Genomic DNA, 70525 nt, shown 5'->3' with positions numbered 1-70525 from the left:
AAATTGAAGCTTTATATTTAGTTTCATTTCTACTCTCGAAGCTTAATTAATCGGCAAAGTACGAAGAATTCCTCAACAGAACGAAACTATAGATGCAGACACCTTCGTGCTATTACTCTTGTAGACGCGTCAGCAAACGTGAAAGAAGAAGCGCAAATCATGGCTGACAGAGACGTGTCGTGCGTCCCAGCCACAGACCGCGTCGACGCAGACCACGAACTCGCGGTCCTATCCGTCCTGGAGGTGAGCACCGAAGACATCATTGTCTTGCACTACGATTTGCTACACACTGCACTGTGTTACACTGCAGGACTCTTCGCTCGAAAGGCCGAGGCCTAGCCGGTTCGAGAGCAAGATCTCGATCGACCACAGGTCCTTGGCCCAAGGTGACCCGTTCTTCAACATCCAGAGCCCAAACTGGCTTCAGGTGAACTTATCGTTTATTTCGACTAAAAGCCAATAAGGGTGACTCCGTATCTTTACACGTCCGCAGATTGTGTCAAAGACAATAGCTCTTGGCGGCAAAATAAGAGCAATATTGAACTTAGCCGATAACGTTCACAAGAATTTTTTTTAGGTTAGGAATCTGAAGGCCATAATACGCCCTTGGTGTGTGTGTGCAGTCTTCGGAGTTCTGTACTCCCGAAGAATCGACGATCTGCTTAGCTCTCATGATATATGGAAACTTCAAGCAGTCTTTATTATCAGAGCATCATCATTGTTCAAGTTTTATCTTCAGCAAGACAAAGACCTCTTGCAATGACCTTCTGTTATCCCCGTTTTTAGTCACTTCCTGCGATCACATTCCTGATGGCCGCCAGCTGGCGCTCTTTCCTACGTTCTGGTTGTGCGTTGAGCGTTGCGTGCGGAGAGGAGGAGGAAACGGCTAAACACTTGATACTTTTCTGTAGAGGGCTTCACCCTACTGTGGAAAGCAGCGGGGCTGATTTATCCAAGGCATTGGGGTTTAAGGACAGTGAAGGGGAAGTAGATTTTAAGCGGGTAGATGTAACCAAGCGAAGGTTATCTGATTGGTGGCTAAAATCAAGAGAAGAGCAAAATTTCATAAGTCATGGCTAGGTGGCTTGAGCCACCGCCCGATTTAAAGCGTTCAGCCGTATCCATCCATCCTTCCATGGTACTATTCACTATTGTGAAATCCTCTTGTAATGCCCGCATTCCGCTGTTTTCTGAGGCCTGTAAAACTACCTCCGAATGACTGGCGCGAGCACTTCAAACGCAATTTTCTCCACTCCATGTTTCGTTCCAACGTTATTGCCTTACGGGTTGTGTAATATATATTAATGTGGTACCATTTAATTCAGAGGGAAGTAAGCTATGAAGCTATGCTCTAATTTATGACTGAGGCGAACGTATTAAATTTTAGGAGCAATAATGTCACCTAATTATATTTCATAATTATGGTGTTTCGACATAAGTGAACATTTTTAATGATGATCTTCATAAATAGAAATATAAACAGCATAGCTCCACGTGGCAGGTCTTTGGCTACAGCTACTTTTCAATAGCAACCAAAAAAAAATATTGAAGGAAAGCGCCTTAACGACGCGTAAAAAAATTACCTAACAAGGCTTCAGTTATTTTTCCATAATATGTGTACAAACTGAGGTACTCTAAATCTAATAACACTTTTGAGGACAGGAGGAAGAATTCCAGTACACACCTAATTTCATTACGATATCTGAAATAATAAAAATTTTCATTTTCAGACTCGCATCTCCCCTAAGGTCAACGACGAAAAAAAAACTTTTTAGGCAGAAACAACATTCACTTAAGCATCTATTTAGCAGCCACCAGCCAATTAGTCGATACCAACGTTAAGTCTACGCTTTTTTGCTTCTAAGCTTGCTTCTGTACCCTTCTTTGTGATTTGTTTCGCCTCCTTCTAAGTACATGTAGTTTCACCTACGGTTCAGTTCACGCAGCACTTTCGCAATGTAGCGCCCCAGCGATATCCCAAATACTGTGACATGCCACCGGGAATATTGCAGGACGTTAACACGGATCCCGCTTCCGGCAGTGAATAATCCTTGCACGTAAGATTGTAATTGCGGATGTGCACTCCATGGAAGAGAAGGCAAGCGTAGCAGGGTGCGGCAGAAAGTTAGGTCGGCGGAAGAAATGAAGAAGTTTGCGGGGACACGGTGGGCGCAGCTGGCAAAGGACAGGGTTAATTGGAGAGACATGGGAGAGGCCTTTGCCTTGCAGCGGGCGTAGTCGGTGCGATGATGATGATGATGATTCCATGGACGGCATTATCTTGGTGAGCGCTCCCAGATGACGTGCTTAAATGACTTGTTGACATTTCGCCTACGGTTGGGCGTCTGGAAAACAGTGTATGGAGTGAAGAAATGATTTGAAAGAGTGTTGGTGCACAAAATCCTCATTCGTCATTGGGCTTTAGTAATCACACCAGGTGTTAAGGCATTTCGAAGACAGCGAGTGAGAGGCGTCGCTAATGACATCAAACATGTGGAAATACAAGGCCCAGAGAGGCCTACACATGCTTTGTGTCTCCTAACAAAAGCAAAAGTTTCTCTATAACCAAACAATAGTGAAGAAATCGTGGGCTACGCAGCAGATTATAAAATCATAGGGTAAAACGTGCTATAGCTTTCAATAAAACATACAATGTACTATCAGCAACAAATGGAACGCTAACAATAGAACTGAAATACCAACAGAAAAAGCACGAACACATTAGATCCTGAACAGAAAATACAAGCGAAGTTGATTAATACTTCTAAAGGGCACTCTTCGCTCCTATGAAGTGAAATTAACCTGCGCTATAGTATTTAGCTTCTCCAAGTAAATGTGTCCTGATTTTGTTGTTCGTCTTATTTATTCGTTTTATTTGTCGCTGATCGTACACGTTTCGTGCTGCTTCGACTGCTTTTAAAGAATCGGCTGAGATTCCCAGCTTTCAGTTTTGCTCTCGACATCTTTCATAGCAGAAATGCGAGTGTGTACAAGCTCCATGGAAAGTGAACATGGCCGCACACGACTTTTGAAAGCCGGGTTGTTCTGACCCTCATAAAGGGTGGAAAACATTTGAGCTACTGAATTGTGTTCAAGAAGGTTGCAGCGCTTGATATTGGTGGAAAACCTAAAATCATTTTTCCCCCCGATTTTTTCGATCAGACAAAGCAACCTTTAGTTAGTTTTGTACCCAACTGAATACAAAGCGATATCGCAGATTATGTCGCACCTAGCAGTGATTGCTTTTTTTTTTCAGGTGAATTTAGGATCCTTCATACCGCAAATAAACTGGCTTTGTTATTCGGCAGAGAACGAAGTAATTAACATTTCACGAAGCAGTGGATTGGTAGCACGTCGTCCGCCATTTTTAAGCAAATTTTGCCACCGATAACAACATCTAATCTTTTTACTCACTTCCGAGCATAATGTGCTCCTTCAAAACAAAGTTATTGCAGTATACGTCGGCTTTTTACCTGAAAGATCCCTGCATTTCGATGTTGCCGTTAGGAACCACTGTGGCACTTCAAATTAAGCACATTTGCGTAAAAAATTACCCGTTGGTATTTTGCTGTGCAAAATTTTTAAATTTTCTCTCGACGTTTCGATATACTATTTAGGTTGAAAAATATTTGTTTTCGATGGAAACAAAACAGGGCGCCTGAAATTGTCCAGAGATAAAGAACCCGCTAAGATAAAGCGACGTAGGCGAGTATTGACATGTAATAGATTATGTAAAAGAAGGGCAAAAGATGACAGGAAAGCTCAGCTGACTACCGGGAAGACACGGATGTTGAGATTAGATCAGAAAATTTAGTGGGATATGGCGATCCCCACTGGCGATTGGAGGACCCGTCTAATTGGTGATCAGTGGCAGTGGTTTTTGCTTCTTCGCAGTTTGCCTAACTTAGACGATTCCCATACAAAAAAGTCCTATGGGCGTCTATGGAAAGAGCTATGCCCGTCTATGGCCTTTTATGAACGTTTATAAGCACACATAGAGGTGCTTATTGCCAGCTAATGAAAAATATATGCCACTGAAGCTATAGCTTTGGAACCATACAATTCTCTTAAGCTCTCTGTAGAAAAATATATCAGCCTGTATATACAGCTATAGACAGAAATAGGAAAGGTCTATAGCTATATGGGCCAAAATTATATAGCCGGCCATAGGACATTTTTGTATGGGTTATGCTGACGCTGATAACGGTACTGGTGTTGGTGGAGAAAGAGCATGAGGTTTGCTGTGCAGCCGTCCGGAGGAGTGATGCCAGCTACGGTTTGTTGCAGGCGGCGGAGTCAACCTCAACAAGGCATCACCTGTGGCGCTCCACGTGTGTTTCCCTTGTCGCTGGAGCACTCGTCCTAGCCGTGCTCGGCGCTGCGGCCGCCATCGCCGTCGGCCACGCCAGGGCGAAGCACAAGAAGTTGCTCGAGTTCCTCAGGTCAACGACCCTCTTTTTTGCCGCAGCTCTACGCACCATTCTCCCTTATCGAAACTGGACAGGGCAGGAATTAATATAAGCGAACTGTTGTGTCTGCTGCGCAACTGAAAAGTTGAAGTGGTTACAGATGGCTTAGCGTTCTAATGCTCACCTAATTATTGCTGTCTTCCAAAGTATCCTTGAAATTGTGCATAAATTCTGCTCATTGCTCCTATTCCCGCTCGGCAAATAAATCTTTTTTTTTTGTATTTGCGATGATTTAACTCCCGCAGCTTGCGAAGCGCCACATGTACAAGGTCAAAAGCAAGCACTGTCCGTATAGTAGTCGTCCTCGTTCATTAGTCGCTTCGCGAGCAATTATTGTTCAAGATGAGCTCGCTTGAGACCCCGGAAGCTTTCAGTCTGATCCCTAAAGTTAGCAGGTTTTCATTTGGGTTATTTGGTTTGTGATTTTTATCCAGGCACTACCGGTACTCCACCAACGCAACGTACGAGATGACGGATAACCCGGATTCAAACGGCACTCGGACGACCACTGTGCATTATGTGGATTTCGTCCCAGTTGCCCGTACCCTCATGGGTGGCGTCGTCAATACTTCCGAAGCTCAGCTGATCGCGCTCAACCTATGAAGCAGTTCTGCCGATTACGCAGGCTGCAACTGTGCTGAAGTACCCGTGCATGGGTGCCCATGAGAATGGCTTTAATTTGAGCACAAATGTTGTTGATTCCAAATAAATTAATTTTTTTGTTGAGCACAAGTCGCCACCCTTGTTTTTTCAAACAGGTACAACGCCGTGGAGGTGTGTCAAATAACAAAAATAAGCTATGCCGTTCAGAAAATGTCTTACTTTGTATACGCAAATGTTTCGTTTTTGTTCTGCATAAAAAAATTTATTTATTTATTTATTTATTTATTTATTTATTTATTTATTTATTTATTTATTTATTTATTCAATACTGCCAGCCTTGGTAGGCCCGGGCAGGAGGGGCAATACAACGAGATACGAGGCATGGCAACAGTTAGCACACAAATGAAAAGATAAACCAAAGACAACACATGCATGACACAGAATGCAGATAGAATTGAGATAGATTGAATGCAGATAGAATTTGCAGATAGAATATCTGGAAATGAATGCAGATATTCCCTTCACCATTCATGTCAAGATCTGTGCCATGTTAGGAAAGAGGGGACAGAAGTCCAGTCTTAGAAGAGCAGGAATAGTGAAAATTCTAAACCTCGTGTAGTACTGTTTTCTGCTCTATGTGTTACAATAATGCAGGAACTGATACGTCATTGAGGAAGCTATCTATATACTGCTCTCAATAGAAGAACGTCTTAAGAATATTCCGGCTTCTGCTTCAGCAAGATTTTGATTATTGTATTCATTTTTTATGCGTACTGTTTTATTGAAAGCGAGAGCTGGGCCTGTTGGGCCAACCTTAGATGGCTTCTATTGTTACACTCATTCGGCAGAAAAGGATCTTGAACAATGGCGAAATACCTTGCTGTGTAGCGTAGCTGATGGCTTCCGCCGCACAAGATAACATCCCCTGTTTCACGAGGATAACATGCACTTTAACTCCAGCTTCATAGGCAGGCTTCGTACTCGACCGACGTGTGCTGGCTGGAGGCAAGCAAGCGCGACCAAAACTGCAGGCAGCTGCCTTACGCACTAGCTGTACAGTGTGGTGGAGGCCGTGGTCGCGATGAAGTGCTTAGAACAATTGGACTTCTACAAATACTTTACTAAGAGCCTGATGCGAGGCTGCTAGCTAAAGGCGTCCGCTACACCCACACGAATGTCAAAGAACTAAAAATTTTGTTTCAGCCTAGCAAATTTAACCACATATTATAGAGAGCGGCAGCCTCCATGGTGTTACTTAGACTTCTCGCTCAAGTCGCTACCGTAATCGAGAAACGGTATCAGGTCCTCTGCACCGAATACTGTGTAGTACGAGCTCAGATCTTTTGAGTCATCGCTGTAACCGGCAAAAAATTGTGCAAGTGTGGCGATGCCTTCCAGTCCTTTGTCTTCCTGCACATCAGTCTCCTCCAGGACAGCGACTTGACTCTGGTGTTCAGCTGTAAGACTTTCGTTGCTTTCATTATTTTTTTCAGCTTTCGTTTCCGTGTAGCTGTTGCACCGGAATTCGGGTTCACGTTCTTAGCACTCTTCATTTTCCAATGTTTGGATTCTTCGCTTTCGCGTCGCTGTTTTTTTTTTCAGTTTTTGCTGGCTTCATCTTCTTGTTGCTTACTGCAACACCTGACGTGTGAGCCCGTCGTCTTTGAGTGGTGACAGGTTCCAAATTTGCGTTTCTTTTTTGCATCGTGTCACGCGATGACAAACTTCTTGGAACATTTTGTACCCCATTCCTCCCTAGGCCACCTTCTATACCTGAGGGTTTTAAGAGCTGCTGTACTTCCGTGTTATGGTGGTCACTCTCTTCGCTGCTTGTAGGGATGCCTCTTGACCGCTGGGGATTCTTCCTACTCTTGTGTTCAGCCGCCCTAATCGGTGAGCAGGTTCTTGACCAGCATTCCCCTTCTAACTTGTGTCCGTAGCCGTTGATTTCGCTTGAATCAGTGATTTGCCCCAAGACATTCTTATTTATTTATTTCATTTATTTCATAAATACTGCCGACTGCCCTTTGGCGGTCAAGGCAGGAGTGCACAAAGGAAAAAAATTACAAAGTGGTAACAACAAAATAACAGCGACAAAGGGCGATTACAGTACGAGGACAAAATTCAATAAGACCGACGGGAAGCAAAAAAAAAAAGTACAGGCAAATCATCCGACGTCAAACAGACTAAGTGAACAGAATAAAAACAAGGAAACCGAAATACACTGTGTACTAGACACGCTACTGCGATACATGAGCCGAAACAGCAGACAAGAAGGATTCTGAAGATACCAGGTTGGTGATATCGCTTGGCAGTCGGTTCCGTTCGGAAATGGTGCGTGGAAAGAAGGAACAAGAATATGCTTTTGTTCGGCATCGTGGCATCAAGATAGTCCTTTCGTGTTTGTTACGGGTGGGGCGTGTTGTGTTGTATTGCATGTAACTCTGAAAATTCAGTTTTGTTTTATTATGTATGATATTGAACAACATTTTTAGTCGGTGCTGCTTGCGACGGGATTCAAGAGTTGGAAGCCCAGATCTGTTGAGCAAATCAGACACCGAGACCTGCCGACCATAAGCGTGGTAAATAAACCGGAGTGCTTTCCTCTGGACGCCTTCAAGATTTTTTATATCCGTTTTTGTGTGCGGATCCCATACAGCGTCGGCGTATTCGAGCACTGGACGCACAAGTGATGTGTACGCTGTCAGTTTAGTTTTGCTCGTGCAATGCTTTAGGCGGTGCTTTAATAATCGAAGTTTTTTGGACGCTGCTGAGACAATGGACTGGATGTGTACGCTCCAGTTCAGGTTGGATGTCATGGTTACCCCAAGATATTTCACCTGAGTCACTGAGTTGATCGGAAGGCCATTGATTTTGTATGTGCATTGGAGCGGTTGTTTCTTTCGTGTTACTGTCATTTTTCCGCATTTTGAACTGTTTATACCCATTTGCCAAGTACAACACCAGCTGGAAACTGCTGTTAAGTATTCGGCTAGGAGTGTCTGGTCTTCGACTGATGTGATACTATGGTATATAACACAGTCGTCGGCGAAGAACCGACAGCGTATGTGTGAGTTGAAGGACAGGTCGTTCAAATAAATAAGGAAGAGAAGCGGCCCAAGGACTGAGCCCTGGGGAACTCCTGAAAGTACCGGCGCTTTTGTGGAGTGAGATTCAGATATCTGGACAAACTGATGCCGCTGTGTAAGGTAGGAATCTAACCATTGTACTACTTGCCGATTATTTAACCACCACCTTATTTTTAACAAAAGATTGCCATGCAATACCCGGTCAAACGCTTTTTCGAAGTCAATGAAAATTAAATCTACCTGTCCATTATTGTCTAGTGACATCATAATTTCATTTGTGATATGAATAAGCTGCGTCACTGTCGACAAGCCTTGCCGAAACCCGTGCTGGCTTTCAATAAAAAAACCGCTTCCGTCTAGGAATGAACTTATGTGCTTGAAAATAAAATGTTCTAACACCTTACTGGACGTACATAACAAAGAAATTGGCCTGTAATTCTTCACGCAAAGCTTGTCTCCTGATTTGTGAATGGGTATCACCTTTGCTGTTTTCCAATCGTTTGGAATTTCTCCTGTCCTGAGACTTTCAGTAAAAATAATGAAAAGGTATTTAGCACACCACTCAGCATATCTGTACAGAAAAGCGTTAGGAATATCGTCCGATCCAGAGGATTTTTTTGTGTTCAACTGCAATAGAGCCGAAACAATACCCTCCTCGTTAATAATTAGGTCTGGCAGATTGAAATGGCTAGCTCGAGATTCGGAGACTGAGTTGCTGTTACTCAGGAATACAGAAGAAAAGTGCTCATTGAAGGCAGTCGCTAAGCAGAGGGAGTCGGTAACAACTGTGCTGTTAAGGAGAAGTTTGTTAACCGGGTCTTTTTTCTGTGACAGATGCCTCCAGAACTTTTGGGGGTCAGTTTTTAGAAAATTGTGCATCTTGACATTAAAAAAGTGGTACCGTGAAGATTTTATTTTTGAACGCAGTTCAGCCCGAAGAGCCGGCAAAGCACCACCAACTTTATTGCTTGACCTTGATAAGCGCTTCACGCGACGTTTTAACTGTATGATCTCGCGTGTTATCCAGGGACACGCCATTTTCAGCTTCTTATGTTTAAGCGGCACGTACTTGTTGATACATTGATGAACCGTACTTTTGAATTCTAACCACAAGTCGTTCACACTTGTACGCCCATCAGTGTATTTTTTAGCAAAGGATCCATACGTCAGTTCAAGCTGATCTAGAACGCTTTCATCCTGAGCATTGTTAAAGTCGCGAAACGCTTTTCCTTCCTGATGAACAATTACTGGTCGCATCAATTCGCTTTTAAAGAGCACCGCTTCATGGTCTGATATTCCGGGAAAGACATCTGTCGAAAAGCCCAATTGACTAACAGGGTCTGATATAAATACCAGGTCAAGAAGAGAACTCGTATTTGCTGTAATGCGCGTAGGTTTCTGGACAACCTGGTTTAAGTTATAATTAAAAGCTATGCTGAGCAAAGCATCCGAGTTAGCACACAAAGTTTGAGCGCACAGAGAATCCCAGTTGATGTTAGGCAAGTTAAAATCGCCGCATACGATAACATGGCTATAGCGCTTTGTATGTTCATTTAAAAAGTCCTGCAAGTTGTCCAGTACAGAAGTATCAGCATTCGGTGGTCGATAAATAACACCTATTTAAAGACTAAGCTGAAAAAGACGGAGAACAACCCAGACCATTTCAGTGTTGGTGTGGTGCGGTATCAGCGTATAGTCGATGCCTTTCTTTATCAGAATAGCGACACCGCCCCCTCTTGAAGTGCGGTCGCGACGAACGATTTCGTATTGCTCGGATGTGATAACTGCATCATTCGGAATTGCATCATGAAGCCATGTTTCTGTTAGAACAGCGGCGTCAGGATCGTGTGTGAAGAGGAGGCTTTCAAGTTCGTCGATTTTATTTACTATGCTTCTAGTATTAATATTAAGCATTGAAAAGGAATTCAAAGATGGCTGTGCTCTTAGTGCTCCTGAGCTCTGTGTGTTACTCTGTGCGGACACGGGTTTGGAAACAGACCATCACTTTGAAGCGCAGGGAACTCTTTCATTGCAGGCGTCGTCCCATCGATACAGTTTGCCATTTATTTTAATTTTGTCAAACTTGAGCATGACCTTCTCTTCTTTCAACCTCTGCTCTTTCGCACTTTCCCAAAGCTTCTTTCGTATTGATTGAACGCGAGGGGAGAAGTCCTCGGATATACTATAGCCTGTGTTTTTCAGATTTTTACAGCTTTTGAGAATTCTCTCCTTGACCCTCCCGTCAACTAGCTTAAAGATAACCGGTCTGCATTTGTCCTCAGCCGGCTTTCCTATTCTGTGGATGCGTTCAATAGCCACATCCGAAATTTTCAACCGATTCAGAAGAACATCCTTGCAGACCGTGTTCTCAAGGTCTTGGGGCGTTTCGTCCTCGGTTTCCTTAACGCCAAACACAATTAGGTTGTTCCGCCTGCTTCTATTTTCTAGGTCGTCTACTTTCATAAGTAGACTGTCGACAGTTTTTTCCAGTGATTCTATTTTAGAGGTGTAGTCAGTAACCGTTGCGGAAATATCGTCTAGCTTCTTTTCGATAGCAGACAGTCTGGTGTTAGTAGAGCTTGTATTTTGTTTCAGCTGTTTAAGATCTTCCATTATTGTTTGCAGCATTTCCTGTGTAGAAGGACCTGTCTCTATGTCACGGGAGCTGCTGCCTGGTGTTTTATTTCCTGGCATGCATTGTCTTTTCTCCCCGCGTTCTCTTCCCCCTCCTCTGCTCGAAGACGTGCTCCTTGATCGATGGCGCCTTTTCCTCTTGAGCGAGTCCTCATTGCTTCTCGATTACCTGTTCTGCCTGCATTTCTTCTCGGGTGCTTGTTTCCTTCAGCCGTGGTGTCACTGCTTGAAGAACAACTCTTCGACCGCTGAAACTTCACAGCCATGTGCCTGCTTGCCCTTTCTGTGCTTGGCGACCTATAACGTGGCTGGAGAACCTGCTTATCCGTACCTCTGTTTCCGCAGACTGTAGCTGGCGATCTTTGTCTCGAACCGTGGTCTCGCCTGGCGTCCTTGTCTCTTCTTTTCGACGTCTTCCTTCCAGGCTGCCGTTGTCTATTTTCTTCATGAAGACGTGCTTTTCGATGGTCGTACTTTTTTGGCGTTGCGCTTCTTGTCGATGCTGGTACTGCTTGACGTACTTCTTGATATAAGAACCTTCTATGGGGTGACTTTATACATAGCTCTGCTGGATGAAGTGCTTCGTGGAGTACAGCTTCCAGCTATTATGCATTTGTCCCTTAAGTAGCTTTTGCTTTTTTGAGCCTAGTTCCGGGCCCGTCTTGCTTACTGTCTTAACCTTATGGTCACTAGAAACAGGGCGGCGGCTGCGTTTTTATGGAGGAAAAACGGAAAGGCGCCCGTGTGCTGTGCGATGTCAGTGCACGTTAAAGATCCCCAGGTGGTCGAAATTATTCCGGAGCCCTCCACTACGGCACCTCTTCCTTCCTTTATTCTTTCACTCCCTCCTTTATCCCTTCCCTTACGGCGCGGTTCAGGTGTCCAACGATATATGAGACAGATACTGCGCCATTTCGTTTCCCCAGAAACCAATTATTATTATTATTTGTACCCAGGCACACTTCAGGTTTGGACGCCCGCGGTCCTGGCCGTCTTTCGGTGTCAGTACAGTCGACTGCTAGCCCATCGGCTTTACTGGCTTTGGTCGCTTGTTTCAGCAGCTAGCCTCGCGAATCGGTTACAAGCGAAGCAGGCCTGAATCATGCCTGCACAGTGAAGCGACTAGACATAAATGCAGGCTTAAACGTCTCCTTCGCCGTTCGCAGATGGCTCTCCGCTGGTGCTGTCTGACCCAAGAAGGTTCGTCGTAACGCAAGGTTCAGGAACATCGCACGGTGAATGGGAGTGGCATGCCCTTACCTAATTTATATGTCCACTTTCGGACGCGGAATGATAGGCTTGCATTCCGGTCGCATGTCACAAATTGTTGTTGCCTTCGTGACATGGCACGTACCCACGACGGGGGATTGGCCAGGGTTCATTGAGGAGAGCCCAAAGAGGGTAAACTGGTGCCAAGCTAATGATTGTGCCTTGGGTGAAATTTCAGGGTAATTAAAAAGAAAAGAAAAAAACAAAATATCGTGATAGAATATCTGAGAACTGAATATATGGAAATACCCAACGCTCTGTTAAATGCGGAAATTTTCGGAACAATTAGCAAGGGATTCTGCCGGTAGCTGTTATGCAATTGTCCAGGTCTTGTGGCACGCCCATGTTTCCGTACTTCGTCTTCAGCTCCTAGAGTGCAGAGTCTGAAAGCAGCTGAAATAGTGAAACCCCAATTTTCCGCCAGGAGCTAGAATCAGTTGACTGGAGGAGGATTTATTTAAAGAGAAGTAATCAGAATTAACCCACTCCTAAATCCACAGTAAGTAGTGACGTCCGTTACAAAAAAGGAACATGAAGGCGGCGTAAATAATTTTGAAAGCATTCTTAACTGACACTGAGGCCAGACTGTATTTGTGCCCACAGGTCTTGTTGGTGCTCGGATCTTCACAATAGCCTTTATGATATATCTCAACATCCAGCATACTAGCAAAGAAACTAGCAGCCTCATTTTCTTAGTAGCCTGTTGCTTACAGAGCGAAAATATTCATCTGTAGCCAGTATTATAGAATAATGGCACATAGTAATGTGCCAGTTTCAGTATACGGTATTTTGCAAAAGCAAAACTGGCTGCTCTGAGTGTTGCAAAAGAGCATTCAGGAAGCCGCCCATGTCACAGCTTTGATACAGGCTCTATGATTGGACAGAAATAAAAGGTTTCACAGCACTATAACTGCATGATGCACAAAAAGAGGCATTCATGACAGGAATGAATACAATTGTTTTTAAGCGTCAACGATTCCATGAAAAAATACTTCATTTGATTATAAAAAGGCAGCACAATTGAAAAACACACCTCACCACATTTTCCATACATGAGCCAGAGTGCAATTGGTCAATATTTATTTAACATGTGTAGGGATAACTATGTGGTCTTAGTACTGCAGTGAAAATAAGAAGAAAAATTTTTAAATGATGTATATAAAGATGGCAGGCAATACTAGAATTAATTCTAACAGCAAAAAGAAGGACGTGACCACAGCTGAAAAATGGGGCCTCTTAGATAATGTATCTAAGTGTAAGGTTTACACATCCTACAGAGTGCATCTACAAAAGAAAGACAATACAAAGCAAGGGTTTAGGATAAAAAGGTTAATGCAAACAAGAAACAAACAGATAATCAAATTATATACAATTAGATACGAAAACATGACTCTGGCAGAAAGAGGCTAAATTAAAACATAAATCAGCAGTGCAAAAAAGATTAGGAAATAATAACGATGATGATGATGCTTTTACAGCCAAATTGCAAAGGAGTGCACCCGGCCAAATCTTTAACTGCACCTTGTAAAAGGCTTCTCTCAGCTAAACTGCTGGCATATTTATGCCGTAATTTGATGCGTGTGGTGGCATTGTGGAGGTCCATGGTGGTCCATTTTTTTCATATTATGCTTCAGTGGAGTACTTGCCTGATTAGATCAAAATGATTAGAAATCTGCATCATCTGCAGCTACGAAGAGCCAAAACAAGTGACACCAGCAGCAATGGTTCTGATTCATCTCGCTTCTTCCTCTGTGTAAGCTACTATTCCTCCCATGCTAGACAAGTCAGTTAACCACAGTAAATGCAACAACGCCACCAGAACCACTGCTAGGTATCGTAGCCGCAGACGATGAAGGTTGATAATAATGTTGATTTCATCAGGCAATTACTTCACTCAAGCATGATGCGAAAAAAAAAACCACTAAATGCCACCACACGTGTCAGATTACAGCATGAATATGCCAGCGGTTTAGACGAGAGAATCCTTTTACAAGGTGCAATTAGGGATGCAAAAATCATGCCAGTTCAAGATTTGGCCGGTTGTACATACTTGCCAAAGACAATAGCAGGCTTGAATGAGTAGGCCTCACAACATCAGCAAATGATAAATAATAGAAATATAACTGCACTGAGGAATGCATCGCTGAAAACTACAAGTAAACAGTGAATTCAAGGAAAGCGAGCTTATAGAAAATATGTAAATCAAAAGCATGAGATAATAATATCAGTAATACAAGGCATCGGAACGCGACAATTCAAACACCAATAACTAATTTGCGCTGCTAGTTAACCCGAGCAAACTCAACTTGTAAGTTCTTCACCTATGCTATTTGTGCACATTAAAACCACCTAATGGAAGCACTCCTCTATGCAATTTCAAATTTACAACTTTTTCATGCCACACCGTGTGCAAACTGCATGGATTCCTCTGCCAAAAGCAAGTGAACATATGCATTCAGAAATTTTCATTGGTAGATTTTGGCCGTCAGCCGTCAGCGACACTTCATTGTTGAACAATTTACACAGGCTTTAACCTCATAATAGACATGGCAAGCCATTTTTCATTGCAATCTAATGCAATTTAATAACAATTTGAGCCATAGATATTAGACCATCGCATCTCCGTTAAACTTTCTTTTTTTTTGAGCATAACATTTCTAGAATTTGTGAAGTTGAAATAATTTCAAATAATTATAAGTGTGTTTCAGAAAAGACAGGAAATATGGCATTTCTATGCAAATCTTGCAGTTGAAAATTTATAGATGGTTTCTTACCTATAAGTTGTCATGATTGAAGAGTTAAGAGGCTACTTGAGTTCATGCTTTATAATAATGTAAACAAGCATCCTAATCTTTAAAAAAATGGTAAATTACTCACATAACAACTTTTTAAAGAGCAGTGCCCACGGGCATATCTTGTAGCATCTAGTGCAAGACAATGGTTGCGCCAGCAGACTACGGTATATACAGGAACTGAATGTGGAATTTTGAGAAACTATAACCGAGCACTAAAATTTAAAATACTACCGCTACCTAGAAGATATAATTCGTGGCTGTAACTAAATGGAGTGTAAGAACTGTTTCACAAACAGTGTAGGGTGAGGAGATATGGGTATGGTACAGTCATCATCACCATCATCAGCCTGACAATGCCCACTGCAGGGCAAAGGCCTATCCCATGTCTCTCCATTTAACAGTGTCCTTTGCCAGCTGCACCCACCCCATGCCTGCAAACTTCTTAATCTCAACTGCCCACCTAACCTTCTGCCGCCCACTGCTACGTTTGCCTCCTCTTGGAATCCACTCCGTCACTCTTAAGGACCAGCAGTTATCTTGCTTTCGCATTACATGCCCTGCCCAAGCCCATTTCCTTTTGATTTCGACTAGGATGTCATTAACCCACGTTTGTTCCCTCACCCACAATGCCCGCTTCCGGTCTCTTCATGTTACACCTATCATGTACCAAAGCTGCACACACAGGTTCCGAGAGAAGCCACAGGGGAGGCCTCCAGATTAATTGTGACCATATTTGGGGCATTAAGATGCACTGACATCACAGAGAACATGGTCGTTTTCACATTTCACCCCATCGAAATGCAGCCGGAAATGACATAGAAATAACTGAAGATATGTTGAAGCATGAAAAAAACATTGTACTCGAAAGCTCGCGACTCTATCGATATGAGCCCCGCCTCTTCAAGTGTCCCAGAAGCACGGAACAAGAATAACAAAATAATATTCATCAGCTTGACTACAACAAATTAACCCTGTTCTGAGCAGGCTGCAGCTACTCATCCCCACAAACTTCTTTATCTCATCCGTCCACCCAACCTTCTGCCGCCCCTATTGAGTGGGTATTGAGTCCATTACCCGTAACAACCATCAGTTATCTTTCCTTCGCATTACATGTCCTGCCAAGCCAATTCGTCTTCCCGATTTCGACTGGGTTGTCATTAACCTGCATTTGTTTTTTCCTTGACCCATTCTGCCCTCTTCCTTTCCCTTAACTTTATATTATCATTTTTTTTTCCATAGCTCACTGCATTGTCCTTAACTTAAACTGAACCCTTTTTCATTACCCTCCGCGTTTCTGCCTCATAGGTGAGTTCCCGTAAGATACAACCTGTTGTATACTTCTCTCTTGAGGGATGTTGGTAAACTGCCATTCATGATCCGAGAGACCCTGCCAAATGCATCCCACCCCATTTGTAATCTTCTAGCTATTTCGCTCTGAAGATCCAGATCTGCGGTCACTACCTGCCCTAAGTAGACGTATTCCTTTCCCACTTCTAGCACCTCACTACCAGTTGTAAACTGCTGTTCCCTTCTGCAATTCTTGAACATTACTTTGGTTTTTTGCATATTAAATTTTGGACCCACCATACTTCTCTGCTTGTCAAACTCATTGATCATGCTTTGCAATTCATCCCTTGAGTGACTTAGCAAGGCAATGTCATCAGAGAATCGCAGATTACTAAAGTATTCTCCATTAACTCTTATCCCAAACTGTTCCCAATCCAGGCCTTTGAAAACCTGCTATAAACAGGCGGTGAATAACATTGGCGAGATTGTGTCCCCCTGCCCGACACCATTCCTTATCAGAATTTTATAGCTGACATAATGGAGGACTATGGTGGCTGTGCAGCCGTTATAAATATTTTCCAGTATTTTTACATAAGGCTCTCCTACACCCCGATTCCGTAATGCTTCCTTATAATCTATGAATTCTATATATAGGGGCCATATATTCTCTATCACCTTATTGATAGAGTGAATATTGGTCAGATGTTTAGAGGAATCCCCCAAGGTGAAGTAGGTTTGTAGTAAGGGAGTAATTACTCATTGGCATCCACCCAAAACTAATTGCTCATTGGCATCCACCTGAGGCAATCATGGTCGCTGTGCAGCAACAAAGGATATTTTCGAGCCCCTTTACCCCTGCCTATTCTACATTGTGGTTTTGCAATGCCACCATGAGGGCTAAAAGCAGAGACTTAATGATAACAAAAAATATTTATGGTGTTAGCATACTGAAGATGCACCTACGCTATAAGGTACACGAAAAGAGAACTCTAGATTAATACTGATTGCTGCTAGTGTTTTATATTGTTACTGTGCACCAAATTCAAAACACATGGACATTCGTTTGCATTTCTGTGATTATCAAACTTCAGCCTTTGTGACCAAGAATTGAATTACAAACTTCACTCAGCAATAGATCATAACCGAAAGTGAGCCACCAAGGTAAGTGATTTTCAGCCTCAAAAAGTGTTCTATTTGCCCCTGCCGATTCGCACAATTCATAATTGCGCCCTCTTTTAAACCTTCCCCAATTTTGAATGCTTCAAGCTCGAAATAGTTCAGACAAAGATTTGTAGTCTGAACTGATGCCAGCTGACAGTAATGAAAATCTAAAAAAAAAACAAAACAAAGGAAACTCATCATGACAGTTGGAGATTCGAGTCATAACAATAGTGAATGAAGCCAGCAAAACCATAAGTGCCACTGTGCAGGAAAACAGCACCAGACTTCCAACGAAAAGACGAAGGCAAATTAACTACTAGACGGACAAAGTGCGTAACATGCATTTTGTATTGTCTTCGTCTTTCCATAACCAGACTGGAGTGGTTTTTTGCAAAATTAACAACAAATTGGCCTACATTCTTGCCCAGTCAGCAGAGCTTCCAGTCTTGAAGATTACTCAAAATGTGGCTTCAAGCTATGCGTAGCATCATTATAGACTGCATACACACATTAATCAAAAACAGCTAACTCTAAAATAATTCTAGAGCAAGCATTGAAACAACTGCCTAAGAAAAGGATCTAAATAACAGCAACACCAGTCAGGTGAATGCTTATCTTCTTTCTCAACAGCAGAAGAAGTAGGGGAAACGAAAGACTTCAAGAGACGCCTGAAAGAACATCAGTACGATGTACGAAAAGGAAAAGTGACAACGAACGCAATCGCGGAGCATGCGTAAGAGACTGGTCACGAAATTAACTGGGATGAAGCAGATATAGTGACAACGGAAAAGAATGTATCAGCCCGCCGAAATCTCGAGTCATTAATCATCCAGACTACGCCCAACACAATAAATAAGAATGACGGCACGTTGCACCCTATCTACGCGAAATGCCTCAAAACGATAGTAACCGCTACAAAAAGCCCGGGACGTCCAGCTGGTTGCTCATTGTGAACAAGGGAGCCGTAGCGCTCCCGAAACGTCATTTTTTGTTGACCTTGGTCAGTGACCAGTGAACCTCATTAAGCCATGATTCCTGACCAGACGGTATGCCGTCGAACCCTCGACTACATTGGGTAAAAGTTGAGCATTGGCAGTGTTACACGAACAGTAGCGATGTATAATAAATAAAAGCAATAATAATAATGATTACAAACACTTCTCAAAGAATGCTCCATCACTTCTGTAGTTCTATGTAATGGAGAGCAATCATGTATATCTTCACCAGAGTCCATTGTGTGAAAAGGCACATGACAAAGGTGGCTGAAGTCCAGAAGTGTTTTTCAAGCATACTGAGCTAAAATTGCCACTTTATGCATTTCTATGCTCCTTAAGAAGAATATGCCACACAGTCTGGACAGAACCATGTGCTAGCATTATCAGTTATAAAAAGAAGTGTGCAACCAAAGCCCTGCTCCACAAAGCAGCCTTTGCCATTGCCTGTGACTGGCCTGAGGAGTGTGACATCAAAGGTGGTGCCCGAGAAATGTATGACTTCACAAACGGCTCCTAAAACTAAAATATGAACTGCAATCGGCTGCAGTACATTTCTGGCTCTCCTGACAACAAACAGTGCACTTATCAATTGTCATCAGTGACAGAGGGTGCTTGGAATTTTTCCGCATGTGTTTAGAAACACACTGAGAACAAATTGAAGGTGATGCGTACTACCAGGTTACCACACCGTAATGAAAAAGAGGCTACTAGAAAAGACAAAAACATGAAATACAGGCATCGCCTCTATCGGCCGTTTTCGCACAAGCCAACTGCAGTGACGTCAAGACAGTTCTTTCTGTGTGGATACCCGAGGCACAGCTCCACCACCATTCACTTCCAAATGAAGCCCAAGGGCTCCTTTTCAATACTGATGTCGAGTTTCAATCAAGTGGTGGGGAAAAAATATAGCACTTAAAAATCTAGCTTCCTCAATAACAAAAGGACCCTTTGCTGCCTAACCAGTACCATCATGGCCACAAAGAGCCAAGAAACCGATTTTTGCTAAGAACGAAAATTGGATGGAGTTGTCCTCAGTTCCGTCAGATTAAGCCTCTGGTCTCCCAAAACGATGCAACAAGCAGAAGTGACAACAGTGAAACAATAACAGCTGAAAGCAATAGGAGTGTAGCAAAATTTTCGTACATCAGGGTCCGAATCCACAAAAGAGTACACTTTGGAGTGCGTTCGCTTTGCCGTGACGTCAATTTGACGTAGGCATCAGGGGGAGAAGGATGGGACGAACACTGCGGGAGGACGAGGGGGCAGGCAACAGCCAATCGGCTTTGTTGGGCGGTCCCATCTCAGTTGCTTGTATTTTTAAAGGGCCATATGCCAACTTCGGTGCGTTTTTAACCTCTCATGCCAACACACACGATTGCCTGAGCGATGGCCAAAATCGTCCGGCTCACATACAACTGCGGGAGCCGTATAGTTGCCTCGCTGCCAACTGCCGCCTGGAAGCCCCCGGCAGTGAAGAACAATAGCGCGCAGAGTATTTTGTGCTCTGTTGTGAGCGCACTTTTCCTCGTTGGTCCAAGGTTGGGGTTTAAGCTCTTCGCATAGCCGGCGTACAAGTCCCTTCGACAACCTGAAATGCCTTTGCAAGGCATCGTCACGCATGTCCAAAGGATTGTCATGTACGCGCGACCACCGATGCCGCCGATAACATTCGCTGAGCACCAACAACAGCGGGGCGACGGGAGGTACCGGCATGTTTCTTCTCGCGCTGGAGCGAACGCCACTTCCAGAGTTCCACACAGAGCGACCGAACACGTTCGCTTTCACTTGATTGACATGTCTCGTGACGTAAACAAAATCCATGGTCCCGCCTCCGTGAAGTGATGTCACCGACAGCGGTGATGACACATGGCTAATGGAGCAAGGTGGCGAGAGAGAAAGCGAACGCGTTCCAAAGCAAACTGTTTCGTGGATTCAGCCCTAGAAGTAAGCGTGGGATGCATGAATTTGTTTCACAACTCACTTTGTGTGGTCGTATAAAAGATACAAATGAGCGTGTGCTAGGAAGTAGTCATGTACTGATGCTGCAATGGGGAGGAGTACGCACAAGTTAGAATGCACCTTTACAATTAGTATTTCCATTGCTAAAGGCATAAAGTTATTACATGAAAGTGCCATATGGTTCTGACAGATGGTCTTTGAATGGCATTTATTTGCTTAGTTTCTGCAGCTAGGGGTTCAAACGGAAAGCGAAAAGCTGCTGCAAGACATCTCTTGTTGCACTGCTCAGCTGACTGTTGAACCAATGTGGGAGAACCGCAAGACAAGAGAAATGTCTTCAAACACCCTTTCTTACACTACTTCAGGTAGCTTTCCTCCTCTCCTGTGCATCCATGTGTCACTGGGGAAGCTTTCATAGAACTGCCATTACCAAATGTCTTAAAAAGATAAATCCGGATAAAAACGCCTGTCCATCTTATAATAAGCCCTGTATTGTTATCGCAGCTGTTCACATTCAGCAACATTCAAAATGCATTTTAGGACTTGACCAGTACAGAAGTCTCTACAGGCGCAAAGGTGTAAAAATTCCAGACCTAGCACTAGCTCTGTGACATAACTAGGAATGTACTGCTCACCAAAAGGTGCTTGACATAAACTGCAAGAATGCCTCATTACAGCCACAACTAATATAAAATGTTGAATTTTTGCACTAACATTTCAAGGATTTGTGAACATTGTCATGCAGTGCTATTAACTTAACTAACAACCTTTTTTTTAACATTGGAATGCCAACTGAACATTCTGTCCTTAAAAACCGTTAAGATTTATCAACATCACTACATAAACAGAGCACATTTGGAGCTGTTTGCAAAATGTACTCCCTAAAGACAGTACCATAGGTCGATGGAAAGCTGCACCAAGTAATACAAATCGACTAGCCCAACAACAAGTTCTGCTGAACAGCATTTCTGCTTATCACTCTTCTTGGTGCTCCAGTGTCAACTCCGGATGTATTTTATAGTGCAACTCGGCTGCCCTCAAGTCTTCAAACAGGAGAATTCTGCACTTCCTGCAAGCATAACCCTTAAGGTCACCCACTTTGCACACTGTACCCTCTTCATTGTATATAACACTGACGAAATTGGGCACAGGAGGAGTCTTTTCTGTTTCTCCACAATACATCGAGGTTACATGCTCCTCCAGATCTTTACCCTGACTAGGGTTTGCTATGTTGTCACCCGTCACACCTTCATCACTAGTGCCATTTTGAGATAGAGGCTGGGGCTCAGCTGTGCTGCATGAGCTGGAATTTGCAGTAGAGGTGGCCTCACTGCTGGAGATGTCAAGGTCATCTGAACTTGAATCGGGTGGAGTAAGCATTTCAGGCCTAAGCGAGAAGTTGGTGTTTTCGATCCCCGACTGCTGCAGTGGGCGCAGCATGTTTCCTGACGCAGTTACAGTCAACAACGATGTTGCACAAGGTGGTGTAGATACTGACGCCAAAACAACAGGGTTAGAGCGTGGTACAGACACTGTCACGATGGGTTGATTCTGAGCTTTTGCCAAAGCCAGCTGGAGATTAGCCATGGCTTTCCTGTGTTTTTTCCCACTGTCATGGGTTTTCAGGTTGACGGCACCAGAAATTTCTGTTTTGCAGGCATCGCACCTGATGAAATTGTCGACCGCAGTGCACGAACCACTATGCTGCTTGTAACTCATTGGTCCCATGAACCTTTTTTCACAAACTCTGCATTGGTATGGCCCACTTGCGACCTGTAAACAAATACAATGAGAGAAGTTTTCAGAGAGGGTGCACATGACAATCGCAACTGATTCTTACTATAGTACAACGGTAATTTTTTTACTCTCGGACAATCTCATAAGCTTTTAAGAGGTCCCAAGCAAATTCATCGCTCAGTGCTTTACTCCCTTGCTGCCTAACATGCGTGCTACCGACTAAACCATGAGCGCCAAGTTATTATAGGCGCATTGTTGCACACCAATAGAGAAGAAAGCAACATGTGAAACGGGAAGGCAAGATGAGAACACAAGCCTCTGGCATCGACAAAAGCAGGATTCTTATCTTTTTGCGATTTCATACCCGGGGCTGCACTTTGCCAGTGAGTTGTTCTGAGCAGAAGCCTACCGTTCAACTTTATGTCACTGTGGCCCAAGAACACTGCACATTACGGGCCATGAGAAATGCAACTTTGCATGCCCGTGGTAAACTCCTGTGCTTTTATAGAGTGTCTAAGACGGGCGCTGACGTGAAGAGCCTGTGTAGTTACACAAGTGTGAGAGTGCTGAAAGAGTACACAAAGAGGCCAAGAGTGGAGTGAAGTTTCAAGCTAAGAGGAGCGATGATACAGAGTAACAAATGAATGCCAAGCCGCTGCCATCTTACGGTGCAGACAACAGTGAATTTGCAAATATGTTCATGGATGATTGCTTTGTTGGAAGTTCCTGATCAGGTGTGAAGTCACCTTCAGAAAATCTATCTGCAATAAGACACTTTCAGCACTTTCCCATCGTGAGCAGCTCACCAGGCGTCACTGACAGAAGGCAAAAGACGTCCTGTGTGCCTATAACAGTTTCAATTGCCTTGCTAGACTTCATTGGTGCCTCCCGCTTGATGTCCTGCAGGTTACAGTTAATTCAGCTGAAAAGATTATGCAATGCTGTTGGCAACTTCAGAATTCTGGCACAGGTGACACAGACATAAACTCTGACGAGATTCAAATTCTGTGTCCTTACCAATTCCTCCAAACAGAGAATTGCCTATAATTTCTAAATGCACAAGGTTTTCCACTCAATGTTTCCGAACATGCAAATGTGCAGCTGCTTCTTGTGAATGTTAAACATGGTTCACCAACTAGCCCAGACCCATACCTTACTTTGAGAAAAAGTAAAGAACCGAGTGGGAGCCCTGCTTTAACTTCTACAGTTTCCAGAACCGCTTGATATGCACAGAATTGTTTATGTATGTTTTGAGATTCAAATGTTTTTAATTCTACACTAGTTTAGTACATTGTGATTTTATTTGTAGACAGAATTGACGTGTCTTTTACAATGTTTTAACCCTACCCTCTGTTATTTTTCTGAGCTGGAAACAAAAGGTGTTTGTTAGAGCCCTGAACTCACCTCCATTGCACATAGACTTTCTAGAAATGACAAAGGTCAAAACAGTCTTTACAGCAGTGCAGTCCTAGCACAAACTAAAGGCATGAATGCATGAAGAGTGCAATCCCAGCACTAACCTGCAGTGTAAGATTGGTAAAGGACGCAGTAGTCATTGGTTGCACATTGTCGTTGCCTTGAAGAAGTGCAGTTGGGGTAACAGTGGAGTGCACAGAAGTTTGGATGCTTCGGCCAGTAAGATCTGGAGTTGAGTCTTGATGGTGATTAGCAACTAGTGTTGAATATGAGGCACCAGAACCAATGGTGTTGTGACCCAGGCTGGTGTTGTTAGCATGCGAAATGGCAGAAGACATGGTGCCGAATGGAGGTCCGCAAAACTTTGGGGTTTCTGTTCCAGAAGCTGTGCTAGCCAAAGATGGTGATGCTGGACAAACTGATGTCACATTAGAAAAGCTTAAGCATTTGACAGGAAGCTGTGCTTGCTCTTTCTCTGACGTCGTGGACTGCTTAAGCTTAGCCACGGCATTCTGGTGTCTTCTCCCTTTGTCATGTTGCTCCAAGTTAGCCATTCCAGATATTTCCACATTGCAAACTTCACACTTGATGAAATTGTCAGAGTTGGGCATGGAGCCAGGGGACGAGTTTGCAGCGCTCAGTTTGCTGCGATGCTTTTCACTATCTCTGTGCTCTACGTAGCTTGCTGGGCCAGTGAATTTTTTTCTGCATGGTACACACTCGTATGGTTCGTCGCTGAGCTGTGTAAACGGAAAAAAGAAATTTAGAGAAAAATTTCTCATGAAACAATGCGGGTCCATGAAAGAGAATTAAGACAGCTGTAGAGAAGGTGCTTAATTAAGGAGATGAACCTGCTGCTAACTTCTCTGATAAAAAAAGTTTTTCAGCACTCACAAAGGCTCCACTTCACTACACCCTCCATTTTTTTTGGAAAACAATGCCTCAAGGTAGCCCTTACAAAAGAGGAAACAGTGGGACAATGGGGACTTATAACCAAAATGAGCAAATTTAAGGCAGTGATGCGTATGCCTTCACCTGCTGCCATTGGCAATCTTTTAATGAAACTTTGCAAAAATTAGCACCAGACTAAAAGACACCAAAACAAAACCCCCTCCCCCTGGTTTCATTTCTAGTTGTGATCACAATTTATAGTTTTTGTTATCAACATACAGGCTCCACAAACCGGCAGTTCAAAGTTCCAACACACGCGTCACAATCAACGCAACGCCAAGAAAAAGAAAACATTTCCAACAAGTAATTATCGAACAAATCGCCACTACTGCACGAAGGTATTAAAGAATTTCGCTAGGTTCCAGGTTACAAAGGTGCCCTGCAAGCTGCAGTTTAGGCGCACGAATGCTGATTCAACAGCGGATTTTTCGGCGGTTCCCACATCTTTCTAATAGTGGAAAAAAATACGATCTGACCTGATCTGAAAGTACAGCAGTTAATAACGCATGCGACCAAATGTGGGCTCGGCTTTAATTACAGGCCCCTCCGCGGTGGCTCAGTGGTTAGGGCGCTCGACTACTGATCCGGAGTTCCCGTGTTCGAACCCGACCGCGGCGGCTGCGTTTTTATGGAGGAAAAGCGCTAAGGTGCCCGTGTGCTGTGCGATGTCAGTGCACGTTAAAGATCCCCAGGTGGTCGAAATTATTCCGGAGCCCTCCACTACGGCACCTATTCTTCTTTTCTTCTTTCACTCCCTCCTTTATCCCTTCCCTTACGGCGCGGTTCAGGTGTCCAAAGATATATGAGACAGATACTGCACCATTTCCTTTCCCCAAAAAACCAATTATTATTATTATTATTATTATTATTATTTAATTACAGCGGTGAGCACCGCAAGTTCACCTAAATGCGCGCGGCCCCACTTTTCTGTTCAGCACGGCCCGGTACCTATATATGTAGCTAGGCTATCTGCGAAGGTCTAAAAGCGCCGAGCTGGACGAGGGAACATCGTGGATTGCGAGTTTAGCATTTGTCCACAGCGACACGAAGCAACAAGTAGTTCATGATAACACTTCCCGTCTTCAGGTTGAACGTGCAGCTATTAAGGCAAGCGCAGGTACACACGCACAAAAACACGCGTACGCACACACACACAAAAAAATAATTTGCTTTACTGGTAAAGTCCATAAGCCACGCAACCGCGGGGTTTCAGACGAAGTCTGAAAGATCAGAAAAAGGCTGCCTTACCCTGCTAAGTCCTGGGACCATCTCGATCGATCAGCGGGCGAATTTTATAAGACAACCACCTCTGTAGTGTAGCCGCTACGCAAGTTGCTTTCCGCGCCCGATCTGTCAACAACAGCAGAAAGTGAAAGTTGTGAAGGTTATATCCTCTTCGATATCGGTATGCTAAGTGGGCTGCGATCAGTTTCGGTGCGCTCACCGCTTCTTGTACCTAGCTAAATGGCGCGAGAAATCGCAACTGTGCTGCTTGTTTAACGTGTGCGTAGACACTAATGCTAGAATGTACTAGAATGTTCTTTCCGCGCAAAACTCGAGATGGCTAGTCTTGCATTAGTTTACGTTTTGCATAGCCTGAACCAGTATGTATACCGGCATGCACTGCCGGTGCAAAACCGAAACTGAAACCTAACACCCTGCAAGTTTCCAGAAAACCTTGCTCTTGCTAATGCTGGTACGCAGCTTGGCGTACAGCATGGAATCATCAGTTAAAGAGTGCCTTAGCCATTCAACGATTTCAATTTCTATGTAAGAACGATTACACGCCACGGACTGCGTGTCGGACTGATTGCGCATTCACATCTCGAAACTGATCGCAGCCCGCTGTCAAGTTGACACAACCGCACCAAGAACTTATGGATGCGATTTCATAACTGAATTGTCAAATTATAGAAGTGCTTGAGCGTCTCTTGCTTCTCTAAGCGTCTGGAATGTCCAGCTTTGTACCAGCAAAAGAAGAAAAGGTTTGAGATAGATCAAAAATAAATGTATGGTTTCAGTTTCATTTCTGTAGCAGTGCATGCGTTGAGCCAGTGCTATTTCTTTGCTTACAAATAGGTGACGCCATCTGTCGCTTAAACACAAAAGCTTTTTTCCAAAATAGTTTAGAACGTTTTGTGGGCTGTCCAACAGATGGCAGAAAAAAAAAACTTTTTTGCCGTAACATGCGTTGTAAAATAAGTGCGTTGTTTTTTATTTAAATGCATGTCCAACGAGTTCGGCAGTGGGTTTTTATTCATGGAAAGCAGAAGAAGAAAATGCGATTACCGGAAAACAAAATGTACCACAAACTGACTACCCCATTATATGCAAGCATTTTGTAAATAAAGCGTAGCCAGCATAACAATTATCGAGGCGATAGGAGGCACGAGTGCGAATTTACCGAAAAATGAAACGGTTCATTAGCTACAGACAAGCATTCTCTAAAACTGGTTCGCAAACTGCGTAAATTGCCTTCATGCGTGCTTGAGGAGGAGAAGGCGCGTGAAACGGGCCTTTGTTTAGCATTCATTCACTTATTTTCTTCTTCTTCTGGGCGTCTTGTGGAAAGACGACGTTTTTGCGAATCGCGTATTATATACGCAGTAATATTTCACAACGCTTCAGCTTACGCTTAACTTTCAAATAAAGTTCACACAGTGACAGTGCCCCTTCAAATGGCGATTATTTCTGCGGAAGTTGCAGTGATGGTAACAGCTGCGCGAGGTTAGCGCCTGTGTTTTCAAAACAGAAGATGGCCATCGCAGGGCGACGAACTGGGAAGCAGTACCAATCTGATTCGAGGTCATGAAAATACCTTTCACGTTAGGTATGTGCATTGAATTATGTCTTAGTGACGGAAGGAAGTGCTTGATCTGTGCCGTTGATGTTTCCTTGGAAAGAAAGCATTGTGCAAAGTGAAGGAATAAGACAAGATGTTTTAATGAAGCAAGGTACACTTGGATTACATTGAGGTAGTAGTTAGCAGAGTTTGTTTTAAAAGAGATTAGTTGGTTATCACTTTTGTAACTGGCTGCTTAGCGACGAAAGTGCAATGTTGGCGTGGCAAGAGGCGAGGTTTCGGTTTGGATCTCCTCTAAAGTTGTCCGTGCTCTTCTCATAGTCGAGGTTTATACAATCGTCTGTTGTTGGTGTTGACGTGATGTGTAGTGGCGCGGAATTGTTGCGCTTGTTTTCGCAGCTATGCTAGGAATTTGCGAGTGTATCGACGAGCCTGAAATGAATTTAGCGGTTTGAAAGAGGCTGCTTGCCTCCCGGCACGTCGCTGTCGCAGCGTACCCGGTGTGGTAATGGTCGTCGATGTCGTGCCTTTCGATGCATTCGCGGATGTACGGGTTGCCATGGAAGAGGAACTGGTGCTTCAGTATACGGAGATGAGCGGCCCGCTCCTTCGCGACAGCCTCTCTGTGTGCACGGCGGCTTGCAAGAAATACCCCGACAGCCACGAGAAAGCCGCCAAGCGCATCAAGCAGACGATGGACAGACGCCACGGTTCCTCGTGGCACGTCGTCATCGGCGCTTCGTTCGGCCTCGAAGTAACGCACGAAGTCCGGAACATTTTGTACCTCATCTGCTGCTCGAAGTTCGCTGTCTGCCTGTGGAGGTGTTCTTGAGGAGTGCGGAAGGTTCTAGCAGCGAGTTCAACGTATCTGGTGTATTATCATTGCTCAAACTTCGGCTTTGTTTCGTGCGAAACCTTAGCGACGTCAAACTATATCGTCGTGTTGATCGGCGTCGTTGTTTAGCGATGCGTGGTGTTTTGCTGGGCGTTCGATGATAGGTTGTGTTATTGCAGTAAGTGCAATGTGTTGATTCGTACGGTATGTTTGCGAACTTTCTTTTGTGCAATGTGCGCCATACCAGCTCAAGGTGTTTACTGTTTTGCAGTGTGCACCATGCCAGTAAAAGGTGTTTACTGTTTCGCAATCCTTAAAGCAATTTTGGAACAGTACGTAGCACCTCAAGGCGCAGAAAAGAAAAAAAACATCGGTATGGTGTGCTGAGTGTGGTATTTTTGGGAACCACTTTTGTGGTCGTGTGATGCGCAATACTGCGTGCCACTTTGGTTTACTAGCCTTGTAGCCCGTATGAAATAGTGTGATGTGGTTTGTTGAGGGAACAACAGGGTTAGATATATTCATGGCTGTGTGAACTGCTTTAAGCGGCACTGTTTTTCAAAAGTAAGGGGCCAGAGTTTGTACCCAGCAACTGTTACGGCATGTCTAACCTGCCAAGCCTTCTACTAGCAGATTGCAAATGGTACTTGAGGCTTGCATAGGATTGAATGGCAGTGCTGCATTACTATATTGCAATCTGCAATTTGAGATTTGTGCCAAGTCACGAAAGGCTGCTAGCTTCAAGCTAGCCACATATTTATCCCTCTCATTTGGGGTGTTATTTAGAAGTGCAATGAAAGAAAGCAGGTACCTCCATCAGCACGCTTAACACGAACACTCGCGCGTGTGTTTTCCACTGACATTAACGCATCTGGGCGTCGGACGCTGGGTCTGAGACAATATTTGGGTGGAAGAAGGGCACGAGCTGTCCCCAACCGCCGCAAACACACCATGCAGCATGGTTTTATACTCGGTGCCCAGCTCTGAGGGACTGTAATATCAGTGCAGGACGTGCAATTGATCTTTCATGTTAAGTGTGCTGACGGCGGTACAGGACATTTATCATGGTAGCATGGCTTGAATGCAGGAAAAACGGCTGAACGCTATTTCATGTCTTTATTTATGGGATTATAGTGAAACGGGAGATATATATAGCTTTGGACTAAGCTCTGGGCGTATGTTTATTGTCACAAATGCTATAGAGATAATAGTTTGTCAGTACAAGCATAGTTAATTCCTTCAAGTAAGGTTGTATATTAAGCTTTATGCTACTGCACATCATTTGGCAGTGCTCACATTGTTCTTGTATGCCATTCTTGCAGATAAGTGTTCATGTGATATGCCAGCTGACCAAACAATGCATTTTGCAGCCATCACTGTTGTCTCAGAATTGTGTAACACTTTCATACCAACAGGTGTATATTATACGTAGGAAGGGTAGCTGTGAACACAAAGTGAATCTCTGTTCTGGTTGAATTTAGCAGCTACAACCGGCTGCAAACATAGCTGTTGTTGTCAACAGCACTGTATCGAGATGCATGGTGCAGAACTTGTGCATCTCATATAGTGTCATGTGATGGGTAGGACAGCTGGTTAGCTGTTCTGTGCCATGCAGTGGTGCACTAATGTGTTAAAGTTCCTTGGAATAGCCAAAGGCTGCTGTTTGGCTTCTAACTATTCAAGAATTGTGAATTGTATTGTAATGCAAGGAAGCTCTGTACCAAAACCTTTGTTATGTACAAAGTGTGTTGCAGTGCACAGTAACAAGGAGCGCTGATTGACGATATTTATGTTGCATGTTGTGTGCAAGTTCCTTTTAGCAGCCTCAAAAAGTTCTCAGAAAATTTCAAGATTATTTTGCTGGAAACTCGGTAAGGAAGGTCAGATATTGCCACTCATGATATTGACGTATACTTGATGAAACAGGCATGTCTTGTTGTTTGTTTGAATTACATTACAGTTCCTTTGGGCTGTCGAATATTGATTGCTTTTGCTTGATTCTCATATAATACTGACGTGAACAGTAATCAGTTCTCATAGAATTTTCAACTGTACCATAACTGGGAAGCAATTAAAAGTGTTTTTACGTACCAGGCATCTGTTGATACGGAATGGCATGGAACCAGATGTGAAGCAAGAATCAAGGAGCAACCCTTTCAACATTTGCCCACTTTTACACAAATTTGAAAAGGAACTGTGTCGACAAATTGTTCTGCTAACCATCAGGTACGCATTTTGGCTATTGTCTGCATGCTAAAAAATACAGATTAGTGGTAAAATGTATCACAATGGTATGTTTCCAGTTTCCTCCTTATCCCTGTATGGCATGTATAACCTTGACGAAAAGTAAAAGACCCTGTCTTGCTTTGAAGTTGACCAGTGACCCAGTATATGTAGTCGGTTTTATGTTTTATTCCTTAATGCTCGATTTCTGTGATATAACACTCAGAGCGATAAATACAAGCCATAGCTTTGTTGGTTAAGGTAGAAAACTTGGCCTGAAGAGAGGTTGAGGTAGGCTTTTGATTTTCTTCTCAGGAGTAAGCACATAAGCAGAAGTGAATGGCGCATACTCTATTGCTCTGACTGTTTTCGGTCCTGTTGCAGTTGGAATTAAGGTTCATATGTTAAGGCTTCATGGTGTGTATGTGTACGACCGTACCAGCGGTACTGTCTTGGAGGTACACAAAATGCTTTGTTGGTTAAGTCATGCATAAGTACTGCTTAATAATGCGGTGGGCTCTGTTCCCTGCTCATGTGTGTGTCTCCGATCTATGTGCCTACTGATGAATTGTTTCATTTGACGGAGGGGACATGCTAAATCTGTTCTTAGATCAGCTTAATTGCTTCCAATTCTAAGTCATGTCCCTCTATATTTTATATGATGCATTAAATACACTGTAACTGCAACCATTTGAGCAGAGAATGCAGCTGTCTTTGGAATGAATCAAATATTGGTGCAGTTCATATGGGGTTTAACGTATCAAAGCTGCTATGAGAGATGCCATAGTGGAGGGCTCCGAATTAATTTTGACGACCTGGTGTTCATTGATATGCGCAGACATCACACACCATGGGAGCTTTCACATTTTGCTTCCATTGATGTGCTGCTGCCACGCACGGTTGTGATTCGATCTTGTAATATTAGGCTCGGCAGCCACATGCCATAGCCACCAAGTCTCGTCAGTGGATAAATGTGAAGTATAAAGATTGATGATCGCAAAGGTGCTTGAGTACATGTTCTGTCTGATTCGGGAGGGTTGGGTGCACCTGCTAAGATTTTTGTAATCTAGGTAACCCAAGCAGCTTTCTTTGTTTCCACAGGTAATGGATATAGATGACTGTGACTATTAATGTTTATGCACTCCCTATCAGTTCGATACCAGATGTGTTCATTTCATTGTGTGCTTCCTGTGAGCTTTTAGCTGTAATAGTGAAGGAGAGAGAATGAAATACAGGTACATAAAAAACACCATCCAAATATTGGGAAAAATCGACAAGTATGTTCTTTAGACATGGTCACGTTACACGATAAAACATGCACAACACACTCAAGGAGTTGTGCTCGTCCTGTACCCTGTCTTGCATGTGTCTTTTCGTGCAACATTGCCATGTCTTGAGAATGACACAAACTAGCCAACATCATGTCCTACTTGTTAGTATGAAAGCGTGGTGAAAGGCACCATATGCTAAAAACTTGCGCTCCAGCTGCCAAGTTTTCGGATTTTGCGTATTGTCATCAGAGCATGAGAAATACATTTGCAGAAAAATCTACAACAAAATTTATGTGATTCTTTGTAGTGCTTTATTTTCATGGGTTTAAAGGCTAATTAAATGATTGTTTCCAAATCATGCAGGTAGCATGAATTGAGAATACTTGTTAAAAATAAAAAAATATACATTAAAATTAGTTTTATCCCCAGAATAGTAGCTGTAGGGCCCATGCGCGGTGCTACACCTACTTCAGAAGGAGTCCTCTTGGTCCTCCGAATAGAGAAAAAAAATTCTGGTGGGAGTGCCCGGCGATGACCTTGGAATCTAGTCATCAGAAATAAAAAGAAGAGAGTCTGTCCCCCACATGGTCACACCACGTGATTGTGTGTTGTGGTATCTGTCGCCGCTGCGCACGCACATCCGCGGACCAGCGCGGCAAATTGAATGTAGACTTACCTCCTTGCTGTAGACTCATGGAGGAAAAAATCTATTAGGGAGCGTGGTGCCACACGCTTAGCGTCCGCAAGCCATCCTCCTCTCGTGCCGCTGCGTTCTCTTGCCGAGGGACCTTCTGTGCCCTGGATGTCCAGAGTTCGTATTTAGTTGTATGGCTATGGGCAGGGATGTTTTTGACTGTCCCAAGGAACATCATATTTCACTTGTCACGTCTAGAGTAAATATGTGCCCTGCGCTATCGTGTACCGGCATTGGTGCCAAGCTCCCTTTATATATAAAGGAAGTCCCAGATTTTAACGTGATACCGCTAAAGGTCCTATTTGGTGGAAGACCCGCCGTCGGTGTGACTGGAAAGTCCTCATTGGTCGAGAGGCTAGTTAAGAACAACGTTCGTTCGGTGGTATAAGTGAAAGCCCAGTACGAGCAGCTCACACTGTGCAATAGGCGAATTACATTACATGAATGCTTGGTTAATTAGGGTAACTGATTAGGTTAACCCATTTTTATGGAGAATAAAGCAGTATGTGATGGCAACAAGTGTGTCTGTGACTGCAAAAAGGTGCGCCATGGGACCCCCAAGCGACCTTATGGACCACCAGATCTACGGCTCCTTTGCCCCCGCCTACACAGAGGGCAGCTATGGAGTGGTGCCATCTGTAGCATCATCCTCCCATGTTGTAATCATGTGATGCATTTATTGTCATGTTACGCATCATTTTGTTGGCATGGCAGGGAATCAGCTTGGTGGACAGAAGGAAAGGTACGGGGGTAGTGGCGCGGTTGAACTTTATAGTTGTCACTTAGCCTCGCTTGGAGTTTAACAGAATCACTTTGTTGTGCGGAGCTCGCTTATTTGGCAGGAATGCCGTCGTTATCAAGTGTCTGTCGTCAGTGGTGCCACCATCAGTCAGTTACTATTGATCGCATTATAATGACCCAGAGTCGTCTGCTATATTAATATGGCAATGTGACTCAATAATTATAACGTCACCCAATATAAAATTGTCAATGGGTCTTTCGAGATAATTTCTGTACCCGAAATGACCCCCGTCACAACTGATGCCGAAACGATCGTATCACCGTACGTGTGATCGCCTCTTGAAATAAAAAATGGCAGTGGCTTAACTTGGCTAAGCCTGAATTCAACGAAAAGCAAGCACGCTTGCTAAGCGTCTGAGGCTTGACCATGGCAGCTCCGCTACACGCTCGCGGCAACTGTTCTATATGTACCTACACGACCACGTGGCTTTGACGTGGTATCACATGGTCTTACGACACCCCCATCGGATATCATCACGTGGCTTCACATCACCCCAACGGATGTTCTTAAGGTCAAAGGTCACCTCAAAGGTCAAAGGTCAGCTAAAGGTGATGGGTCGAGGGGTCGACACCACAACTGTACCACACATGGTTATACGCGGCTATCCTTGGTTGGGTGAAGGTCGTTCAGGGTTGTGCTGCCTACGCGAAGACTGCTTTTACCTAGCGTATGAAGCTTTTCGCTTAATAATAATAATAATTGGTTTTTGGGAAAGGAAATGGCGCAGTATCTGTCTCATATATCGGCGGACACCTGAACCGCGCCATAAGGGAAGGGATAAAGGAGGGAGTGAAAGAATAAAGGGAGAAAGAGGTGCCGTAGTGGAGGGCTCCGGAATAATTTCGACCACTTGGGGATCATTAACATGCGCGGACATCGCACAGCACACGGGCGCCTTAGCGTTTTTCCTCCATAAAAAAGCTTTTCGCTTCAACAATCGTTTTCGTAACTAAGTGAACGCCATGTTTTGAAACTCCACTGACGGTGTCCGCCAGACTCGATCCGGCCCATTCGCCAACTCCGCCGACGCTCGTGCGACGCGAGGCGCGGCAGGACGCGAAGCAGATCCAGGAGGACTGGGAGCGGCTGAAGCGCGACATCCTCGCCGGCCAGCATGGCGCCGCCTTCACCTACCGGCTGCGCAACTTGGAGCAGCTGGAGCAGGTGGTGCTGTTCACCGACCAGTGCGCCGGTCCGGGCGCTGCTCCGCTGAGCCAGCGCTCCTCCTTCGACGCCTCCCGCAATGCCCCTCCTATGGCGGACAGCGAGAGCTTACCAGAGGAAGCGCTCAGCGATGCCGAACCCTGTGAAGGATTTAAAACGCCGCCGATGTCCAGTTGCAGTTCGCCACTGTCACCACCATCGATAGTCTCTCCGTCAACGCCACAGTCTTTGCAGTCGCCGCAGTCGCCAGTTTCGTCAAGGGTGAGCTTTTGCATGCGCAATGCCTGCGCAGAGTTCGAACTCTTCTTTAGACAAAGCCATGACTCGTGATATGACAGCCTAAACGCCCGGGTCACTCAGGTTGCGGCAGAATGCGTCTGGTGTTGTATTTTCTGACTGCTCTTTTCCCTATTCATTCTTCTAATCGGTTATTATTGTTAGTTTCCGGCTGTCAGCTTAGACTCAGCTATCAGCCGACAGCTTGCAAGCAATGTCTCTCGCTGGTTATGTTAAGGTGGATTCGCACGAGGGTAAGCACCTGGCAAGCGTAGGGAGAAAAGCCGCGCGCATGTCTAATCCGATTATATAGTCTACTCCTCCGACCTTCCTCGGACCCTCTAGTATGGCCGTAATTGCAGTCTATCTTGAAACCTTCTGTTTTAAGTGTGCACTGAAGACAAGGGTGCTGTTTGGTGTATGCGTCACAAGTCTTCATGACACTTTTCAGAGCCATTTTACCGCGAATAATGTTTAGATACATGTTGTACTTCCGCTGGAGTAAGCGAAATAAAGTGCATCGTCTTCGTTACAGGAATATTTTGTTATATCGGGAAACTGCCGAGTTGATCATGCGAATTATGTATAAGTGGTCCGTCCGGAGGGTGGGCGGTCGCGAGGACGGGCATTGCGTGGTTATGGAATCAGCTGGAGTCAGCTATCTCCAAGGAAGAAAGCATGGTCATCACCAAACTTACTCGAAAACCCTGTCCATCCGGATTTTTATGGTTGTAACGAACTATAGGAAAAACTGAATCTTTGAACTGATATCATGGAAACATCATTCGCGCTCCATGTTTTTGGTGCATTGCGTTGGCAGCAACAGATAAAGTTTACTTTGATTGAGCGCTGCTTTACTGGAAGACTGTTCTCGCCCGCGGATTCTATCATCATGTTTTGTTGCATACACTGTCTTTTTCATAAAGGACTATAGGCACCAAATTCTTGCTCGCGTGTTTTCTTTTTTCAAACGATACGTTAGACATTCGTATACATGACGCACCCTGTGGTATTCGTGTACGACCGCTAAATAATTTATAATTGAATTTATTCTTGACGCTGTTTCGGTTTCATCGACCAAAGGACGACTGTGACGTCAAGTTGATGTTTTGGTCATGTGATACACTAGAAAAAGTAATATAATCGCGGACAGGTCATTTTTTGTCATTCCAGGTCCTGGAAGGAAGTTGATGTTTTGGTCATGTGATACACTAGAAAAAGTAATATTTATTTATTTATTTATTTATTTATTGTACCCTTAGGGCCCGAAGGCATTACAGAGGGGAGTGGGAATACATAAAAATTCAGCCTAAACAGCAACAACAAGGAGGGAAAACAAAAATAAACCAGGAATACATAAAAAGTGAAAACACAGGAAGGCAATAAGATTAGAATGCAATGGGGATATATTAAAGCAGTGTGTAGACGGTAAAAAGGCAATTTTTATACAGTAATAAAGGACACATACTCAGAAAGAAACATTAAGGACTTTACGAAATGCATTGTTATCGGAAATACCTGCGATGTCGTGGGGAAGGTGATTCCAGCTGACACAAGTTCGGGGTATGAATGAGTCATGAAAACATTTGGTGTGACAAGATGGGATTCCAACTTTATGACGGTGATCAACGCGTGCTGATATGTAACATGGTCTAGACAGTAACTTAGGATTGAGAAAGCTGTTGTGGTAAATTTTATGAAAGAGACACAATGAGGCTATTGATCTGCGGTGGGAAAGAAGTGGTAGGGACAAACTTGATTTCATGGCGGTTACACTGCTTGTTCGGTGATAATTAGGAAGAATGAAACGGCATGCGCGGTTCTGTACAGCTTCCAAATCTGAAACGAGTGAATCGATGCCAGGGCTCCAGACAGATGCAGCATATTCTAACTTGGACCGAACCAATGTTTTAGAAAGCAATAATTTTATTGAAGTAGATGAACGTGAGAAATTTCTGCGAAGGTACCCAAGCATGCGATCAGCGTTATTTATTATGTATTCAACGTGAGTTTTCCAAGACAGGTTACAAGAAACGTAAACACCCAGATATTTATAACATGACACGGTTTCGAGAGACACGTTGTTAATGTGATAAGAAGAAGGGGCATTAGAGAGACGATAAATGCGTACATGTTTACACTTATTAATGTTTAGTTGCATGTTCCAAGTAAAACACCAGTCAAGAACCTTGTTAATATCGGATTGAAGACAAGAGACATCATTACCATCTTTAATTTCGCGGTAAATAACACAATCATCGGCAAAAAGATTAATTGAAGAAATGTTAGCCGGTAAGTCATTTATATAGATGAGAAAAAGGAGGGGCCCAAGAACTGACCCCTGAGGCACGCCGGAACAGTTCGCGGACAGGTCATTTTTTGTCATTCCAGGTCCTGGAAGAGGCTGGATTAAATGTTGTGAATTAAAACTACAAATCAGCGATTATGTTACAATTTTTCTAGTGGATCACGCGAGCAAAACCTAAACTTGACGTCACAGTCGTTGTTTTGTCGACAAAACCAAAACCGACACAGCGTGAGAGAAGAAATTCAATTATATGTTATTTAGCGGTTGTAGGCAAATAGCAACCGGTAATCCATGTATTATAATGTCTAACGCATCGTTTGATAGAAGAAAACGCGCAATAAAATTAGGCGTCTATAGCCCTTTAAATGTTAACCATGCACCCATACTTCTCGACGTTTTGTCAACGTGACTGTAACTATATACATCCACTATTTCTTTTTTCAGTCTTTGTCCGAGTTCTCAGCTACTGGATCAGTGCGCCAGAACTCTCCTTTTTCTTCGTCTCCTGGAGGCCTGCTGCGTAGGTCCAGGAGCCAAGATAGGTATGCAAGCCTCCAGGCTGGCTTGCGCCGCACAAAGTGGCCATTCCTCGTGTATTTAAATTATGTGATTTAGTAGGGTTCCGTATAATCTGGTGTACAAGCCGCGGTGCATGAATGCATTCTAGGGCTTCTACTCCCTGAACAGTGAAAAGCACGAATGTCTATATGAGCCTGCACTTTGCATCGGGTGCGTCTATCGTGCACTCCATAGACGAGCCCGTAGATAGGAAGTCAAGTTACTGATAAGTTATCTACTAGAACCTGGAAGATAGTCTCGATATAATCATTAGTTTTCTGTGAGATATGCCGTAAGACGAAGTGTATACACAACCCTTCAATTAAGAGAAAGATCAATCAATCAATCAACTTTATTCAGCATTTTTTGTCCTGAAGAACAGAAAAAAATGCTAGGGTAGGAGCAAAAAGCCACAAACTCAGTAGCTTGACGAGGCTCCCACCCCTAATTGACAAGGCCAACAGACTGTCACGTTATTACATATATATACACACACACACATACACACACACACACACACACACACACACACACACACACATATATATATATATATATATATATATATATATATATATATATATATATATATATATATATATATATATATATATATATATATATATATATATATATATATATATATATGTATATATATATATATATATATATATATATATATATATATATATATATATATATATATATATATATATATATATATATATATATATATATATATATATATATATATATACATGCAGGACTTAGAACCAGCGAAAAAAAAAGGATGCAATGGAATGTGCAGTAAGACAGGTGCTATATCTGAAATAGTTTTGATGTGAGAAATGTGCAGTTTATGAGAGTAGAAGCTTGGGCACCTACCTTTTCCTTAAACGTACCGTAGGCAGTCAAAGCACTTTCTTTTGGCAGTTGTTACACTGGAATTCTGGTGTATTCACATGAACTATTTACAAAGCTTTCGGGAAACGGCACCATATGTTTTAGCGGACAAAGGTCGGTGGACACTTTCATCGTAACTCATTAAAACGGAACGCTGCGCACATTTCTCGTGCTTATTAAGGACCCAATGATGATCGTTGTTCGGTGTAACCATAGAAAAAGGCGAAACGGCGTTCTTAATGTGTCGGACGAGAGCTAATAATGTTGGAAGCCGCATTTAATACCAGACAAACAATTTTACTCACTGAACTGTTGGAAAAGGAGTAAAGCGGGAATTATGTGTTGGTTTTTACGGTACTTCCAGACCCCATCTATACGGCGTTGTAGTCAAAAGGGGATCTTTTTCCACGGGGTCGAGGTTGTGTGGCGCTTTCATTCGCTCTTTTTGTTTTGCTTTTCGCTTTATTTAACCTGTAATTAAAGCTTTGAATGTCAGGATATTATGTAGGGAGAAAAGTACGAGGCCGGAAGGTTCCATTTTCATAAACTGTTGCTTGCGAAAGCTATTGCAGGTATGAGCGATGTATTCAGAACAGTGGTTGCACGGGGAACACGAAAACCGTGAGGGTAAGGTTACCCGGAAAATCTTTTATGTTCATTTGTTCGAATGTAGTTCGGCATTAATGTACTAAGCATATAGATTCATAGGCAGGTCACAGCAAAAAAAAAGAAAACAGATTAAACAGGTAAGGAAATGGTAACACGCAGATGGTCTGTGGTAGATCAGTACTCCGGTCATTGCGTTAAGGATGCTCACACCCAATAATTCTGGACAAAATCATTTTTGAACGGGAAACTGTTTATGAACGCATATTTGGCAATATCGCAAGATTTCACTGTAGCAATCAATATATCCTCAGATCTCCCGTCGATAGGCTTGAATTTTTTTTTTGCTATTAACGTTTTTGCTATCGACAAAAGCGCTCCCTATTGGCTTTCTGTGGCAGTCTTAACTACCCCATGCGAGCGATGGAAAAACTCTAAAATAAAGATTTTGCTACACATTGGAAGAATGGACCGTTATGTTCAATGTTTTCATAACAGTGCCTAACAGTTTTTCAATATTCAAAACCTTTGTTCAGAAACGTTGGACATGTTACGCTGTCATTGGGCGAACCAGTTGGTGCGCAATGTTAGTTGTGGGAAGCACCGTTCAAAAACGAGGACGAGGCAAGAGTGCATAGACGCTACACAGCCGAGCTCGTAACGCTCTGTAGTGTTGTCGCTTCCTTGTTTCTTTAGCGCTGTATTCCCTCACATAACGTACTCATGCATTGTGCAATGATATCGTGTGCCTGTGACAGTTGACAGCGTAGACTTCATCAATGTTTAGTGCTAAGGTAAATGAGCTCTGCTCATCTGCCTTATATATGCAACTTCACTAGTCCTCAGTCTGCGGAGCATCCCCTACCCACGTCTCAGGCCTGCGTGCCGAGACCGGGGATTTGGGGGCTCCTTCTCGGTGGACCAATGAAGTTTTCATTTATTCATAAGACTGATGAAAACTTCCAAGTATGAAAAAAAAAGATCGGGCAGAGGTGCATATTACTTCTTTAGCAGTTCTCTCGCGCATTCTCTTTTTTTTTCCCAAACAGCCCCCGTGCCAGGGTCGAGGCCATCGGCTTCAAGGAAAGAGTCAAAGTCTTCAAGAAGAGATACCCGCGTAGAGAACGTACACTTGACGACTTGCGCGATATTACGCTCGCCCGCTCGCCGGCACAACAATGGTGGGAGCCAATGGGCGGCGAACGCTCGCAGCCGGAGGCCGATCACGACGTCGACGAGTCCCCCCGCACCGACGTGACAGACCTCGAGGGGGTCCACGAGTCGTTGGACAGGATGTCGAGGATCATGAAAGAGATGGCCCTTCTGGTAAACGTGAGCACCATGTATCAGCCGCACACCGATCGGCACGGCCGTCGCAGATCGTCAAGCACCTCAGCCCGGAGGCGAATGAGCCGAGCCCGTAGGGCCAGCCATTATCATCACGGCGCTCACTCCCCGCTAGCCACGCAAAATCCCGGTACGCCTCCGGGTGCAACGGATGCACCCCTTCCGGGGTCTTCCTCTTCTAGTCGCTCTTCGAGGGACCTCGCCCTTCCCTCGGATTCCGATGAAACTCAAGTATCTTGGAGAAGAGGGAGCCATTTGAGGCCACAGCGACGGCGAGAACTTGTTGCTACTTCGGCTTTGAAGACCGTCGCGCAAGTTACCAAAGGAGCCAGTGACCAGGCAGTCAATCTCAGCTGGGGCTTTTCGGATTCCCAGTCGTCGGACAGCAGGAAGATGGGTACGCCTCGTCGACCGCCGGGGTTCCGGAGTGACGCGGAACTCTCGCGTCTGCAAGGCCCTGACAGCGACACTGCCGACGAACGCGTCGCGTCTGCTTCCACGGAGGATCGGTTTCAAGGGCCCTTTGTCGTGCGGGAGCCGTCGCTCGTTGCTTGCAGCGACGAGCTGTCGCTAGACCGTAGCGTTTTGTTCGAAGCGGCTTCAGCAGACGACGGCAACTATATGGGCCGCTTAAGTCCTGGAGAAGTCATGCTATCCACGTACGCGGATGGCGCAGAATCTTCCCCGGAGCCGGTGTTCCCGTCCTTGCAGCCCGAGGAATGCAGGCGTGGGCTCATAGGTAGCGCCAGGAGCGTGAGGTGTGTCGATCCTGGTCCCAGCGACATAATGCTGACTTCGTACACGGACGGCGCGGAATCTCCTCCGGAGGCGTCGTTACCGTCCTTGCGGTCGGAGGACCGCGGACGGAGCTTTAAAGGGACCGCCAGGAGCGTCAGCTGGAGCGATCCCGAACGGTGCCATACCGAATTCTTCGGTGCTGCCAACGATGTGGATGACGCTCTTCCCCGTTCTTCCAGCGACGACAGCTTGCTCCTGGGCGGCGCGCCCCTATACAAGAGTGCCAAGGATGACGCGTATGCGTCCCAGCATATCTGGCGGTACGCCAACAGCGAGACTGGTCGTGTTATTGACGAGGCAGCCATGCGGAGGCTGGAGATGTACAAAACGACATTGGTGGATAACATCGACGGCCAGCCGCCCCACATGGTACAGTATGATTTTCCGTTGCCTCTGTTTAACGGGGGGGGGAGGTTGCTAAAGTGTGTTAGCGCAGCGCTAGAAGTTCTTCCCGAACGCAGCATCCCGTAAACGGTGCATGGTTACGAACCACAGCACACGAAACGTGTTCTGTGCCGCCAGCGGCAGGGGGCGGACCACGCACGATATCTTCAACCCAGATGCACATATGAAGGAAGCCAGCAGTCAATTAAACCAGGGAAAGCATAAGGGAATGTTTCTTTTTTCAAAAAATTTCGATGTTGATCAGTGGGAAGGTAAAATTGTAGTTATTTTATGACTGAAAGATAATAGAAACCAGAAGAAAGGAGTCACTTTTCAAATTAGCGCTGTTATGAGGCGGGATAATTGTCTTTGTGAGCACAGGTAACTTTGTTTCTAACTTAGAGGCTATATTACTAATGTCCCCAACATTCTGTCTATAACGATGACTCTCGGGTAGCGGTGTCTCCGTCGTCGCGGGAAGTAGTAACCAAGAACTTCCGGTTGGTCTGTAAAAGTCCCACTCGGGCTGGTCACGGAGTGAATGTTCACGAAAAAAAAAAAACGGTGCGGTATGGTTTTGTGATTCAACTGAGTCTTAAAGTGCATGCAGTGATAGGAGGGTTGGAACCACATGAGCGCAATTTTTTTCAGTTCTGTCGTTCTTCGAGCTCCACTACTTTGGCTGCACCCGCCGCGGTGGCTCAGTGGTTAGGGCGCTCGACTGCTGATCCGGAGTTACCGGGTTCGAACCCGACCGCGGCGGCTGCGTTTTTATGGAGGAAAAACACTAAGGCACCCGTGTGCTGTGCGATGTCAGTGCACGTTAAAGATCCCTATAGGTGGTCGAAATTATTCCGGAGCCCTCCACTACGGCACCTATTCTTCCTTTCTTCTTTCACTCCCTCCTTTATCCCTTCCCTTACGGCGCGGTTCAGGTGTCCAACGATATATGAGACAGATACTGCGCCATTTCGTTTCCCCAAAAACCAATTATTATTATTACTTTGGCTGCGGCCGAGCAGTAAGCTCTTCAAATTTTACAGCGAGAGCTATACCTGCGACGTTCCCCCATGGCGACGCGTGCGTCGGATCGTACCGACCACGTGACCGCCCCCTGAATGTGCCTCACGCCACATTCGTGAACTGCACAGGCAGTGTAGAAAAGTAAAAAAAAAAGCTGTGCCGAAACCCGGGATCGAACCAGGGACCTTTAGATCTTCAGTCTAACGCTCTCCCAACTGAGCTATTTCGGCACGCGTTCGTGTAGGAGCTATGTCTCTATGACCACAGTACTGGACCTTAAAGTCGAGAAAAAAGGCTAATTAAGGGGAAAAAGAGCGCATATTCAAATCATAATGACAATATTCAACTAGCTTTCGGTGAAATTCGTGGTTTATGCAACAAGCGTAAGCGTTGTGAAACTGCCAACGTTTTTTTTTTCTTTTTTTGCCGAGGCCACAGCAGATGTGTGTCAACAGACCTACGTAAGGGGGTAGTCTACGGTACTCAAAGTAAATGGGTGGTTGCAGTCTCGCATTCGGGGTACGCCTGCTTCGTACCGTGGCGGAAGGCATTGAGGAAGGGATGAAAGTGTACGTAACAACGCCGACTGTTGGCTTTAGTACTCTGACATCATATTCATCTCATTTGTCGCCAGAGGAGAGTGCAGTCCAGTGCACTGCAGTTAGAAAAAATCACAAAAATTTAACCTAGCTCTCACTGCATTCCGTAATTTACGCAAGCGTAAATAAAGTAATATTGTTGTACAACAATGCTTCGTGTAGTTGGCTCTTGGGCAGTTCCAGTATGTGTGGGCCAGCGCGGATATGGAGCCACACACTTGGCAGTGGAGGGTAGGGGGGGGGGTGTTCATAATGGAGACAAGTTTCGCAGCATGAATAAAACGCACACAGAAGACAAGGAACAAACAAGACAGGACTGTGGGGGGCTGTTGTATTTAGCGTAAGGTCAAGTCATTGGGTAATGAGTGCGTTTGGGATTGTCTTAGCAGCGTTGCGTGCTTTCGAGGGACAGAGTCGAGGTTCAGGTGGCCTAGGGAGTCCTCGTCTCGTTATGCGGCATGCTTTGAGCTAGGCCCTTCGCTCTTTATGGCCCTGTCCACCACTGCTAATTATGGTCCTGGCCAAGCCTGGGAAGTCTTTGAATCCCTCTGTATTGTTTAGGAATAGAATATCTTTTTTTCCCGGCGTTAGTTGCAGTTGTGTAAGTCTTTGGCCCTGTTGTCTTTTTCTCCCCTTTTGCTTTATTATTTTTTTTTGAACTTATCCGTTCTCCCGTCTTGCCCTGCCCTGCCAACACGGGGCCGGACCAGAAAGCAGCTTCACTGCGGTTGGCGTCAGACCCTGCCCCCGCGCCCGGCCAGCGACTGTGCCGGCTGCAGATCGTGTGCATCATCACGCCCGTCTCGCCAGAGGCCGGTAGCGCGCCAACCAGCGGGGAACGCGTGGCCGCTGGAGCAGCTCAGCCGTCGTCCAGCAACGCACCGCAGATGCGTCCCTGAGTGCAGTCAAGGCTGCGCTCTTCGACCCATCGCAGGCAGAAGCGTGGCTGCATTCGTCAGGGAACTCTGAGGTCTGACGGAAGGTAAGTGGTCCTCGGACAAGCGCGCTGCACTTAAATTACGTTAGGCGTCCTTGGGGAGACCCGTCGCGGTGGCTCAGTGGTTAGGGCACTCGGCTACTGATCCGGAGTTCCCGGGTTCGAACCAGACCGCGGCGGCCGCGTTTCGATGGAGGCGAAACGCGAAAGGCACCCGTGTGCTGTGCGATGTCAGTGCACTGTGAAGATCCGTAGGTGGTCGAAATTATTCTGGAGACCACCGCTACGGCACCTCTTTCTTCCTTTCTTCTTTCACTCCAACCTCTAGCCCTTCCCTTAGCTCCGACCCGGCGACTCAGTTACAACTCGTTCGACTGGCCGAAGCCGCCGCCGAGAGTCAAGACCTTTCGGCCGTCGTCTAGGCGGGTAGCCCTCTGGCTACCCTCTTACTGTTGGATATTAAAAGTTTTCCTATCCTATCCCTTACGGCGCGGTTCAGGTGTCCACCGAGATATGTGAGACAGTTACTGCGTCATTTCCTGGCCAAGAATAAAAAAAATTTAAATTTCTTTTTCCAATTTTTTTTCTTGGGAGAAACATGTTTGCCCCCTACATACACCTCATTACAAAAGTCTTCGGGCTGCATGGCCTGCTGCTGAGGCGTGTAGTGGATGGCTTACGGTAGCCCTCAAGACCAAAATGCCTGTAGGGGTTCCATGAAATGCTCCACTGCATGGTTAAAAAGTGAACCACAAGGCCTGAAGGCATTTAAGGAAGGAATTAATTTACAGCCTAAGTTTCCGCCTCGTTGTGTTGTCCGTGCATTTTGTCCTTTCGTCCGTCCGCGCATAACTGCAGGAAATAAAACACTCTGCTTCGATAGCCGGGCTGTCAATGCTGCGTCTGCCGAAGCTGTGTAGCTCTCAGTTTTTTTTTTTTGAGCTCCATGACTTCAGGCGGGTGGAGAATGAATAACTGTTGCCGTGCCACTTTGTGTGTTGACTGCTTGGGTGACGAGATCTCGCATTTACCGCCGGACCGATATATACCTTTCACTATTCACTGAAATCACGTCAGCTTAGGTGGGATATCTGATGCAGATAATAAACAAGGAGGTAGACAAGAGCGGTGAGGATGTAAAGCAGCAGAAATAGAAAGAAAAATGGAGTGAAGAGAAAAACAAGCTGAAGGATGAGGTAAAAGAACTTTCTACAATTTCAGTTTCGGCCAGATGCTGCTTAGTACTTGAGACAAGAGGCGCTATCGCTTCCTGTCTCAAGGGAACTTTTTCAAGCAGGAATCGGTTAGGTTTACGAAATACAGAGTTTCAGAGAAATGGATTCGTTCCTGGTTTGCAGAGTTGTAATTATGTAACTGTTGTTTATATTGATGATGCTGCTACCATGTCTTCTGGGCTATCTGTTGAGATACTTTGGTACTTCCACATGGGTAACCGATGCCAGCGTGGTGTATTTAATTTAATTTATTTATCACATCATCGAGCATCACCATTTTTGTTTCCCACTGCGGGGAGGGAGGGGGTTTGCAGCATAAACAGTGCAACAAATTTTAAGGTAGAACGGACATGGTAAACAGAAAATGCAATGCAGGATAATTTGAAACCCACAAAAAATGCTAATTATCACAGCAATGAGGCAGGAACATTTTTTAGTCATCGTAGGGGCTGCTTCTGGGGGCAACTTGCTCCACTAATTTATTGTTTTCGGGAAAAATGGCATTTCTGCAAATACGCTCTGCATTTTATTTTTGTTACTTTGATAGTGTGACCATTCTAGCTGAAATGTGGTCTGGTTGAAACGGAATACTTGATTTGAACCTGAATATGTACGTGCGTTTTTGAAGAGTGTCCCATCGTAACGAATTTCTCCGCATATGATTCACTGAAATTGCTGTTGTAATTATTTCATATCAAAACGGAGAGCTTAACAGGGAGCCTAAAATCCCTCTTCACATGCTTAATAAGTGTGATAGTCACCTATAGCCCGTCGAGTGGCTCTCTCGTCATTGTTTCCTTTGCGTTCATATGAAACGGACTTGGGCAGGGCATGTAATGTGAAGTGACGATAACCGCTGGTCCTTAAGTGTAATGGAGTGGATGATTCCAAGAGAAGGTAAGCGTAGCAGAGGACGGCAGAAAGTTAGGTGGGCGGATCAGATTAATAAGTTTGCGGGCGTACGGTGGGCGCAGCTGGCAAAGGACAGGGTTAATGGAGAGACATGGGAGAGGCCTTTGCCCTGCAGTGGGCGTTGTCAGGCTTATGATGATGATATGGTTAAACAAGGCATGACAAAACTTCGGACAATGCCAGTAAGAGCTTTCGTTGAAGTGGGGGAGAGAAAGTGGGTGTGGCAGAGATATACCACTGTCACTTCATCCCTCCTGAAGAGGGTGGAGTTTTTTGTCGCATGTATGTATGTAAGTATGTATGTATGTACGTATGTATGTATGTATGTATGTATGTATGTATGTATGTATGTATGTATGTATGTATGTATGTATGTATGTATGTATGTATGTATGTATGTATGTATGTATGTATGTATGTATGTATGTATGTATGTGTGTGTGTGTGTGTGTGTGTGTGTGTGTGTGTGTGTGTGTGTGTGTGTGTGTGTGTGTGTGTGTGTGTGCGTGCGTGCGTGCGTGCGTGTATGTATGTATGTATGTATGTATGTATGTATGTATGTATGTATGTATGTATGTATGTATGTATGTATGTATGTATGTATGTATGTATGTATGTATGTATGTATGTATGTATGTATGTATGTATGTATGTATGTATGTATGTATGTATGTATGTATGTATGTATGTATGTATGTATGTATGTATGTATGTATGTATGTATGTATGTATGTATGTATGTATGTATGTATGTATGTATGTATGTATGTATGTATGTATGTATGTATGTATGTATGTATGTATGTATGTATGTATGCAGTTGTTCGCTGCAACAGTGCTAATTGCTCTGCGCTTTCTGCCCAGGCTTTCTTCTGAAACCACTGAGCAGTGGTAGACATTCCGGAAGAAACGCTGTGCGCCGGTTATTCGTCGAGACTTGGGACGAGATCATCGAGGAGCTTCCCCCTTTCGTCTGCAGAGGCCACTGCGAAAAAGAGCTTTGGTGGGCCGTGGTATTTTGAAGAAAGAACGGACGTCATTTCGATTTGCGCCTTCTGTTGAATGCTGTGTACTTAACGAATGTCTCAAATTTGGCGTAGATTTCACTTTTAGGGAGTAACTACTTCTTGGAATTACTCCGAGCGCTGCCATACGGCTGTAGAGGAAAGCTTTGCAGCTTGCAGAAAAAGTCATCCTTGTGGTAATCATGCTCAGCCTGTGCTTCAACTGCAAAAAATTTTTAAGAAACCTATGAATTCCCTGTAGCCGTACGGATCTGCGGGGCTGAATGCTAATTCTTCCCTTAAGCGAACTTTATAGAGCCCCCGGATTTGTGCAAACCTAAGTAGCCTCATTAGGCAGTAGGCTGCGTTTTTCAGCATTGCACATTGTCTTTTACGGGGCCTTGACAGGAATTCAAGCACTGAATCCCAGGCATCTGCTGTGGTGTGTTATATTCGCTTAGTGATAATATGCGTATAGCGGTAACATACACAACCCGATTCGCGAATAAAGCCTCACCTGCATTTGCCAGTAGTAGCTCCCACTGGGGTGTCAGTCATGCGACTATAGTGCGTGTATAACGCGCTTTCGTTCGTAACTGTTGCTCGTGGCCGAGCAGCAATCCTCGTCGGCAGGTTCCTTCGAAGAGGAAACCTAGAAGAGAAATGGTCTTAATCGGGAAGTCCTTGGAACGAGGAACCTGAAAGGAAGAACCTTCGGAAGGAGGAACCTGCAAGGAGCAACCAGACTCACTGGGAGGCTTGATTGAAAGAGGAACCTTTGTAACCGGAAGGTTCTTCAAGCGCGAGTAATAGTCAGGTGTATGTCGGTTAACTCGTGGGGGTGTATGTCGGAAAGACGATGGTTGTTTATGTCGACTGCAGCGTCACCCTGAATGCCTGATCTCTGTTAGACCCTAAGCGCTCATCCTTCAATCCATCTAGTCTTGGCTCGTGTAGGCAGGGTGCAATGTTCAAATCATTAAGTGTGATTTATTTGCACGTTAGGGACAGGCAGACAATTTAGGACAGAGATAAATATGTACTGGAAGTAGAAAATCTATGTTAGACAGCCGGGTAATTAAGACAAATGGGGCCGTTCTAAGGGTTCCACCAACTGGGCGCTCAATTTACTTTTATAATACAGGTATTTCTGGAAATACGGCAGGGTCAGAGAAGTTGAAACTCATGGCACCAAAGAATGAACAAGTGGATGAAGGAAGCATCAGCCGCCCGCCGACATTTCGGCAACAGGATTTGCCAAAATGTTGCCCAGACCAAGACAAGTCATCTATAGTGGAAACGTTGGCTAGCGGACTGAAACTTCCCTCTCGGCCCCTGCTCGAGTTATTTATTATATCATACAGTATAAGTTATATCACATTCAAGCGCAGTGCAGATAACTTATGAATCAAATTTCACTGCATATCTAGTTTGGTCGAGCCAGCTTTCACAGTAATTGTAAGGGAGTTTCAAAGTAGTATGGAGCATTATACGCGAAGGCCGTAGAGCGAAACGAGTGCTGTACTTATATTCAGTACGAGAGCTGGGTCGCTCTTTTCGGCGCCGGGTTAATCGGTTGATCCGTCAACTGCAAAACTCTGTCGTGCACAGTTTCCGAGTTGCATTCACCGGTGCGCCTAGCTCGCATTAATGCACGTGGTCTCGCATGCGGATGGGGCCGGCGGAGCGACCCATTTCTTTTTGCGGGTCGAAATATTTAGCTTTACCTCAATGGTCGTTTACAATTAGGAAGAACGCAAAATTTTCTTTCTATTTTCTCTTTTATCTTTCTCAGCAAGAACTGACCCAGTAATCACAGAAGGGAACATCAACGTTATCAGCGCGCGACGATTACGATTTTATGTTGTCATTTCTTACATTATATCTCGGCCGCGGTGTCCGTATTTCGATGCAAGCGAAATGTAAAAAAAGTACCTCATGCTTGTGATGTCAGTGGAAGTTAAAAAATTTTAGAGGGCCTAACTAATCCGAGGTCTTCCACTGCTGCGTCCCTGAAAGGGGCATCTGTCTCTTTGAGACGTTAAACCTCACTATATCTATGCATTTTTCTTCCGCCATTATAAACAGTCGCAGTTTTAAATGCGAAGAGCTGCGGGTATGCCATATCTTAACCGGACATTATAATGGAGCAATGGATGCAAGATAGACGCAGGCAATAATTAAAAAAAAACAGTAGTAGTAACGGGTTTATTAAAATAATAATAAAAAGCGGAACATGATTCATGAATGAAACGAAGGTTGTCTGGCATTATTTTTTCAACTGGCAATGCAACAGCTACGGTAATTAGGTACTTAACTGCGTTGGCTCAGTCCAGTCTTCAATATAATACGGTGCGCAGATTTAGCGGGTTAGTGTATAAAGCCCGGCATCATTTACGCGTTTTGGCTATACGCTTCGCCGCACGAAATCTTTAAAGCCTGGCTGCGAAGTTTGTTGTCCCCCATAGAGCTTCCCGTAAGGGTGGAAACTGCAAAGATGATACAGCAACAGCCGGTTAAATCGAACGGCACCCTCGCAGAGGTGATCGCTCTGGGGCTCCTATAAGCTGCACGTAAGCTAACAAGGACGTTCCCGTACCTTTTTATATGGTACTTTGGGCATCTTAAAACCCTTATGCCTTGCAGGGGGCCTTCTAAATCGGGGTTGCTTTGTAGGCCGCATAACATCCGCTCCCAGGTTAATAAATGAAAAGGAGAAAGCAAGCGAAAAAGGACGCAGTGGAATATATGAGTCTGCATGGTCGCGCTTTGCGACGATCAATTTCAATAAACGTCCCAGCGCTATGTACAGCTTCTGCCGCCTATTTGACGGTCGCTCGCGCTTTGAGGTCATCGATCCTAATCGAATCAGGTTGGCCCCTTTCCGCTGTGCCAGCCTCTCTGGCCGGAACCTAAACCAAGCAGAGGGAAAGCCTGTCGGCAAGCCAGCCACAGCGATTCGCCCAGAGCCGCCGCATTACGTAGCCACCGCATGCATAGACACATGAATTATTCGACGCCAAGCGGTTCTTCCTGTAGTTGTCCCTGATTTTTCTGCTATTTCATATTTCGCTTCGCAGATCGTCTGTGCATTTGAGTCAGGTTCACTTTGTCTATCTTCATATTTTCCGCGCCAGCCGACGCTCCATGTTGGCGCTCGGGAAATTCATGCAGCCGAAATTGTTATGCACGGGCGTGTGTTATATATATATAAAAGGGGACTCTGCTGGGTCCATCGGCAGGTCTCGAATTTACGGCGGGAGACAGCGAGAAAGGGCGAGATGGGCATAAATATGAGGCTGGGGCCTCGTCGGCCTGTCTGTTGTCGCCTTGCCTTTCAGATCGAGTGGGTACTATATTGAGCACTGACTTCACGGGGCGGGCTGCACTGATACCGGTGGAACCTCACTCCTGGAGCGACTTCAACTGCGCGAGAAATTTATGCCCCATTTGGTTCGGTTTATTGGGTTTAACGTCCCAAAGCGACTCACGATATGCGAGGCGCCGTAGTGGAAAGCTGCGAATAATGTGGGCCACCTGTGGTTCTTTAACATACACTGACATTGCACAGTACGCGGGCCTCTGGCATTTCGCCTCCATCGAAATTCGACCACCAAAGCCGGGATCGAACCCGCGTCTTTCGGGTCAGTAGCCGCGCGCATTGACCACTGAGCCACCGTTACGGCTTTTCTGCTCCATTTGTATAGAATATATCGATAACACATTACTATTTATAAAGATGCATGCGCACACGTGAACGAACACGTAATGTTGCGACCTGAAAGACAGAATGATAAGTAGAGCTTGGAATACCCTGAAGCACGTTAAATCTTCCCCGCTGTCATTATAATAGCCATAATAGCCTAGAAGCGAACTGCGTACGTCTTAATGAAAACACTTCTTTCATACTGGTAAATTTAATGTCATTCGAATCGAACGAATTACGATGCATCTAATTTTATTCGGTTTCTTTCGTTGCTAGAGAGTAAAAAATAATGTCATACGCAAATCATAGTAATGATGACCAAAGAAAAGAATTGTACAAAAAAAATTTAATAGATAGGTGCACATAAATGGTGTTTGACATGGTTGTGTGGTAGTTTTTAAGCGGACAGAAAAATCTCTGTGCGATATTATAAGAGTCAAATGTTATTTCCGGCTATTCTGCAGCACTTTAGCCATCAAAAGCATAGCGAAATATAAAGTCAATCACAAATATCATAAAAGTAAACAAACAATATTGCTGACACGGCGGCAGAGCACGGATAAGCGCGGAGCGTCGAATCGCCACGCTGAGGCCGATAGTAATAGCTATCCATGGCAGGATGCCGTTCAAATAGTTTCATGCCAAAATCAACACTGCTTTTTTTAAACTCAAAAAATGAAACTGTTAACTCATATGGTGCTCACATTATTTATTCGTGTTCCTCGTTTCTGCGGCTTACGTAATGTAAAGAGTATACTCACTCCTTTCAAGGCTGAATTCGAATGAATTCCCCATAGTCATTCGATAGCGAATGTCACGCGAACCTAATGGCATCAGATATTAGTGTGTACAGCAGTTGATTAATGTATATTAGATGCTATTGTCATTCGAATGGAATGGCAATAAATCTTACAGTGTGGCAGGGGTGCAAAGCGTTGCGCTGATGATAATAATAATAATAACGATTGGTTTCTGGGGAAAGGAAATGGCGCAGTATCTGTCTCATATATCGTTGGACACCTGAACCGCGCCGTAAGGGAAGGGATAAAGGAGGGAGTGAAAGAAGAAAGAGGTGCCGTAGTGGAGGGCTCCGGAATAATTTCGACCACCTGGGGATCTTTAACGTGCACTGACATCGCACAGCACACGGGTGCCTTAGCGTTCTGCCTCCATAATGCTAAGGCGCCCGTGTGCTGTGCGATGTCAGTGCATGTTAAAGATCCCCAGTTGGCGGAAATTATTCCGGAGCCCTCCACTACGGCACTTCTCTCTTCCTTTCTTCTTCTGGCGCTTTCTTTCCTTCTTTCCTTTCTTCTTCTGGTGCCAGTTCAGGCGCTTCAGGTTTCGATGGATAGGATAGGATAACTTTATTGAGCTCTAGCGCAAGTGCTTTTATGCGGTTCAGATAATAATAATAATAATAATTGTTATTATTATTATCTGAACCGCATAAAAGCACTTGCGCTAGAGCTCAATAAAGTTATCCTATGCTATCCATCGAAACCTGAAGCCGGTTGCCCCTATTCCAGGGCTCCGCTGGATGCTGCCGTCAGCTGACCTCGCCGTATGTTATACCGGTGTGGTCATCGCGGCAGTCGCTGGAGAACATACCCTCCCATTGCTCTGCACTTGGGTTTGGCATAATTGGAACGACGTCGACTTTTGGCATACCTATGTTATGTCATATAGTGTAGGTTTTTCATGGCACCACGGACATTTGTGTTCGTAAAGTGTGGGGTGGATTTTACTTTGTGTGTTTAGGTTTGTATATGACCCCGTTTGTAGTTGTCTCTATGTGATAGCCTCTTCTTTGTTTAGGGATTTGTGCGGTGGGGGTACCGCATCCTGCTTCCTTTGTAGTTTCGATGGCAAATGCCACGGCTAGCAACACCATTTCCTTCCGTTGTTATTTTTATATTTTATCTTTAATTCTTTATCAATACATAGCCACTAACGACAACAACTTTCTCCCACGGATCAGATGCGCGGCTTGCCGCTGTGATTGGCTGATTGGTCAAGACTTTATTGGTAGCAGTTAAATTATGGAGGATGGTGAACCCTTGAGCCCCTGTCTGCGGTCTTCGAGGACCAGGCCAGTGCCGCCGCTTGAATGGCAGGGCTGGAGCTGCGCATCAGTGCCTGCCACTGCTCTATGGATATTACTGTGTGGGGCCGATATTTGAGGATATGCCTACAGGATGTGGGTTTGGTTAGCGGGGTTCTTTTCCAAAGCTTACATGCATTGTTCTAGCGGTCGGGTAGATATGGGCGTGTAGAGTGTTGGTCTGCAGGCGGCGCCGGACATGCTCCAGGGCCTTGGACAGCGTCTCGTGTCCCGCCGTGTACGTGGGGCGGGCCAGTTGGTAGGCACGTATTACCTCCTGGTAGTTCGTGAGCGTAATCTTGTGGGTGCCCTATGATTCTAAGAATGCCCTCCTGCCTCTGCCCGGTAGGCTAATTCGATGGCAGTGTTATGGGTGGAAGTGTTGCTGGGCAGGAGGGAGTGAGCCGGAGACCATATGAAGTGCTGGGCGGAATTGAAGCGTGCGTGGCGAAGAAAGCGTGTGTGGCGACCTATGAACTCGCAAGGAGTCATGTACAAGGATTACTGTCGGATCGACCCATCGATCGCCTGTAAATGTTTTCTTCTTTTTTTGTCTGCTTGGCTGACATATTTTTAAAGCCGAGCTGCTAACGGCATACTATTCTGCGCCGTACCCTAAGCGCGAGTGGAATGCCCGCGCACGAGAGGGCACGAGGCGCGCGGTCAAAGATAGAGAGAAGCCTTTTAATGAAAAAGCAGAGAATTTAGCCAGCGTTCAAAAATCGCTAGCATCGCGGTTAGTCGCGCGTCCGATACCTGCGCGAAAGTAGTAGCAGTAAGTAGCTTTATTGAAATAATAATACCACTTACTACTGCTACTTTCGCGCAGGTGTCAGACGCGCGACTGACTGCCTTGACCAGTCGCAGTTCATATATTTCTGCCGCAAATGGCGCTCCCTGCTAAGAGAAGCTGGGAGCATCGCAGCTGGTACTTACAGATATCCCTGGATGGCGCCACGCGTCGCAGGAGTAACGCTGCTTCGCCTGGGCTCCTGAACTTAGTTCTAGGCATGCCAGTGGGTGGCGAAGCGGAAACTTGCATCAGAGATTGAGGTTTGGAGGAAAGATTGGTGTTCTAGGAAATGAAAGGTGCAGTAACTGCAATTATTCCGGAGCCCTACACTACGGCACCTCTTTCCTCATTTCTTCTCTCACTCCCTCCTTTATCCCTTCCCTTACGGCGCGGTTCAGGTGTCAGCCGATATGTGAGACAGACACTGCGCCATTTCCTTTCCCCAAAAAGCAACTTTCATTTTTCTTTTCATTTAACTGCCTTACTTCTCTGTGGACACCTGAACCGCTCCTTGAGGAATGTGGGAGTGAAAGAAGAAAGAGGCATCATCAGCCTGACTACGCCCACTGCAGGGCAAACGCCTCTATGTCTCTCCATTTAATACTGTCCTTTGCCAGCTGCACCCAGCCAATGCCTGCAAACTTCGTAATCTAATCTGCCCACCTATCTTTCTGCCGCCCCCTGCTAGGCTTGCCTTCTCTTGGAGTCCACACCGTTACCCTTAAGAACCAGCGGTTATCCTGCCTTCGCATTACATGCCCTGTCCAAGCCCATTTCATCTTGGAGCAGCGAAGACAGTACAGAGTAAAAGACGACGACGAGGGGAATACGACGGAGAAATGAGTCGACAACAACAACAACAACAACAACAACAACAACGACGACGACGACGACGACGACGACGACGACGACGACGACGACGACGACGACGACGACGACGACAACAACAACAACAACAACAACAACAACAACAGAGTCGGGCGCTCTCAAATAGCCTTTTCATCTGAATTCCATCCTTTTTCCTGCAATGAGCAGGGCTCTCCGTAGGTGCTGCCTTCGGGTAGTGTCGCTGAAGCCCACTGGTCCCAAGACTCGTTGCTAGGGGACTCCCTTTTTAGTGTGTATTTATTTATTCACTTCTTCGACCACCAGGCGCGCAGTGGCAGTGCAGAGTGTCTGTCGTGTCTGGCGTCAGTATCGCGCGAACACAGGCCACTGCTTGGAGCCGCTTCGAGCCTCCAGGGACGCCAGCATGGAGACTGTCGTAGCAATGACATTCGTGGTAGACTCTAGCGCAACCACGGCTGTAGAAACATCAGGCGCCGGCAGGCTCCCGAAGAGGTGGCGCGTCGCGGACTGCCCTGCTCGTTGACTCGCCTTTTCTGGGAAGGCGCTCTCGTGGTTGCCGGGTTGTACTCTCTTGTACAAACGCGACAGAAGCACAAAAATGTTGTGCAAGCTTCGTTTCTTAATAACACTTAGTGTTAAGCTTTTAATTTATAATGCATTAATTCTATAAAACCTTTCCTACTGTCACCTGGCGTGGGGCACGACAACATGGTCAAACAGTGATAGGTTGCAGAAAATTGAAAAAAAAGTCGTTCGTATTATTGCTAATGCCCCATTTAATTCTCATACTCAACCGCTTTTCACATGACTGAAAATAACGCCCGCCAGGGACCTCTACAATTTATAGTTAAATAAACACTATAGAAGAAAATGGAAAACTTAGGACATATTCTTTGGTGACCTAGCTGACTTACAGCCGAAATCTAATCATTACTCAACACGTAACAATGACATCTGGTACTTGCCATCCTTTTGCACAAACTACGGCTGTCAATTGCTCCGGTATATTATTCTAAACCCGCTCAATTCGCACTGGCAGTCTTGAGCGCCTGATGATGCAGTTTAGAGTGTTGCGAACGTTCTGCAATTTTTTTTTGTACTTTGTTGTACTTATTTTTTTTTCAATTCTTGTGTTTCATGCATTTTTAATCTTTTGTTCATCGTTATCAATTTTCTGCCGTCCCGACCTGTTATGACTTACAAGGGAATCTGTAGCTACGGCCAATAGTTCTTTTGTTGTTGACACCCCGTCCGTGTACTGTTTCTGCCGATTTATCAGTATGTAGAGGTGTACCCCTCTGTTAAGCCAGTCATAGGCTTTTTGGGTACACTTCTAACGTCCTCGATGCTGAAATAAAGGTATTTATTATTATTTATCATTACTATTATTACTTCGCAGGCGCGGAGACCTCCCGGGCGCTGACCACAAGGGTGTTTCTTAGTAGGTGGCGTTACCCCGTGCCCTTCCTGGCGTCGGCTAGCTGGATAATTGAAGCTTTCGGGCACCAAGGCAAACGTGGTTGAAAGAAGGGTCATAACAATGTACTGTATAGTCCCGTCGCACCCACAGCTGGCACATGCAGGATTCTCAGCCATACCGATAACAATGGAGTAGTGGCCCGTGAATGCCTCACCAAGCCGCAGTCGGTACAATAGGACTATAGAATATTCAATGAATGAATGCCCTGTGTTTAATCCCGAAAGACATACGCTGCTCTGGGCTCAAGACTGCCTCGGTCCTTTGTCCTCTGTCGTAGCGAAAAATCCTCAGACCGTGACGACAGCAATCGACGGCCCTCAAGGCTTACAAAGCACTGTTTGGATAGCGCCAGGCCAAATGCCTTTATAGTTAACATCTCTGGCTTCCCTGTTTCCTGATGATTCGATTAAGAATGGTGAGCAGCGCATGCGGCAAAGTACGTTCTGATCATAAATGGCAGTTTACCAATATCCCTCAAGAGAAAAGTAAATAACAGCTGCGTCTTACCCGTAGTCACCTGTGGGGCAGAAACGTGGAGGCTACCGGAAAGGGTTCAACTTAAATTGACAGAAAATCGAGCTATGGAAAGGAAAAGGACATTTGTAACGTTAAGGGACAGGAAGCGGGCTCTACTAGTTCTACTAGCTCTGATAGTTCTGTTTTGTCTCTAGGGCTGGGCTCTCTCACGCTTCGGCGTTTCTTAATCAGATCTTTCGACTAATGAGATAGCTTGCTGGTATCGTGTCGATCCATTCTACCACCTACTTCTAGGGCGCACTCCGGAACGACAGCAGTGAGATTATCATTCATTGTTAGTGCATTAAGAAAAATGATAGGTGTATGACGTTAAGAGACCGAAAGCGGGCAGAGTGGGTCAGGGAACGAAAGCGGGCTAATGGCGTCCTAGTCGTAATCAAAAAGAAGCAAAGGGGCTTGAACAAGGCATGTAATGAGGAGGAAAGATAACCGACGGTCGTTAAGTGTAACGGAGTGGATTCCAAGAGAAGACAAGCGTAGCAGGGGGCGACAAAAGGTTAGTTGGGCGGGTGAGATTAGGAAGTTTGCGGGAATAGGGTGGCTGCGGCTGACACAGTGCAGGGTTAATTAGAGAGACGTGGGAGAGGCCTGTGTCCTGGTAGTGGGCGTAGTCACGTTGCCGCTGATGATGAGTCAACCACGAATGAGACCGAACACTTGTTCAAATAGTGGGGAGTTGAAATTAGAAGCACCCTTCCTAATGCAACCACGCGATGTTGCCGGGAGGAAAGCGCCAGTCCCCAACGAGCCTAAGGATCGTATATACGACACTGGAGTGCATAATACTGTGTTCTACGAGGGTCTGAGTAGGCGAAAGTGACCAGAATGACGTCCCAAGCAGCACAGGCAATCGGCCCAGTATTGAAAATATATTGGCAGAGGCTGTTCCTACAAAGGAACAGAGTAAAATTATCCAATTCCAGTATTGGGTCGATTACCTGTGCTGCTGGGGATAGCGATGTTTTTCTTTTCATTTTTTCAGCAGCTCTGTGGTATATACCGGGTGTTTCAAGGAGCACTTACAAAATCTTTCAAAAATATGCTGTTCGGTGTAAAAAATATGGCTTTTGCGGCATAGTATTAGCAGTTGTGGCGGACATCGGAAAGCCGGTGAATCGTAAGTAGTAAACTGGTTAACTAATTTTCAATAATTAACTTCATACCTATTGGAGTTAGACGCGTAGTTGCAATTAGAGATTTTTAGCCGGTCGTTAGTAAGAACCACATAATTTTATAAAATTTAGAAAACGCGATTACCTTCGCCGCTGTGTCTGGGCAAAAGTTGGCTGCATCGTACGAGAATACATGCGCTTTCGAAATCATGCAGGCAAAGCAACCCCTGCAGTACACGTAACAAGTAGAAGGAACCAAATTTTGTCGAGCCACAGCGCCAAGGTTAATCGCGTTTTAGAAATTCTAGAAACTCATGTGGCTAATTGAAACTAGGCGTTGAAACTAATTGAAACTAATCGATGCTAGGCATAATTGAAACTAGGCGGCTATCTCTGCTAGTTAAAAAGTTAAAACGCTAAAAATGTTTAAAGTTAAACCTAATTATAAAAAAAAATACTTAACCAGCTTACTACTTAAGACGACTCACCGGTTTTTTGGTGTTAAGCAACAGTGGTAATAATATGCCACAAAAGCCATATCTTTACCCTAAAAAGCTTATTTTTGAAAATTTTTGTCAATGTTCGATGAAACACCCGGTATATGTATGCGTGTATTATATGTTTAGAAGCTTGTCACTTACTAATCCGCAGCATGACAGCACGTATTTTATGGCCCACGGTCCTCTCTTCAACGCTAAGCAAACCAAGGAAGCAGGGGCCACTGCGTTAAGGGTGTGTCGCAACCGTTGGCAAAGAATGCAGTTAAGCCTGCAGCGCCAGCAGCTGCCGAGTCGGGATGAAAGGCTTTAGCCCGGCAGTCGCTACTGATGGGCTTTTCTTTCTTTTTCTTTTCCGCCTTCGAGGGTGGGCTGCTCGTGTTGCTTGAAAAATGCTCTGCTTTTCGTTTTGTAATTTTGACGCACGCTTCGCAGCTGTCGCATGCCTTCTGCTTTTCCGCTTCCACCGCTGAGCGACACGTGGCCGATTTTCTGAGAAGTGAGCTTCGAAACAGCGCCCCCGCAAGCTTTACCGCCTCTTTCTGCTCATATCTTTTTCTCTTCGTCCGTTTATCCGTGCTCTTCGCAGCTGCTTAGGCCACGTAACTATCTTAAGAAGCGTCGTCGTCGTCGCGCTGTTCGAGAACCGTCATTGCTGGCGAGCTCTTCCGAGATTGATAAGGCGCCTCTGACAAGGGTGAGCTTGCTTTCCTGGACTTAGATGCATTTGCTTATTTTCCATTCTACAACGACTCGAAGTCTGTGCGGAAACCTTAGCGCTCAGATCACGCTAACGTTGTGGCCTATCTTCACGACTCGAGCCCTGCCTCTCCACCTTACATCTAACGCGACAGCGTTAAAGGTCCCGTTCCCCAGAAGATCCGTCGTCGGCACTGTCGGCGTTGTGAGCGACAAATCATGAGCATGACTCTGGCAGGTGGTGCCCAGAGAGCAACCTAGGAGCCAGGTGGGTCACCTATGTGACGTCACTTTGCGGCGTCATCACAACCTGCTTTACCGAATTGTAAGCAAGCTGCACACCATGGCAGGCGGTAGTTGAACAAATGAATGGTCGCTCGGGAAGAGCAATCTGTGGCCGCACAAGGTCCGTCGCTGGCAGCACCTGCCATCTCAGGGCTGTGACACATCGCTTAACCCCTGCACCAGTGCGCCAGGAGGAGTATGAGGTCTCCCAGGGCTCTATGAATGAAGAGTAGAGAATGACCATTTGCATATATGGGAATTAAGAAATGGCAGTCTCACGTCATAGCCTTAAAGCGGAGCTTAAGTGTCTCATCTAATTCTTTTTTGCTGCCATAACAGAAGCATACAAGCACGCATAAACACTGAAACGAATGATCGCAGGCAACGGGGCTAGTGGATTTTCGTAGTCTTGAAGAGCCAGCTTGAACATGTTTTCGACAAAAACTAAGGAAAGAAAGGCGTAAAAAAGGAATAATAATTAATAATTGGTTTTTAGGGAAAGGAAATGGCGCAGTATCTGTCTCATATATCGTTGGACACCTGAACCGCGCCGTAAGGGAAGGGATAAAGGAGGGAGTGAAAGAAGAAAGTAAGATGGAGGTGCCGTAGTGGAGGGCTCCGGAATAATTTCGACCACCTGGGGATCTTTAACGTGCACTGACATCGCACAGCACACGGGCGCCTTAGCGTTTTTCCTCCATAAAAACGCAGCCGCCGCGGTCGGGTTCGAACCCGGGAACTCCGGATCAGTAGTCGAGCGCCCTAACCACTGAGCCACCGCGGCGGGTTGCGTAAAAAAGGAAGAGAATTTAGTCTGGGGCAACTTTCCTTCCGCCTGTCCACCCTTCGTTTTGGTTAAAAAAATATGGCGAGACATCGAAGACTGCTTAAATATGGGAATGCGAGAGCATTCCCGTTCCTATGTGCATTCACACCCACCCACACCCAACCACACACACACCACTCACACACGCGCGCGCGTATGACACCACCTGGAACGCCGTACGATTAACGGTTGCATCGCAATTTTGATATGAAAGTCTGGGAAGGCATACAAATAGAGGTGAATTCGTCTTCGGTTAGAATCTCGATCGCAAGTTAGGCTCCAACTTGACTGGCACATGTAAGCAATATGGAACGAGAAATCGCATGGCACCACCCGGAACGCTGTACGACGAACGGTTGCACCAACCACACGTTTGATGCGTGCGTCTGCGAACGCATACAATTTAATGTGCATATGTCGTCGGTTCGAATCCCTTTCGCAAGCTAGCCTCAATATTGACTATACTAGCACATGCAAGCTATATAGAAGGAGAAATAGTATGGCACCACCCGGGACGCTGTACAGGGAACGGTTGCGTCGTAATTTTGGTAGGAATGTCGGGAAAACTAGCGCCACATGGAGGGCGACCATAGACGAACGATATGTTGGGATTGTCTGAAGTGCCGGTGCTCGGCTTGCTGTGTGCGTCATATGGCTGCTTCATGACGTCACCCTATTTTTATTCCCATAGCTGGGATGTTTTGTACCATCTGCGAGTACACACATGCTGCCGGCTTTATTCGTAATGAGAGTCTAGTCGGATACAACTCAAGAAGGGAGCGGCTTTCCTCGTCAGGAGAACCCTTCCAGCCAACGGCGTCGGGCGATTCTCAGCCGCGTCCTGCATTGTCACGCTAGTAGGGTCATGAGAATCGGCCGACGCCTTTGGCTGGAAGGGGGATGGGGAAAAGCCGTTTCGTTCTTGAGTTGTATCCGACTATAGGAATGCTTTCGCATTAAAACGGGTTCAAGCTGCCCTCCCCCCCCCCTCCCCCGCGGTCCAAATCAAAGAAACAAACAAACGTGCGGACACCTTTCCGTAGTTGACTCTATATCATTTTTATCGCCAAAACTTTTCTTGTGTTTGAAGGTCTGGTAAGGTTTTCCATCCGTCGCACTTATTTACAAACTATTTCTTGTGCTTGCTTGGTTATGGGTAAAAGATGCAACTTCGCTTACAGCTGCCTCGTTTAAACGAGCGCTATAGTTCTTTGCACGCACTTGTAGTACTCTAGACAGCCCACTTATCCACGGCTTGCTACCAATTTTACTCTTTTTATCTTCAATGTGACATCGCGCCTCATTATGCTGCTGGCTATCATTGTTTAAATGCATTCCTCAGCCCTGCTTTTCAGCGACAACTGTTTGAGGAGCTTTATTCAGGGTATGTGCTGTTGTCGGCGCCTTTGACAATAGCTGTTAGCGAAAATTCCTGCCTCCACATGCTTGATAGTCAGACATTTGTTTATCTGAGTGAGCAGGTTATCTAAGCTTACCTGCAATCTGTTGTAAATGAATGAATGAATCAATAGATCAATGAATCAATTAATCCACCCTTCCCTCCGTTCCTCCATTCGTCCATCCGCGTGTGTCTGTCTGTGTGCAACATAATGAACATTTGATATAGTATATTGTGCATGCTACATCTATGCAAACTGTTCTTTGTGTGTTTATGTTGTCTATGAATTGATCCGTTCCTTCTCCTCCGCTTGCTTGCTGCGTTACTCTTTCTTTCATGATGTATTTAAAGCACCATACTTTCATATCCTTTCGATGCAGTAACAATGTTACAGTTAAAGGCCGCTGTATCAACAAACCAGTCCAGAAAGGGGACCTTTCGCTTTTGCCTTTTTTTTTTCTGTTGTACGCGCAGGGACTTCGCATAGTTCTCGAGGGAGACCGCGTAGTTTCTCGCTAGCGCGTGATTTAATTAGGTCACTTTGCCTGCAGCGAGACCTCTTCCCTTCCCTTCGCTTTCCCTGCATTTCCTCTTCCGTTCGTTTTCCCTCCCTTCTGATCCCATTCTTTACCCTCTGGTGTCATTGTGGTTCGCGTTTCTTCCCTTATTGACGGTGCCAATCTCCGAAGGACATCCTTTTCATCCCGATATGCCCCCTCGAGAAGGGAGCGACCCGGGTGTCCCCCACTGTGGCAGCCCCAACCCACCGAGCGTCTTTGAATGAATTAATCTAATCTTACTCAGAAAAGGGGACGAAAAGGGGTGAGACAGCGCGAGATTCAGCAGATGCATTGAGACACACGAAGACAGGGCGAGGGAGGGGGGGGGTGGAAGGAGCGGTGAGGGCAAAACTCGCGCGAGTACTCAATAAAGAACCTTCTTCTCTTGCTCCTCCTCCTCCTAAACTTGAAAGGAGAGGGAATCTGCGACGTACATGAGTGGCATCTGGGCAGCCAGCCAAGCCGGCCGATGCGCCTTGGTTCGTGCAGCTTTGCGGCTAAGCCACGCCAGCTGCGCAGGGAGTGAGGGGCACGTTAACCCAATAACGGCAGATTGAGGAGCGCGTCTTCGACGCCGTCGCCGCTTCGGGCACTGCGCCGAGGGATCTTTCCCCTAGACCTGTCCGGCCTGCTCGTGCGGCTGCGGACCATGTTGTTCACGTGCGACGCGCTTCTTTTCGCATTATTTCATTAGAGGGAACGGACGCGACAGAGGCGGCCGTGTTCTCGGGGATTGCATGATTGCCGATGCGGGCTATAGCTTGAGCACGGGTTCGCGTCTCGAAATGAAGACGGGAGAGGCACAAGGACAAGAAAGGAACGGCGTCCGGTTTAATGAAGGTTGATAGATTAATTTCGGACACCGTATGTTACGAAGCGAGAGGGAGAATCAAAGGCACTTGCGGTGCGGATCAATGACGCGCGCCGGGGGCGCTGTATGTTGCTTTCTCCTTAACTCTTTTCTCCCTCACCCACTTTGCCCACTTCGTGTTAAACGTGCTCCGCGCTCTGCAGAAACTTGGGGAAGGTGGTTGCGTGATGCTGGGGTCCAGTTCGCGTGATAGTTTTTAAGCCCCTCGTTTGCAGTTGCGCAGTAGCAGAAGGCTATGCGACGGTTGATTGGGGCTGGTGGTTGTAGGAGAGAGAAGATGCTTAGTATCAACTGTAGTAATTCCGAGCAGAATTCTGGCCTCGGACGATTCTCCGGTAGTACGTCTCCGGTATGCTAAAAACGTCTTTTAACTCATCTTTGGACATAAGCTAACCGCACAACTACAGAAGCTTACACACATCGCTAATTACGTGAATTTTGCATTGCTTGAGGTTAAACACATGTTCAGCTTTCTCGGGAAAAAATTTTGAAAATTGGAAAATTGTAAGGCACTGTTATAGAAATATTGAAGGCAATGGTCCATTATTCCGATGTCTAGCAAAATCTTTCTTTTTCAGTGTTTCCTTCGATCGCATCGAACAGTTAGGACTGCCATTGAAAAACAATGTGGAACACCTTTGACGATAGCAAAAACGTTAACAGAAAAAAAGAAATACAGGACTGCCGTCGGGTGATCTGCGGCTACATTGATTGTTATAGTGAAATCTTATATGAAAAAATTTCGTTCATAAATGGTTTTCCGCTCAAAAATGTTTTTGTCCGGAATTGTTGTGTATGAAAGTTCTCAAGGAAAACTAAAGAAATGTGCGAATTATGCAACACGGAAGGAAACGCTTAAAAAAAGTTGACTTGTTTTTAAACGAGTTAATTTAAAAGGGCAGAATAAAATACTTCACTGTTCCTTGCTTTACTGCTCGAATCAGCGGAGACGCCTTTTTAAAGAACTAAACCTCTCTCCTGGCTTTGTTTTTCCAGGCTTGCTCATTTTCAAGGCGGCGGGATTCAGACAGCTGTCGGAGCTCATCTGCGCTGCTAGACTAATGACGGCCTTTTAACGGCCGCAACGTATAGGGTGAGTGCCTCTGCGCTTTCGGCTCTACTGTCGCCGTCATTAATTCAGGAATTTCTAACGCTGCATTTTGCCCTTGAACTTTGGAAACACTTTTGAAACAGCAGTTTATGATATGAGTTAGTAAGGAATACTTTCTTCAGCGGTAGGTCCATTCGGGCACTTTCTCCAGATACACCGTTGCCGGCTCAAAACTTTCCAAGTGTGGAAAATAGGGCCTGTTTGGTCACTCACGTGATCAAGCCTGTGTATTCCCAGGCTACGAAGATTATGGAGCGGCCGCCTGAAGTAGCCAAGCGGGCTAAATATTTTCTGCTCTTAAAGGACTATAGACACCAAATTTTTGCTTGCGTGGTTTCTTCGTTCAAACGATGCGTTAGACATTCGTATACATGGAGCACCCTGTGGTATTCGTGTACGACCGCTAAATTAATTTGTAATTGTATTTATTCTTGGCGCTATTTCGTTTTCATCGACCGTACGACGACTGACGTCCATTCGACGTTCTGGTCACGTGATCCACTAGAAAAACTAATATAATCGCTGACAGGTCATTTTTTGTTATTCTAGGTCACGGAAGAGGCTGGAATAAATGTTGTAGTGAATTAAAACTACATATCAGCGATTATATTACAGTTTTTCTAGTGGATCACGTGACCAAAACACCAACTTGACGTCACAGGCGTCGTCATGTAGATGAAGCCGGAACCGAAACAGCATGATAGAAGATAGATAGATGGTGACCCTCCTTCTGCTTAGGAAACAGGACCCCTCACTACACGTACTCAATATACACAGCTCACCCAAACTCCCCAATGTAACATACACTGACATATTTAGCAAAGCCCTCAAGCTCGCAGGAAAGGAACCCTTCATCACAGTTGGAGATATAGTTAACTTTCATGTATTCCAATGTCTAACGCACTGTTTGACAGAAGAAAACGCGAAATAAAATTATGTACCTGTAGTCCTATAAAGGGGTACAGATAGAAAAGTTCGAACGCAAGCAGACGATGTGATCTGTTTCGTGGGTGTGAAGAGATGCTTTCTAGGAAGCTTCAGTCGCAAGCGTTGAGTGAAACCTGATTTAACATGACTTTGCATGTTGTCCGAGCATCCGCTAAGTATTTACACCCGCATCGAGTGACGTTAGGGTGCATTTTCCCCAATTATTGTGACGTCATTGAAACCACTGGTCTTTCACAGGCACAGCCAGTGCTCGCCGGCGACGACGAGATCATCAGGAATGAGGCAGTGCAGGTTGGCCTGTAGGCGGTAACGTCAAGGTGAACTTCAGCGCTGGCACCGAATGGGACCAACGCTTCCGGTGCAAAATCGTTTTTAAATAATTACTAACGGTTCGCGCTAGTGGTTTGAGCTCATTTTCACGATTACTAGAACCATAGGCCTCTTTCAAGGCTAAAATTGGACACCAAAAGTATTGGTGTCTGTACACCTTAAAGAGTGTACTACTTATGATCAGTTGTTTTAAGCGCTTTCGACAACGGGCGCTCTGCTGGTGACTAGAAGCCTTCCTCCTTCTAAAAGGCGGTGGGTGGGTTTCGAAATAGGATGAGCGGAGTGAAATATCTGGGAGGTAGTTTCGTGGTATTAATTTCAAGCCACAGCAGACAACTCTCTGTTTTCGAATACGCTTACAGAGGTCCTCAGAGAGGGAAGTGGCATTTCTTAGGAAAGTGGTATTCTAGTTTAAACTCACTGAACATGAGCTTCACCTTTTGTGAAGAGCAAGCTCGTTTTAAAATGGATCTCATAGATAAGTAGGTTCCTTTCAGTTAAACGTCGCTTTCCTTGCGGTGAACCGATCTCCTCGACTTTTCTACTATATCATTGCTCACCAGCGAGATGTCGCCAATAACGCTCTTAACAAAAGTGGACCAGGCGCACACCCGGAAACGCTTAACTGTCTGACTGCCACGTCTTGCATGAAATCATAGCTGCTGCTAAGAGGAGTGTACTTGTCTCTCTGCTTGCAACCCGCGTGTCAAGGGTAGCTTCGCAGTACTGAACTCAAGAAACTAACTGATGACTACATCGGAGTGAAACCCCCATTATCGCTATGTAGGTCATTCCTTTAAACTCGCAGCCATTGTCCCATCGTCTTTTCTTAGCCAAGCAAGAGCCATTCACTGGCTCCCTTTTGTCCGCCGTCGTATTTCTCCGATTTGAATCGCCCAGTTCGAACACGCTGTTCGCAGGCTGGGCTTTGGAGATGTCCATTTGCAAAGATCATTGCCTCACTTGGCGATTTGTCGAAACTTTTGCAGAGTGGCGAGTTTGTTTGTATATTCAAAGTAGGGCTTCAGATACGCCGCAACTCGGTGGCTACGCATCTGCTTTATCCTTCTTGGTCTGCATCTTGACTTGGTTAGCGTTAGGAGACGGGTTGCATTGTGAACGGTCCAAAAATATGCAGCCCATGACCACACGTTTCGCCCTTGAATGTCAACCGTAGGGCATTATTTATTCAGTTATGCATTTTTAGGAAGTGTTAACTTCCAGTAGTGCTATTTCATGGAATGATTTCATTTTAGGCCTCACACTGTACTGGCCAGTGACACCTCGGGAGGGTGGAAGTTTTCAATTTTGGCACAACATGCTGAACAGTGGGAAATTATAGACGAATTTCATTAACCTGAAAACCGACCGAATTCCCTCCTGCACCAAAATAAAACGTAAAACGAGTGCATAAACAGTGCCATTTCTTGACGCCTGTGAACTCTCGCCGTTGTTGCGAGTTAAAATCTTACCACGAACAGCATTTGGGAAGTTTTAAAATTTATCATGACTGCCCTCCCGTTTCCCTAGAGATGCTTTCAGATCAGGATTTATATACTGTGAACAAGGTCTTTTTTTGAGAAACATAAAACTGCCACCTAGAGCGCACCATTAATCTTGGTTTATAATAGAGAATTGGACTACATAGACTCGGCTTTCACGTCCGCACACTACAACAGCTTTGTCAGTTATAGAAACCACGAATGCTTGGACTAACAAAACAGTCCTAGCAGCTGCACGATTCAGGCTTAAATCATTGAAGGCAGCAATAGCGTTGCAGTTTGCCTGATGGTAATGGTGTGTTTATTATGGTGTCGTCAGCCCTGTTAGTATCTTCAGCATGGTGTATGTTGCAGTAATCACTGCAGGTTTATTATTTTTCATATTTGCAGCTGCACCAGATCACCGCACAGAATCAGACACAGCGACAGAAACCGCCGTTTTAACAGTCAAAGATGAATGGCAGCGACCGTTCAGAGATATTTTAATAGTGCACAAAGAAACAAAAATAGTTGAAACTTCTAATAGTTATGGGATCTCCGTACCCGGCAGAGACCGCTAGAATACGACGAAGAAAAAGAACACTTCTACAGCATCGAAAAGGAATACTTAGTAGACAAGAACAAAGAAAAGAAGTGAGAAACACGGGAAGACCAGAAGAAGATGGCACACGCCAAGACGGCCCTCCAAGTCTGACTATTCTTGCGTAATCTCCGGATGTTCGCTTTAAACTCCTCATTGAGGGCTGGACCTAGGGATTCTGAGAAGACGACGAGGCATAAGAGGTGACGGAGTATTCCATCGTGAGCGCGTGCGCGTGAGCACCAACGGTGAAGAAGAAGACGCAATAGAATCGGACAGGCAAGAAACCGCCATGTCGTCCTTCGACGCCGCACTGTTCTACAGTGTCCTCCTGCTCACTGTGATGGTCCCGTCGTCAAGCACAGCCCACCCTGGCGGCGGAAACCTCGAGTGCCAATTCCAGTGTCCGGCCTCCCTGAAGCCCTCTCCACGGCCGCTGCACAAGAGGTCTGCCAACGGCTGTGGCACCGAAGCCTTCCGGCTGCCGGCCTCCGCGCTGCCCCACCCGGACTTCGAGGCCTGCTGCAACGAGCACGACCTGTGCTACGACACCTGCCTGGCGGACAAGGCGCAGTGCGACAGGTCCTTCGACGCGTGCATGGCGCGCATCTGCGACACCAAGGTGTCCTCCAAGGACTCGTGCGTGTCTACAGCCAGCCTCTTCACAACCATGACCAAGAACCTGGGCTGCGAGGCATTCCTTAAGTCCCAAGAGCAAGCGTGCGTCTGCAGGACCGAGGACGAACTCTAGAGATTTGACGTGTGCCACATCTTCACTGAAATGAAAGAAATGCCGAGATACTTAGGTCAGTGTCTTGTCTTGCTGCGCATGTCGGTTACCACGGCTCCTTTTGAAGTTGCGTGTTTTTCGGATGCCGTGTTTGTGGGCCGTACGCGGTGTCACTAGGATTTAATGAGGGGGCGGTGAAGGAAAATAAATCAAGACTCAAATTCTTTCTTACCTAAGGAGCCCGGCGACTGCAGTGATGCATTCTTAGATGCTAAATTTTGTAGGGCCGTATACCACCAAAAATTGGTTTTCTTAAACGGATAGAAGTTAGAGCAAGACGCAGCTGCCACGGGAATCAGTCACGGTGCATGATGTTTTGGTAACAACGGGTCCGGAAAACGCTTTTTAAGCAGCGGCATAATATACTGTTGGTCAAGCTGGTTTGCCTCGTAACTTTTTCGACTGGTGGAGGTGAAATTTTATTTCAGCGGCCCGAAGAGTCTCTTGATTAGACTATAGTGTGGGTGGGGGGTCAGGCACAGTCAGGTGGCCATTATCCCTCGGCGTTTGCCGACCTCTATGGCTCATCTCACTCCTCGGAGTTGTCTCCCGGGGACGGAGCTAAGATACACGGCCTCCCAGTGTTCAGGGTTAGAGAGCTGAAAGTCCCCGTGGTTTTTTTCCCCGTGACATCGATAAAGTTTAGATGAGCCAGGGTAACTTTTTTGCCCACACAGTTTGCATTTGAGGGAGAATTCTGGGAAAATATTGGAGCTAATGTAGGGGGTTGAGAAGACGGTAGTTTAGGGATTTCTCTAGGCTACTTATGCAACCTTCTCACAGCGACCACCGCCAAGGTATGACACGTGGAAGAATCAGCAGAGGCAACCATCACAGGGATGGGAGACTGCGGGACAGGCATTCGGGCATGTCTTATGTCGTCTTAACTTGTAATTTTCGCGAATTTCTTTCTATTTTTATTTTGCTTTCTTCCTTTTTTCTCCCTTCTACAGCACAATTTTTGGAGGGATACTTTGACATGAATGAAAAGGAAAGGAATGCTTACCGCTTATATACGAAATGCTGAATGGATGTGTTGAAGAAATGCATGCCCACCGACGAGCCTTATATGTCTCTGTACCCTGCGCTGCTACCTCTCCTTCGTTAAGTCTTCGTCCTCTTCATCGTCCTGTTCTTCCAAGCGCACCTGAATGCATGGATGACCTTAACTCCTGCCTACATGTCCACGTAGGAACGCACGCTGTACCTGGCCATGTGCAGTTTATAGCTCGATTTGAAGTTTATCGCGTTCGTCCCGACTGAACGAGAAATGTTTCGTTGTGCGACGATCACTTAATCCGCAACAGATATGATGGTACAGGATAGAGGAATCCTTCATCTAGCTAACCTGATGTAATCGTTGCAGCGTTCTCGCAAAAATTGACTGTGTTAGAGCAGTTTAATCCGAGTGAGTTTAAGCCTGAAGTGAGCCCCTTCCAATAGCGTTAGACTGTACACAATGTGCGCCTCTAAAGATATGAATGGTCTGTATTGATGTCTAAGGTGTGCTTCAGCTTTCAATACTTAGCAGGGGCGGAATTGCGGAACGATCAAATCATAAATTTATCGCAAATGGTCGATATGTCCGCCTGTCTGTGGCGACCAATAGGAGCGAGGCTTCTGACCGATTTGTGAGTGCTTTGAAATAGTTATTTTTCTATAATTCGGCTACAGGTGAGCTATGCAATGCAGAAACAAAAGCTGGCAGGTCGCCACGGATATCCCGTGCCATTTGGCACCGAATGTTTGCGGTTGATCATTACACGTACGCTCAGTAGACGGCATCGCTAGGGCTGCGACAATAAACTCACTGAAGTACCGAAGTGAGTGGGCGAGACATGAGAAACAATGAGCTGTGTTTACCAGTAATCGTCAAGCGGGGTGAGGGCGCCGTCTGCTAAGTGAACAAAACGCGGACAGAGCGCGCGGTGTGTTGTCCGCATCCTGCGTATTGATTGGTTTTATACTATAACCAATGAAAGTATTGGCAAATGAAAACAGAAAACTACATTAGATGGCGATCTACTAAAGTCTTCAAAGTGTCGCACGACTGCTGCATAGCCTGTCGCTTTCTAGTCGCAACTAGGCAATGAGCGCCGAGATGGCGAAGAGAAAACAGCTGGGGTACTTTCAGAGTTCCATTGACTTTATGCGGTGAACGCAAGCAAACAAATCGTGGGAAATTGCTGTCGCTCATTATTTTTTAGACGACCGCCATCAAAATGACCTAGTTCTGCTCAAAATGAGGCAAATAAAATACGAACCTTCTTTGAGACTTCATATACTCCGTTCACGTCGTTTGATTGATGGCTCGTTGTGTTACCAACCAAAGCAAGTGTTATCAACCAGAGTGAGGGCTTTGGATAAAGTCGGGACGCTTGTTTACGGGCTACAAGATTGCGAAGGGAAGCCTTCACGCTGGCCGAACTTCACCATGACCGTCATCAAGCATCTCGTCAAGGTGACTCCCGGATAAGAGCGTGTCCACGGTAGTACCGC

The 70525-nt window shown here is 45.3% G+C and overlaps 4 protein-coding genes and 1 non-coding gene across 8 annotated transcripts; 3 read left to right on the top strand and 2 right to left on the bottom strand.

The window, feature by feature from the left end:
* The first annotated feature begins 150 nt into the window (after positions 1–150).
* On the top strand, positions 151–5120 carry LOC144107797 (uncharacterized). Its single transcript, XM_077640983.1, has 4 exons — positions 151–243; positions 311–427; positions 4288–4442; positions 4904–5120. The coding sequence occupies exons 1-4, from the start codon at positions 160–162 to the stop codon at positions 5070–5072; spliced, it is 525 nt and encodes a 174-aa protein (XP_077497109.1). The 5' UTR covers positions 151–159; the 3' UTR covers positions 5073–5120.
* A 7922-nt stretch (positions 5121–13042) lies between these two features.
* LOC144107768 (uncharacterized) lies at positions 13043–25931 on the bottom strand. The gene is made up of 3 exons (XM_077640936.1): positions 25614–25931; positions 23519–24154; positions 13043–22034 (listed from the first exon to the last, which is right to left on the bottom strand). Exons 1-3 carry the CDS (start codon positions 25632–25634, stop codon positions 21237–21239), a joined length of 1455 nt encoding a protein of 484 aa, XP_077497062.1. The 5' UTR covers positions 25635–25931; the 3' UTR covers positions 13043–21236.
* A 1101-nt stretch (positions 25932–27032) lies between these two features.
* LOC144108849 (uncharacterized) lies at positions 27033–43936 on the top strand. Of its 3 annotated transcripts, XM_077642070.1 has the most exons (6): positions 27033–27195; positions 30098–30229; positions 33989–34418; positions 37186–37283; positions 39858–41322; positions 43674–43936. In XM_077642070.1, exons 2-6 carry the CDS (start codon positions 30120–30122, stop codon positions 43926–43928), a joined length of 2358 nt encoding a protein of 785 aa, XP_077498196.1. In that variant the 5' UTR covers positions 27033–27195; positions 30098–30119; the 3' UTR covers positions 43929–43936. The 3 variants fall into 3 exon arrangements, with proteins under 3 accessions (XP_077498196.1, XP_077498195.1, XP_077498197.1); XM_077642069.1 differs by lacking the exon at positions 27033–27195 and having other exon boundaries at positions 27452–30229; XM_077642071.1 differs by lacking the exon at positions 27033–27195 and having other exon boundaries at positions 27453–30229; positions 43670–43936.
* On the bottom strand, positions 42518–42590 carry TRNAF-GAA (transfer RNA phenylalanine (anticodon GAA)). Its single transcript has one exon. It is a non-coding gene; the product is annotated as a tRNA-Phe (tRNA).
* A 14726-nt stretch (positions 43937–58662) lies between the features above and the next one.
* LOC144106363 (group XIIA secretory phospholipase A2-like) lies at positions 58663–68033 on the top strand. Of its 2 annotated transcripts, none has more exons than XM_077639144.1 (4): positions 58663–58822; positions 63762–63858; positions 65062–65141; positions 67047–68033. In XM_077639144.1, the coding sequence occupies exon 4, from the start codon at positions 67529–67531 to the stop codon at positions 67985–67987; it is 459 nt and encodes a 152-aa protein (XP_077495270.1). In that variant the 5' UTR covers positions 58663–58822; positions 63762–63858; positions 65062–65141; positions 67047–67528; the 3' UTR covers positions 67988–68033. The 2 variants fall into 2 exon arrangements, with proteins under 2 accessions (XP_077495270.1, XP_077495269.1); XM_077639143.1 differs by having other exon boundaries at positions 65062–65182.
* The last annotated feature ends 2492 nt before the right edge of the window (positions 68034–70525 follow it).

The sequence above is a fragment of the Amblyomma americanum genome, chromosome 10 (assembly GCF_052857255.1).
Source record: "Amblyomma americanum isolate KBUSLIRL-KWMA chromosome 10, ASM5285725v1, whole genome shotgun sequence".
In the NCBI taxonomy this organism is placed as follows: Eukaryota; Metazoa; Arthropoda; class Arachnida; order Ixodida; family Ixodidae; genus Amblyomma; species Amblyomma americanum.
The sequence above is the reverse complement of the archived record's forward strand: the minus strand, read 5'-3'. Positions and strand labels throughout refer to the sequence as shown.

Coding starts and splice junctions, on each gene's coding strand:
- LOC144107797 (XM_077640983.1), top strand. CDS start 160: ATGGCTGACAGAGACGTGTCGTGCGTCCCAGCCACAGACCGCGTCGAC. Junction 244..310: donor CGGTCCTATCCGTCCTGGAG/GTGAGCACCGAA, acceptor GTTACACTGCAG/GACTCTTCGCTCGAAAGGCC. Junction 4,443..4,903: donor AAGTTGCTCGAGTTCCTCAG/GTCAACGACCCT, acceptor ATTTTTATCCAG/GCACTACCGGTACTCCACCA.
- LOC144107768 (XM_077640936.1), bottom strand. CDS start 25,634: ATGGTCCCAGGACTTAGCAGG. Junction 24,155..25,613: donor TGGTCCCAGGACTTAGCAGG/GTAAGGCAGCCT, acceptor CCGTTTACACAG/CTCAGCGACGAACCATACGA. Junction 22,035..23,518: donor TTACCAATCTTACACTGCAG/GTTAGTGCTGGG, acceptor ATTTGTTTACAG/GTCGCAAGTGGGCCATACCA.
- LOC144108849 (XM_077642070.1), top strand. CDS start 30,120: ATGGAACCAGATGTGAAGCAAGAATCAAGGAGCAACCCTTTCAACATT. Junction 30,230..33,988: donor ATTGTTCTGCTAACCATCAG/GTACGCATTTTG, acceptor GGTGTCCGCCAG/ACTCGATCCGGCCCATTCGC. Junction 41,323..43,673: donor ACGGCCAGCCGCCCCACATG/GTACAGTATGAT, acceptor CGGACCAGAAAG/CAGCTTCACTGCGGTTGGCG.
- LOC144106363 (XM_077639144.1), top strand. CDS start 67,529: ATGTCGTCCTTCGACGCCGCACTGTTCTACAGTGTCCTCCTGCTCACT.